General features: G+C 49.5%; 3 protein-coding genes across 3 annotated transcripts; 1 reads left to right on the forward strand and 2 right to left on the reverse strand.

The window, feature by feature from the left end:
- Positions 1–10,506: 10,506 nt before the first annotated feature.
- Positions 10,507–11,271, forward strand: LOC134434249 (olfactory receptor 14J1-like; the record flags this gene model as incomplete). Its single annotated transcript, XM_063182930.1, has 1 exon — positions 10,507–11,271. A coding segment is annotated over one exon (765 nt), but the record flags the coding sequence as incomplete, so codon positions are not given.
- Positions 11,272–18,477: 7,206 nt separating this feature from the next.
- LOC134434250 (olfactory receptor 14J1-like) lies at positions 18,478–25,172 on the reverse strand (the record flags this gene model as incomplete). The annotated part of the gene is made up of 2 exons (XM_063182931.1): positions 18,478–18,489; positions 24,531–25,172. Coding segments are annotated over 2 exons (654 nt in total), but the record flags the coding sequence as incomplete, so codon positions are not given.
- Positions 25,173–37,983: 12,811 nt separating this feature from the next.
- Positions 37,984–38,718, reverse strand: LOC134434310 (olfactory receptor 14J1-like; the record flags this gene model as incomplete). Its single annotated transcript, XM_063182986.1, has 1 exon — positions 37,984–38,718. A coding segment is annotated over one exon (735 nt), but the record flags the coding sequence as incomplete, so codon positions are not given.
- Positions 38,719–71,180: the final 32,462 nt, after the last annotated feature.

The following is a 71,180-nucleotide window of genomic DNA, read 5'->3' on the forward strand; positions in this document are numbered from 1 at the left end:
CCATAGACTCCCGTTACATCGGCACCCCATAGATCCTTATTATACCCGTGCATACAACTCCCATCCACCCCTGCGGCCCATTGATCCTATTATACCCGCGCATACAACTCCCATCATCCCCCGCGCCCCACAGATCGCCATTAATTCCCTCCCACACCCCAAAACCCCCCCAAAACCAGGAAAAAAACCCAAATTTATTTGACCACCAACACTCAGACACCTCCGAGCTCCCAAATCCTTTAATATTCACAATTTCCTCCTGTTTACCCTTTCCTCCCACACCGTTCAGCTCAGCGGGTTTGACTGAGCTCCATCTGCTCAATGGGTGTTTTGGGGGGATTTTGGGTTTTTGGGGTCCCTCAGAGCAGGGCCCGGCCCCGCTGGGTGAGCAGGACCCCGAATCTCCGTTTCAGGGCCAGGCGGTGCCGCGAGAATTTGTCATCGGGGGAGAAGCGGGCGGGGTGGGCCGAGCGTGTGGGGAGCCCGGCCGGGGACACTTTCTGAGGGGAAAATTACACAAAATGCTGTAAAATACAGCAAAATCCTACAAATTACCCGAAATCCACCCCAAATGCCCCATCAGGACAAGCAAACTCCCCCAAAATCCCCCTAAAATCCTCAAAAATTCCCCCCAGATTCCTCTCCTCAGGACACCCGAAATTTCCCGCCAAATTTCCCCCTCAGGACACCCCAAAATTCCTCCAAAATCCCAAAACTGCCACCTCAGGATCCCCAAAATCCCACAAATTCCTCCCAAAATGCCCGCCAAATTCCCCCTCAGGACACCCAAAATCCCTCAAATTTCCCCAAAATGCCCAAATTCCCCTCAAATTCTTTAAATTCCCCCAAATTCCCACTCAGAACACCCAAAATCCCCCAAAATGCCCCAAATTTCCCCCTCAGGATGCCCAAAATCCTCCAAATTCCCCAAAAAAGCCCCAAATTCCTCCAAAAATCCCCCCAAATTCCCCCTCAGGACACCTAAAATCCCTTAATATCCCCCAAAATGCCCCAATTTCCTCCCAAAATCCTCTGAATTTCCATCCAGATCCCCCAAAATTCCCCCTCAGGACACCTTAAATTCACCAAAAATGCCCACCCAAAGTGCCCCCTCAGGAGACCTAAAATCCCACAAATTACCCCAAAATCTCCCAAATTTCCCCCTCAGGACACCTCAAAATCCCTCAAAATCTCCCAAATTCCTCCCAAATTTCCCCTCTCAGGACACCCAAAATCCCCAAATTTCCCCTCTCAGGACACCCAAATTCTCCAAAATCCCCTCAAATCCCCCCCTCAGAACACCCCAAATCCCTCAAATTTCCCCAAAATCTCAAAATTCCCCCCAAATTTCCCCTCAGGACACCCCAAGTTCCCCAAATTCCCCAAAAAATGTTCCAATTTCCCCAAAATCTCTGAAATTCCCCCTCAGGACACCCAAATTCCCCCCAAATACCCCAAAGTTCCCCCTCAGGACACCCAAAATCCTCCAAATTCCCTCAAATCCCCCTTGAGGACCCCCAAATTCCCATAAACTCCCCCTCAGGACACCAAAAATCCCCCAAACTTCTCTAAAATGCCCCAAATTCCCCCCTCAGGACATTGAAAATCCTCAAAATTCCTCCAAAGTCCCCCAAATTCCACCTTAGGACACCCAAAATTCCCCCAAAATGCCCACACTCAAACTCCCCCAAAATCCCCCTCAGGAAACCAAAAATTCCCCAGAATTCCCCCAAATTCCCTCAAAAATCCCTGCTCAGGACACCCAAAATGCCTCAAATTGCCCCCAAATGCCCCAAGTTCCCCCCTCAGGACACCCAAAACCCCCCAGTTTCCCCGAAAATCCCCAAATTTTCCCCTCAGGACAACCAAAATCCCCCAAGATCCTCCAAAATCCCCCCCAAATTCCCCAGAATCTTCCAGATTCCCTCTCAGGATCCCCCAAATTGCCCCAAAATCCACAAACTGCCCCTCAGGACACCCAAAATCCCCCAAATCCCCCTAAAATCCCCAAATTCGTCCCAAAATTCTCTCAATTCCCTCAAATTCCCCCTCAGGACATCAAAAATCCTCCAAAATACCCCAGATTCTCCCCAAATTCCTCCAAAAATCCCCCAAATTCCCCCCGAGGACACCCAAAATCCACAAAAATCCCCACAAGATTCCCCAAATTCCCCCAAAATCCTCCAAAACCCTCCCAAATTCCCTCAAATTCCCCGGAATCCCCTAAATTATCCCTTCAGGACACCCCAAATCCCCTCAAATTCCTCCCTCAGGACACCCCAAATCCCCCAAAATGCCCCAAATTTCCCCAAAATCCACCATCAGGACCCCCAAGCTCCCCCAAATCCCCTCAAATTTCCCCCAAATTCCTCAAAATTTCCCCCCAATTTCCCCAGACACTCAAAATCCCACAAATTCCTCCCAAATTGCCCCCAGACCTCTCAAATTTGGCACAAAATCTTCCAAATTCCCCCCAAGGACGCCCAAAGTCCCCAAATTCCCCTCTCAGAACCCTCAAATTCTCCCAAATCCCCTCAAATTCCCCCCTCAGCACACCTAAAATCCCTCAATATCCCCCCAAAATGCCCCAATTTCCTCCCAAAATCCTCTGAATTTCCATCCAGATCCCCCAAAATTCCCCCTCAGGACACCTCAAATTCACCAAAAATGCCCAAAGTGCCCCCTCAGGAGACCTAAAATCCCACAAATTACCCCAAAATCTCCCAAATTTCCCCCTCAGGACACCTCAAAATCTCCCAAATTCCTCCCAAATTTCCCCTCTCAGGACACCCAAATTCTCCAAAATCCCCTCAAATCCCCCCCTCAGGACACCCAAAATCCTCCAAATTCCCCCAAAATCTCCTCTAAGGACACCTGAAATCCTTTAAATTCCCCCAAATTCCCTCAAATTCCCCCTCAGGACGCCCAAATTACGCCAGAATTCTCCAAAATCCCCCAAATTCCCCCTCAAGACAACAAAAATCTCCCAAATTCGTCTCAAATTCCCCAAATTCCCCCCTCAGGACACCCAAATTCCACCAAAATCCCCAAAAATTCCCTGTCAGAACATCCAAATTGCCCCAAAATGCCCTCAAATTTCCCCCTCAGGACACCCCAAATCCCTCAAAATCCCCAATTCCCCCCAAATGCCCCAATTTCCCCAAAATCTCCCAAATTCCCCCCTTCAGGATCCCCCAAATTACCCCAAAATCCACAAACTGCCCCTCAGGACACCCAAATTCTCCCAAAATTCTCCAAAAAAAAAAAAGAAATTTCCCCAAAATTCCCTCTCAGGACACCTAAAATCCCTCAAATTCCCTCAAAATCCCCCAAAATTCTCCAAAATCCCCCAAATTCCTCCTCAAGACAACAAAAATCCCCCAAATTCCTCTGAAATTCCCCAAATTACCCCTCAGGACACACAAAATCCACAAAAATCCCCAAAAATTCCCCAAAATCCCCTCTAAGGACACCTAAAATCCTCAAATTCCCTGTAAATCCCCCAAATTCCCCCTCAGGACACCCAAAATCCCTCAAAATCCCCAAATTTCCCCCAAATGCCCCAAATTGCCCCAAAATCCCCAAAATTCCCCCTCATGATGCCCAAAATCCCCCAAATTCCCCCCCAAATCCCCAAATTCCTCCCAAATTTCCTCCAAATTCCCTCAAATTCTCCCTCAGGACATCAAAAATCCTCCAAAATTCCCCAGATTCTCCCCCAATTCCCCAAAAATTCCCCCTCAGGACACCCAAAATCCACAAAAATCCCACCAAAATTCCCCAAATTCCCACAAAATTCCCTCTAAGGACACCTAAAATACTCAAATTCCCTCAAAATCCCCCAAATTCCTCCAAAACTCCCCCAAATTCCCCCCTTTGGACACCAAAATCCCCCAAATTCCCATTTTTAGTCCCGAATTTTCCTTTCCGGGATCAAAATTCTCCATTTTTAGTCCCAAATTCTCCCCTTTTTCACCCCAAAATTCCTTTTCTTGGACCCAAACTTTCCATTCCTTGACACAAATTCTCCTTTTTTAGTCCCCAATTTTCTCTTTTGGAGCCCAAATTTTCCCTTGTTTCAGCCCTAATTCCCCTTTTGGAGTTTAATCTTCCCACATGAGCACCCAAATTCCCTTTTTTGGTACAAATTTCCCATTTTTGGCTCCAATCTTCCCACCTGAGTGCCCAAATTTCCATTTTTAGTTCCAATTTCTACCTTTTTGGACCAAAATTCCCCTTTTTTTAGTGCCAAATCTCCCTTTTTCCCACCCCAAATAAAAAAACAAAGGGGGAATTTGGGACGAAAAAAGAGAAATTTGGGTCCTAAAATGGAGAATTTGGGTCCAAAAATGGGAATCTGGGTGCCCGAGGGGGAGATTGGAGCCAAAAAACGAACTTTGGTCTAAAAAAGGGAAATTTGTGCCCCCAGAATTTTCATTTTTGGCCCCAATTTCTCCCTTTTAGACCAAAATTCCCCATTTTTAGTCCCAAATTTTCCCTTTTTTCACCCCAAACTTTCCCTTCCTGCAAGCAAATTCCCATTTTTAGTCCCAAATTCCAATTTTTGAACCCAAATTCTCCTTTTTGGGGGCACAAATTTCCCTTTTTAAGAACCAAAATTCATTTTTTGGGTCCAATCTCCCCATCTGGGCACTCAAATTCCCATTTTTGGACCCAAATTCTCCCTTTTTGGTGCCAAATTCTCCTTTTCTGGTACAAATTTCCCTTTTTTGGACCCAAATTCTCCTTTGTTAGTCCTAAATTCTCCCTTTTTTAGTCCCAAATTTCCCTTTTTTTAGTTCCAAATATTCCTTTTCTAGTACAAATTTCTCATTTTTGCCCCAAATTCTCCATTTTTAAACCCAAATTTCCCTTTTTAGCCCCAAATTCCCCCTTTATGGACCCAAATCCCCCCTGTTTAGTCCCAAATTCCGCTTTTTTAGTCCCAAATTTCCTTATTTTATTCCCAAATTTCCCTTTTTTAGTCCCAAATTCTCCCTTTTTAGTCCCTATTTCCCCATTTCCAGTCCCAAATTCCCATTTCTTATTCCCAAATTCCCCTTTTTTCTAACAAATTTTGCCTTTTCGCCTCACAACTCCCATCCCAATTCCCCCCTCAGCCCACCCAACCTCTCCCTCATCGCTCCCAAACCGCTCCCAAGGCATCCAAACCCCGCGGATCCCCTCAGAACCCTCCCCAAAATCCCCCAAATCGCCCAAAATTGCCCAAAATTTGCGAAAATCGCCCCAAAATCCCCTCGGTACCTTGAGGGTATAAACGCGCTCCCCGCGCTCGTTCTCGTAGCACTGCAGGAACATGGCGGCGGTGGCGGGAAACAGAACCGGAAGTCGCCTCAGAATTGAAGGAGATGTGGGCGGGGTTTGTAGCAGAAGTTAGAGGAGGGGGTGATGGGAAATGTAGTCCCAAAAGGGAGCTGGAGTAAAGAGGAGAAGTGGGCGGGGTTGAAAGCGGAAGTTGGCGAAGGGGGTGATGGGAAATGTAGTCCCGGAATGGAGCGGGAGTACAGAAAGGAAGTGGGCGGGGTTTGCAGCGGAAGTGAGCGAAGGGGATGATGGGAAATATAGTCCCGAACGAGAGTGGAAGTACCAGGCGGGAAAAAAGAGGAATTTGGGACCAGAAAGGGAAAGTTTGGGTCAAAAAAGAAGAATTTTGGTCCAAAATGGGAATTTGTGCCCAAAAATGGGAATTTGGGCACTCAGGGGAGGTTTGGAGCCAAAAATGGGAATTTGGGTCAAGGAAAAATGAATTTGGACAAAAAAAGGGGAAATTTGGGTCCAAAGAGGAGAATTTTAGATTAAAAAATGGAAATTTGTGCACAAAAAAGGGAATTTGTGCAACAACAATGGGAAATTGGGTTAAAAAAATTGGAATTTGGGCTGAAAAAAGGAAAAATTTGGGTCCAAAAATGAGAAATTGGGACTAAAAAAGGGAATTTGGGTCCAGGAAGGGAAAGTTTGGGTCAAGAAGAAGAATTCGTGTCCAAAAATGGAGAATTTTGACCAAAAAAGTGGAATTTGGAGGAAGAAAATGGAAATTTGTGCCCAAAAAGGGAAAACTTGGGTCCAAAAATGGGAATTTTTGTCCTAAAAGGGAGATTTGGGTCCTAAAAGGAGAATTTTGGTTGAAGAAAGGAGAATTTGCTTCAAAAAAGGGAATTTGAGCAACAAAAAGGAGAAATTTGGACCTAAAAAGGGAATTTGGGTGAAAAGAGGAAAAATTGTGGCCAAAACTGGGAATTTGGGTGCTCAGATGGGAAGTTTGGACCCAAAAATGGAAATTTGGGACTAAAAAATTGAAATTTGTGCACAAAAAAGGGAATTTGAGCAACAAAAAGGGGAATTTGGGCTGAAAAAAGGGAAAATTTGGGTCCAAAAAATGAGAATTTGGCACTCAAAAAGGGATATTTGTGCCCCACAAATGGGAAATTTGGGTCCAGGCAAAAAAAATTTGGAGCAAAAAAAGGAAATTTTGGGAGAAAAAAGGAGAATTTGGGGCCAAAAATGGAACATTTGGGCTCAAAAAGGGGAATTTGAGCAAGAAAAAAGGTAAATTGGGTAAAAAAAAAAAAATGGAATTTGTGCTGAAAAAAAGGAAAATTTGGGTCCAAAAAATGGAAATTTTTGTGGGAAAAAAAGGGAATTTGGATGCAAAAAAGGGGAAATTGGGCTGATAAATGAAGAATTGTCGCAGAATGAGGCCTTTGTCGGGGATGAGCCATTTGTCGGGTGCAGGGAAAACTCAGACACTCAATATGAGTCAGCAGCAAGTTCCGTTTATTGAAGAGAGCATCAGACACTTATCCAGCAAGTAATGAGCTCATGAATATTCTGTGAGCCAAGCGATCTATTGGTGAAACTAAACATCAATTCTCCCTCATTCCTTTGGGCCTACATTCTCTATTTCCCACGTCTCTCTGACCACTCGTTATCATACCCAGCTAGGCCCAAGGACGCGCTGTCTTGCAGGTGCAGGACTTGGAATTAGCCACAGCCTTGTGCTTTTCCAGTCTCTAGTCAGCGAAATTCCCAACAGGTGGGGACTGAGGACAGCAGAGGAGAACCCTGGGAGGGACTGAAGGGTGGTGTCAGAGACGGTGAAGCCTTTTGACATAGTAGAGAAAAGCGAGAAAAAGCCCAAATTAATGCCAAGGGCACCTGGGGAGGCCCAGATTCAGAACAAATGTTTTGTGGAGAAAAGAAGAAACCTCACAACTTTGTAAAAATTGTAAAGCCCGGTATGCTTTTATTACGACGCGCGCCGGACGCAAGCCCCCAAAAAGGTAAGCGTGCCTATGAAGACCTCGGGTCTCCTTTTATCCCCCTTCCAAATGCATATGCATACAGTTTCACAATAAGTTCATACATATTCATTCCGTGTGACATTTAGCACCAGTTCTTCTTTACCAAAAGAATTTCTATGTCTGGGGCAGATTGACCTTGTGGTCATTTCTGTTTTTCTTTCTCTGTGTCCTTGTTGTCTCTAAAATGCGGCTTTTCCTTCAGCTTTGGCTCCACAGACACCTCACCTCTTCCAGACACGTCACCTAATTCAGAATAAATCTGTACTCTGTCTCACAAAGACAATGGAGTTTCTCTCCCAGGGAAGGGCTGGTGTACAACACATCCCCCAGAAGGAGCCTGGACCAGCCCAATGCTTTGTGTGGGCAGGCAGAGGCAGGCAGGAGGCAGAGCTGTCAGCAAAGGAAGGGCACAGCCAGGTGGAGCAGCCGGGGGATGCCGACAGCCAGCAGGGACAGAGGCGCAGGGCAGGGACAGCATAGCACAGCCTGGGCAGCACAGGGCACAGGCATGGGCAGCAGCTGCAAGACAGCCCTGCCAGAGCCAACTTGGGCAGCACTTTGGCCATGGCTGCTGGGCCTGGGCCTGAGGCAGGAGCAGGAGACAAGTGACCCTTGCAGGCCTGGGGCCTCATTGCCTCCTTGTCCCTGCTCAGCAGCCTGGCAGGGGCCGCCCCATGCTCCTGCCCTTGCCATTGCACATCCCCACATGCCAGTGCCCACCCCGGCAAGAGCCCTGAGCAAGGAGGGAGGGACAGCATCTGCCTGGCCAGGGGCTGGGGCTCAGGCCTTGGCCCTCTGCATTCCTCAAGCACATCCAGCTTTGCTCAGCACCAGAGACACCTTGGCCTTGTTTGTCCCCAGCTGTCATCACTGCCTCCAGTGTTCTGCTCTAACTGGAACCTGGGGACACTTTCTCAGTTGTGTCCAGCGGTGGGACTCATTAAAACTTCAAGAAACTTCAGAGTTTCATTTTAAATTTGAGTTCTTGAGAAGTTTTTTGAGCTCTCTCTCAGGGACTGAGTCTGATGTAAACAACACCAAATCCCCTAGAGGCTCGTTAAATTCCTTGTGCTGTTTCTGTGCTGCTGAGCTTTAAAGGAGCAGCTCTTTCCAGGGCCAGCTCCTCTCCCAGCCCAGAAGGGCTGAGGGCTCTGCCTGCAGGCACTGAGGGGACAGGAGCCAGGCAGAGACAGGCTGAAGGCAATCAGGATTGGGAAGACATTGAGCTGAGACTTCACTTGGGGAAAGATCTTCACAGCCCTGTGCATGGTGAGTGTGTGGGCGCAGGGCAATGTCCCCTGTGCTCCTGGAGGGATCTCCTGAAGCTGACACAGGACAGGACTGATGTGACTGTAAGGATGCTCTGCTGCTCTTTCTGCTTTGGGGGAGGATGTGCTGCAGAGCGGGTCTGCCCTGGGCACCGTCAGAGGGACAGGGCAGGATGGATCCTGCTGCCAGGGACGGCTGCAGGGGGTGAAGCTGGGGCTGCAGCCAGGGCTGCCCAGAGCTCCAGCTCATGCCCAGGGTGACTTTTCATGAGCTCATTCAGGGCAGGCGTTTCTTACTTGGGTCTCTGCTTTCCTGAATCTGTGGCTGGCTCAGCTTGGTGGCAATAGAAAATTAACTGTGCAGGGCAGAGCAGGGGCTGAGACACTTAAACCATCACACTGAGGATTCCTGAGCACCTTAGCAATTCCCTGCACCTGCCCAGCCCCTAGATCCATGCAGCATCACCTTTCCATGGTGCCCAGGCTGGGGGAGCTGTTCTTTAATCCCTGCAGGGCCCAGGAGCTGTAGTGCAGGGCCGGCCCAGGGGCTGGGCTGGGCTCGGGCAGCTCTGGCAGGGAAGGAGCCCGGGGCCACAGGAGCAGCTGGGGCTGGGACAGCTCCAGCAGCAGAGCCGTGGGCAGGCAGGGAGGGAGGCAGTGCTGAGGGAAGCCCTGCTGCAGGGCAGATATGGCACCTGCCGGGCCTGCCCTGCAGGGCAGACACTGCCCTGAGCAGCACAGCTCTTGTGTCCCCTCACAGCCAGCACAGCCTTCAGCCCGGGGGCTCGGGGCCCTCATTCCCTCCTGGGCCGACAGAGCAGCCCCAGAGATGAAGGTCATCTCTGCGGCCATGTGCCCATTCCCTGCTGACCAGGGCCTGAGGGCCACTGTCCTGTCCTGCTGCTGCCTGGCAGGGGCTGGGCAGGGAAAGGATTTTCCTCAGGCCCGGCTCTCTCTCTCTCTCCTTGCCTTGCCCAGGTGCTGCTGGCATTGCTGAGGGGCTCTCTGCAATGGCAGTTCCAGCTGCAGGGCCAGGCCCAGCCCTTGGGCTCCTCCTGTGCAGGCTGAGCACAGCAATGGGGTGTCCCAGCTCCCTGTGCCCGGGCAGCTCTGGGCAGGGCAGCCTAGGGGGCTGGCAATGAGCCCACTGTCCTGACTCTGGGAAAGGCAGGAGCCACTTTGTGTGCCAGGGATCCTCTGCTCTCAGCAGTGTCTCCTGGCTGTCCAGGGTAACACGGGAGTGGATCTCAGAACGGTGCAAGTGCAGGGCAGCTGGAACAGGAGAGAGGGACAGAGCAGCTCTCGTCAGTCTGCACTAAGCCTCAGACAATCCTCCTGCCTCCCTGGACTCTCTGTTCTCCCCAGGTGCAGCAGAATCCCTCACTCTGCCTTCTGTTATCCCCATCCCTTCACCCAGGCAGTTCTGCAGCCTTACAGGAAGATTCTTTATCCAAGCCTGAACACCAGGACAGGGCCCTGCCCTCACTGTTCCCCTGCATTGACTGGGGGTCAGGGCTGACTCCCAGGTGTCCTGCAGGCCAAGGTCCAGCTCCTCACACAGCATTGGCCAGCAGCAATCAGGGCTCCAGCAACACTGGTGAAGGAAGATTCCTAGACATACACAAGGGGGAGGTGCTTAGTGGAAAGAAAGAGGCTACGACAAAGAGTTGTGATTTTTCTGTGAGAAATTTCCCCTCCATTGCCCTGTCTTTCCTCCTTCTCTACGTTGAAATGTGCAGACACAGCAAATGTCCAACAGCAGCTCCATCAGGAACTTCCTCCTGCTGGCACTGGCAGACACGCGGCAGCTGCAGCTCCTGCACTTCTGCCTCTTGCTGGGCATCTCCCTGGCTGCCCTCCTGGGCAACGGCCTCATCATCAGCGCCGTAGCCTGCGGCCACCACCTGCACACGCCCATGTTCTTCTTCCTGCTCAACCTGGCCCTCAGCGACCTGGGCTCTATCTGCACCACTGTCCCCAAAGCCATGCACAATTCCCTCTGGGACACCAGGGACATCTCCTACTCAGGATGTGCTGCTCAGCTATTTCTGTTTGTATTTTTCATCTCAGCAGAGTTTTCCCTCCTGACCGTCATGTGCTACGACCGCTACGTGTCCATCTGCAAACCCCTGCACTACGGGACCCTCCTGGGCAGCAGAGCTTGTGCCCACATGGCAGCAGCTGCCTGGGCCAGTGCCTTTCTCACTGCTCTGCTGCACACAGCCAATACATTTTCCCTGCCCCTGTGCCATGGCAGTGCCCTGGGCCAGTTCTTCTGTGAGGTGCCCCAGCTCCTCAAGCTCTCCTGCTCCCACTCCACCTTCAGAAAAATTTGGATTTCGTTGTTTGTTACCTTTTTAGGTTTTGGTTGTTTTGTGTTCATTGTTTTCTCCTATGTGCAGATCTTCAGGGCTGTGCTGAGGATCCCCTCTGAGCAGGGACGGCACAAAGCCTTTTCCACCTGCCTCCCTCACCTGGCCGTGCTCTCCCTGTTCCTCAGCACTGGCTTTTTTGCCTACCTGAAGCCACCCTCCATCTCCTCCCCATCCCTGGATCTGGCCCTGTCAGTTCTGTACTCGGTGGTGCCTCCAGCCCTGAACCCCCTCATCTACAGCCTGAGGAACCAGGAGCTCAAGGCTGCGGTGTGGAGACTGATGACTGGAAAATGTAGAAAACATTAAAGTTTTTGCCAATCTCTGCATATCTCTTGTAATAAAAGTGAGATTTGAAAGTTTTTGTTGGATTGGTTATTTTCCCCCTCTGTTTTAATTTTTAATATTCTCCCTATTGTTTCTTCCATTTCTAATTTTCTTTCTCTCCACCTTCCCAGTGCCCCCAGACAGTGTCAACATGAGCTGTGTTCTCAGTGTCTTTAAATGAAATAAAGGATCTCTCAGCAGAATTTTCACCAGAGATCTCCCTTTGTTCCTTCCCTGGAGCTGCAGCATCAATGTCTGTGTGCAGAGCTGGGGGCAGATCAGGGCTGGCCCAGCAGCTGTGCCCAGCAGCAGCAGCACTTGGTGTTGCCAGTGCTGATGCCGTGGCCCTGCCCCACTGCCCTGGTGGCCCTGGTGTTGCTGCAGGGCCTGAGTGCTCTCGGGGCCGGGCACAGCCCTGGGGGTGGCAGTGCCGGGGCTGCAGCAGGGACAGGCCATGGGCACTGCTGGGGCAGCGCTGACGCCTCAGCCCAGGGCCTGGGGGCTCCAGGCTCCTTGCCCAGGCTCTCTCAAGAACACACACAGGCCAATGCTCAGCACAGAAAAGCCCCGTGAGCAGCCCCAGGCTGGCCGTGGGCAGGCTGGGGGCAAACAGCATGGCTGGGGCTCTGCAAGGGCCCTGGGGCAGACGGGAAGGAGCAGCAGAGCAGGGGCTGATCCATCCCCAGTGCGCTGCACAGGCCAGGGCAGCGTCCCAGAGCGTCCTGATGGAGCTGCCAACAACATCCCCCCTCTGCAGCCCTGGCCTCTCCCCCAGCTCACACAGGTGCCCCATCCTTGCAGGCACAGACACGGCAGCACTGGCTCAGCAGCCCCTGTTTGCATTGCACAGAGCAGGGGGAGCACCCCCATGCTGTTGGTGTGGGGACATGAACCTGAGGCAGCACAAATGCCATCAGCACCTATGGACAGCAAGGGCTGGGGGACACCAGGGAAACCTCTCAGCTTTGTCCTGGCCTCTGCAGTCAGCCAGAAAGTTTGTTCCCTTCAGCTGGGTGTTTCCTGTCTCACTGCAGACGCTGTTGCTCAGAGACAAGGCTGCCTGGCAGCCACCCCCAAACTGCCCTAAGCATTTCCTTGGCTTCACCTTTGCTTTCTCTCCTCTTTCCTGATCCAGATTTCTTTCTCTCCCATCCCTGCCCCTTCCGCTGCAAACAGCCCATCCCTGTTTGCCCTTTCCTCTCTGGCCCCACTCCCCATGGCAATTCTGGACTTGGCACCATGGGAACGTCCCTTGGGCAGCAGGATCATCCTACAAGTGCTGCAGGAATTGTCTGCAGGCTCCTGCAGTGCCTGGCGCTGCTCCCTTGCCAGAGGCACCCCAGGCCAGGGGGGCACATCTGAGCTGCTGTGTCTGGCTCTGGGGCTCCCTGTTCTGCGCAGTGAGGAGGAGCTGCAGAGGTTCTGCAGGACTGACAGGATGGGCTTTGGGGCTGGCAGGAGAAGCTGAGGGACCTGGGCTGCTGGAGCTGCTGAAGAGGAGGCCCAGGGCTCCTCCTGACTCTGCTCCAAGGGTGGTTCCAGAGAGTCACAGAATCAGCAATGTTGGAAAAGACCTTGGAAATCATCAAGTCCAACCTGTGCCCTGACACTGCCTTGTCTCCCTGAGCCTCCTCTTCTCCAGGATAAACAACCCCAGCTCCCTCAGCCACTCTGAATAGGACTTGTGTTCCGGACCCCTCACCAGCCTTGTTGCCCTTGTCTGGACATGCTCCAGCCCCTCCAGGCCCTCCAGGCCTTCTGAAATTGGGGCACAGAACTGGACACAGCACTCGAGGTATGGCCTCACCAGTGCCGAGTGCAGGGGAAGAATCACTGCCCCGCTCCTGCTGGCCACACCATTCCTGAGCCAGGCCAGGAGCCATTGGCCTTCTTGCCCACCTGGGCACACTGCTGGCTCATGTCCAGCCTGCTGTCCATCAGTGCCCCCAGGTCCCTTTCTGCCTGGCCGCTGTCCAGCCACTCTGTCCCCAGCCTGTAGCACTGCAGGGGTTTTTGTGACCAAAGTGCAAGACCTCGCACTTGGACTTACTAAACTTCATCTTACTGGAATCTGCCCATCCATCCAACTGTTCCCGGTGTCTCTGCAGAGGCCTCCTACCTTCCAGCAGATGTACACACGCTCCCAGCTTAGTTTTGTCTGCAGATTTACTACTGAAAGTCTCAACACTCTCATCCAGGTTGTCAGTAACAATATTGAACAGAACTGGCTCCAGCAGAGCCCCCTTACGGATACCACAGGTGACTGCTTGCCAGCTGGATGCAGCAGCATTCACCACCACTCTCTGGTGTAACATTCACCGCCACTGAACTGGCCCTCCAGCCAGTTGTAGGTGTTTAGTTGATGCCCCTTGTTATTTCAGAGAATATTAGAATAATTAATAATCTCATGGTCAGTAGTGGTGTTCACAGAGGTCCTAGAAGAGGCAAGAGAAAAGGATCTGACTCCATGTTTCAGAAGACTAATTTATTATTTTATGATAGATATTATATTAAAACTATACAAAAAGAATAGAAGAAAGGGTTTCATCAGAAGGCTTGCAAGCAATGGAGAAAGAATGGAATGATAACAAAATCCTGTGTCTGACCAGAGAGAGACACAGCTGGACTGTGATTGGCCATTAATAAAAACAATGACATGAAGCCAATCACAGATCCACCTGTTGCATTCCAAAGCAGCAGATAATTATTCTTTATATTTTGTACCTGAGGCCTCAGCTTCTCAGGAGCTAAATCCTAGCAAAGGGATTTTTCAGAAAATATCATGGCTACAATGGTCGCTGTGCCCCAAACAGCCTCTGACCACCTCTGATCTGCCACCAGCCCTTCTCTGTTTGTGACCAGCAGGAGACAGAGCTTTCTTTGGCAGTGGGAATTGCAGGAAACCTCCCCAAAGTGAACCTTGGAAGGTTCAGGCTGGAGCTGAGGAGAAAGCAAAGTCCCTTGCAGGGCAGAATGTTGGTGCTGGAGATGTGGCAGCGTGAGGCTGGGCCATGGCCGGGCTCTGTGTGCCAGGAGCCGGCAGCGCTGGGTACAGGGAGCCCAGGGAGGGCACAGCAACGCTGGGTGAGAAATGCTGGGGCCCAGCGAGATGGGCGAGTGCAACCGGCCAGGGCAGAGGAGCAGCACGCCCAGGGGGCACAGCCTGCAGGACAGATGGCCAAGGGCTGGGCAGGGCTGGCAGGGCCACAGGCACCCAGGCCTTTGTGCCCTGGGCTCGGGCAGCGCCTCTGGAGGCCCCACAGGAGGAACTTTCCTTGCAGGGGCTGCACTCTGCTTCTCCCTCGGCCTCCCTGGGGAGGCTGGCAGGGGCTGCAGGTTGATGCCATTTGTCCTTGCTGCCCCTCACATCCCCCTGGCCCACCAAGAGCCCCCAGGCAGCCGTGAAGGACAGGCCCTGCTGGCCCAGGCTGGGCTCAGGGCTTGGCCTTTCTGCTTCCTGCAGCCAAGCCAGGCCTTGCTCAGAATTGCAGTTCCCTGCTCAGAGCCTTGGGCTCCCTGCAATCCTGCCCTCAAGGATCTGCTCTCACCAGGCCCTGGGCAGCCTTGGGCACTCCCTGCCCTCCCTGCGGCCCAGCCATGCTCCAAGGCACTTGCAGTTTTGCTGCTGACTCCTTGAGCAGCTTCTCCATCCTTCTCTGCATGCCTGAGGGTCCTGGAGCCAGCCCCAAATCCAGCGTGGGGCTGATGAAAATTCAGAAAGGCCTCAGGAGCTCTTTGTCTCCCTTCCATTGTCTTTGGGTCTCCAGGGCTTGTGCAGTGATTGGAGTCAGTTTGGAGTTGTCTTCGGGAGGGAGATTCCAAAATGCACCTCATGATGTTTGTTTTTTTAATCACATCAGTATCTTTTTATTTTTTAGTTATGAGAAGAGGGGATAGAAGCATTCCCCAAGTGATCTGGATGCTGAATGTCTCCTTAGGACGTTTGGGCATGGATAAGAATGAGCCCCTTGCAGGCTGAGCCTGTTTCGACAATTGGCTCCTCACCCCCAGCCTCACCATGTCTGACAACGCCCACCTGGGGCTGACATCCCCAAAAAAACCAGAAAAATTTTAGCATTTTATCTTATAAATAAAATTTATTAATAGCAAAATTATAGTTATATTATTTTAATTTAGGATAGTCTTAGACAATATTTTTATTACCTAATTTATATATTTATATTAAAATTGGATTCATTTCTAGCAACCAAGAAAATTATTCATCATTGGTTCTAAGTAACACAATTCCTTCATGAATTAATTAAATAATTTCTATTGGCTATATATTTCTTTCTCTTTATGTTAATTAGTTATATTTGTAGTCTTTTTGTCATCTTTTTTATCATCTTTTTCTCAGACAGGGTTGGAGGGGCGTGCACTTCGGGGTCCCTGGAGACATTTCTGGGGCGCATTTGGGGCCGTTTTGGGTCTAGGGAGGGAATTCAGAGGGAACTTGAGGGTCTGGGGCACACTTGTGGAAGCCGGGTGGGCACTTGGAGAGGCACGCAGGGATTCTGAGGGACAGTTCAGGGTCCGGGGCAGCACTTGGGGGTCCAGGGGGGGCCCTTGGAGGTCAGGGAGGGGAATTTGGGGCCCTTCGGGGTCCGGGCGGGCACTTGGAGGGACTCGAACGGGGCTCTCAGGGGAGCAGGCGGCGATGGGAGTTGTAGGTGCAGGTATCATACGGTTTAACGGGGGCGCGGAGCATCACGGGAGTTCTGGGCGCAGCTGCAATGGCTCTCGGTGGGGCGCCGGGCATGACGGGAGATAAAGTCCCGCCTGAAATGGCGCTGGTCGTGCGCCGCGGAGCATGATGGCAGCTGTAGTCCCGAAAGTGGTTGGAACAAAATGTTTCGGAGTCTGGGACGGCTCTTGGGGGACACCTTTGCGTCCAAGCCCTGACTTGAGATCCTCTGGAGAAACGTAAACGGCACAGGAGCCCTTGGGAGGAGTTCGGAGAGCTCCAACTGGGCTCTTTAGGGCGCGGGTCGCGGCCGGAGTTTTTGGCGCGGGACTGTGTTCTGAGGGGCTCTGGGGCCACGGGGGACGAGAGCAGATGAATTCCCAGAAGTGGCTGTTCCGGGCATCTGTGGGGGTGGGAGCACTCATGGGTTCGGGGGTGCTTATGGGAGTCCCGAATGGGTGCTGAGGGGGCTCTGAGGGATCCTGGAGTGTTTGCGGGACACTTATGGGACAGATGGGGACGGATCCTGGAGTTCTGTGGAGAACAGGGCATGACGGCAGTTGTTCTCCCGGCTGCAATGTGGCTCAGTTGGGCCGCGGGGCATGACGGGAGTTGTAGGCAAAAAGAAAATTTGCTGCCCGTGTAGGCACCGCCCCCAGGCCTGGATCCCTGGCTCTGATTGGCTGCGGCTGGAGATGGGCGCGAGCTTCGGCAAATGGGATGCAGTGGAGGTGGGAACAGCCCATGCACCCTCCTCCAGTCCCTCCCAGTAAAGCCCAGTTGATCCCCAGTACAGACTAGTATAACATCAGGAAAGCCCAATTAGTCCCCAGTAGAACCCAGTACAATCCAGTACCCCTCCAATCCCTCCCAGTACAGCCCAGTCGGTCCCAATACACCCAAGTTCATTCCCAGTCGTTCACATTTCCCCACAATGTCATCCACAGGTAACCCAGTGTCCCCAGTCATCTCTGCAATTGCCCCAGTGTCCCCAGGTTCTCCCAGTAGCTCCCAGTGTCACTCCCAGTATGTCCCAGTGTCTCCCACAGCGTTCCCAGTGTTCCCCAGTATGTCCCAGTCCTCCCCAGTGTTTCCAAGGACAGTTTAATTTCTCTCGGTGGCCATGGCAGCCAAACCCAGCAGTGGGGTCAGTGCAGTGCCCATGGCCACAGCCCCTTGCAGTGGCCCCGTGCAGCTTGGGCTGATGATCCACCCTCACAGCTGGCCCAGGGCAGCTCTGCAGTGGCTTTGGTGGCACCTGGGGCTGGCACACACCTGAGCAGTGTGTCTGCTTGCAGTGGGGAAACTCAGGAGTTTGAGACTGCTGGAAAAAAACCCAAAAAGGGAAAACCCCTCTTAGTCTGAGTGCAGCCAGCTCTGCAAGCACAGCAGGGCCCAGGGGAGTGAGGACAGACAGGACGGGGCTGGGCAATGTGGAGCAAGGTTGTCCACACTGGGTCAGAGCTCCAGGGACAGCTTCTGTGAGCCGGCCAGAGCTGCTGAGGAGAGACCCTGGGTCAATATCAATCACAGAATGCTGCAATCACCTCTGATGTAAAGAGAAATAAAATAAAATACATCCTTTAAAATAGGAATGCGTATTTTTTACAAGTTCTTTGAAATCTTTCTCCATAAGTGGACTAGGAAAACTTTAATGACCCTCTCAGGGCTTTAGTATTGTTTACATCAGACTCAGTCCCTGAGAGTGTCTCCAAAAAACTTCTCAACAACTCAAATTTAAATTTAGACTCCAAATTTTCTTAAAGTTTTAATGGGTCCCACTGAGGAATACGACTGAGAAAGTGTCCCCAGTTTCCAGTTAGAGCAGAACACTGGAGGCAGTGATGACAGCTGGGGACAAACAAGGCCAAGGTGTCTCTGGTGCTGAGCAAAGCTGGATGTGTTTGAGGAATGCCAAGGGCCAAGGCCTGAGCCCCAGGCCCTGGCCAGGCAGATGCTGTCCCTCCCTCCTTGCTCAGGGCTCTTGCCGGGATGGGCACTGGCATGTGGGGATGTGCAATGGCAAGGGCAGGAGCATGGGGCGGCCCCTGCCAGGCTGCTGAGCAGGGACAAGGAGGCAATGAGGCCCCAGGCCTGCAAGGGTCACTTGTCGCCTGCTTCTGCCTCAGGCCCAGGCTCAGCAGCCATGGCCAAAGTGCTGCCCAAGTTGGCTCTGGCAGGGTTGTCTTGCAGCTGCTGCACATGCCTTTGCCCTGTGCAGCCCAGGCTGTCCCACGGTGTCCCTGCCCTGCGCCTCTGTCCCTGCAGGCTGTCAGCATCCCCCGGCTGCCCCACCTGGCTGGCCCCTTCCTTTGCTGACAGCTCTGCCTCCTGCCTGCCTCTGCCTGCCCACACAAAGCCTGGAGCTGATACCAAAAGGGTTCATTCGATTTTTACCCTGCCTGTGAACTCTCAGCACAGGAACAAGGCATGCAGGGGCTGCTTTCCCAGCAAGGATGGTTGGAAGAGAAGAAGAAGACATCTGGCTCAAGAAGACATCTGGCTCAAGAAGACATCTGGAAGGATTGGAGAAATCAAGGAGTGAATCTGGGAATTGGGGTGGGTTTTATGGAAGTGGGTAAATTGTAATTCACATTTAGGGACTTTATATAGGTAACACACTGTTAGAATTCCATATCCATGTAAGGTTAGGAGTTATCCCATGCTGGACCTCAGGTGTAAATAAATGATACCCTCTGAAATAGCAAATTAGTGTTAAGGAACCTTATTCTGATATTTTGGACATTTGGTGACAGCAGAGGCTGACAGATCCAAGGGCCTCGCTGTGACACTGTGGAACCCCATGGAACAAAGGGTCCATTGTGATGCAGTGGAGCCCCATGGAACCAAATGTCCATTGTATAAGAGCAAGGTCTTGTGGAAACAAGGAGACCATTGCTGACAGTGTGGAAGCTCATGGAGCCATGGGGTCATTGTTACAGCGTGGGGCTGCATGTTACCAATGGTCCATTGTGACACTGCAGAACCTTCTGGAATCACGGGGATCATGTTATGCAGTGGAACCCCATGGAACCAAAAGTCCATTGGGACACAGCAAGGCCTCCTGGAACCAAGGGTCCATTGTGGCTCTGTGGGGCTTCCCAGAGCCAAGGAGACCATTTGGACACTGTGGGACCTCATGGAACCACCTGGCACTGTGACACAGCAGGGCAACCTGGAGCCAAGGGGCCACTGAGACACTGAGGAACCTCATGGAACCAAAGGTCCATTGTTACACTGCAGGGCCCTGTGGAACCAACAGGACTGTGGTGCTCCATGGAACCAAGGGGCCATTCTGATTCTGCTTTGCCTCATGGAGCCAAGAGGCCTCCACGACACTGCAGGGCCTCATGGAATCAAGGGGACCACAGTGACACTGTGGGGCTCCATGGGACAAAGGGACCATTCTGACACCATGGAACCAAGGCGACCATTGCTCTGCCATGGGACATCATGGAACCAAGGGGGCCATTGAGCCACAGCGAAGCCTCATGGAACCATGGAGATCATTATGACACATGGGACCTCATGGAACCAAAGGGCATTGTGACACAGCAAGCCCTCATGGAACCAAGGGCACAATAGTGACACTGTGGGGCTCTGAGTGACCAATGGGGCATTCTTACAGTGCACAAGCAAGCTGACTACTGTGACACTGTGGTGCATCATGGAAACAAAAGTCCATTTTGACACAGTTTGGCTGCATAAAACCATGGAGGCCATTTGTACACTTTGAAGCCTTGTGAAACCAAAGAGCCATTGTGGCGCTTTGTGTCCCTATAGAACCAAGGAGTCCATTGTGACACCATGAGGCCCTGTTGGGCCAAAGGGCAGATGTGGCACTGTGTGGCACCACGAAACCAAGGGACCATTGCGACACTACAGGGCCCCATGGAACTAAGGATTCTTGGAACAGTGTGGGACTCATGGAACCAAAGGTCCATTGTGACATTGCGGGGCGTCATGGATCTAAGGGGGGACAATTGTGATGCTGTGGGACCCAGTGGAAGCAGGAGGCCAGTGTGACACAGCTGGGCCTCATGCAGCCAAGGGGCCACTGGGATCCTGAGGAGCCCAAAAGAGCCAAGGGGCCGTTTTGACATTCTGCAGCTGTGGAGACCCTGAGAGGCATTCCCTGGGTTAGGGAGACACAAGAAGCTTCCCTCAAAAGCTGTTCAACCCCATTGGCTCCTTCCCTTTGTTCTGTGTCCCTCAGCCCCTCCCTCCCCATTCCCCCATTGGCCCCATCTTTGTACTGCCCCCATGGCACTAATCAGCCCCTTCCTCTGGAGATACATAAACCTGGACTCCCCTCAGGAGTCCTGCCTTGTGACCCTGAACATCTCACCACATGGCTGAATTAAACATCTGTGGATACCAAGCAAAGGCCCTTTTTGTTTCCCTACCCTGGACTGTATTAGTAGCTATTCTGGCTGCAGCAATGGTCCATTAAGGCGGCATGGATCCAAGGACACCATGGTGACACTGTGGGACGTCATGGATCCAAGGGGGCATTGTGACACTGAAGAACTTGATGGAACCCAGGGTCCATTGTGACACAGCAGGGCCTCATTGGAACCAAGGAACCATTGCTGAGAGTACAGAAACTCATGGAACCAAGGGGCCGTGGTGACACAGCAGGGTCACATCAACCCAGGAGACCAGTGACATTTAGGGACCTCATGGAACCAGGATCCATTGTGACACTACAGAAACAAGGAGACCATTGTTGATGCTATGGAAGCTCATGGAACCAAGCAGCCATTGTGACACTCCAGGGCCTCGTTGAACCAGGCAGACCATTGTGACACCACAGAACCTCATGGCACTGAGGGTTTTTTGTGACACAGGAGGGCCCATGGAGCCAGTTGTCCATTGTGACAATGTGGATCTGAGGAGACTATGGTGACACCATGGAAGCTCCTGGAAAGATGGGTCCATTGTGACAAAGCAAGTCCTTGTGGAACCAAGGAGACCATTGTGACATCATGGAACCTCATGGAACCAAGGGTCAATTGTTACAGTCCAGAACCAAGGAGACCATGGTGACAGTACAGAACCTGACGGGAACAAGATTCCATTGTTATGCAGTGGGGTTTCATGGAACCAAGGAACCACTGTGACACAGCAGGGCCACATGGAACCAATGATCCATGGAGATACTGCGGATCCAAGGAGATCATGGTGATGCTGTGGAACCTCGTGGAGCCAAGGGGCCATTGTGACACTGTGAGACTCCATGGAACCAAATATTCATGGTGTCACAGCAGGGCTGCTTGTCACCAATTGTCCATTGTGACACTACAGATGCAAGAGACCAGGGTGACACTCTGACAGTTGATGGAACCAAGGGGCTGTTGTGACACACCAAAGCCTCATGGAACCAAGGAGAGCATTGTGGCAGTGCAGAACTAAGGAGGCCATTTTGACAGTACGGAACCCAATGGAACCAAGGGTCCATTGTTCTACAGCAGGGCCTCATGGAGCCAAGGGGCCATTGTGAAACTGTGGGGCATAAGGGAGTCAAGGACACCACTGATAGTGAAACCCACTGGATAGAAACTTTTGAAAAGAGTTTGGAGTATTTGAAAGCAGGCATTCTTTATTACAGCATGGTGGTCACTTGGGCCATCCTCCCTCCATTGGAGTGCATTAAGCACTGAATGAACAGAGTTTTTATCACACACACTGATTATGTATCCATTAGCTATCCCCACTTCCTTTGAGTTTATTTGACACAGTTGCACACCTTATCACAAATCCTTTTATGGTTCTTTGGTTTTGTCTTCAACATCCAGTGCCCTTTTTAGGTGGCTGTTCCTTGAACCCTCCTTTTGAGTAAGGGCAATATTATTGTTCTGCATAACTTCTGCTTTGTCAGCCTTGCAGAGCAGAGCTGGCATCCTGCTTGCATTTTGTGTGACTTCTGTTTGCGATAGGTACATCCTCAATCAGTTTCTCCAAGGCTGTGCTGTTCTGTTCTCCTGTCCCTTTCTCAGTGCTCGCCCCGCATGAGGCGTCTGCGACCCCCCAGCCTATGGGCCTGGGGTGGGCAAGTGTTCCTGGGGAACAGGGCTGGGACAGCTGGGCTGGACTGACCCAAGGGATGTTCCACTCCATGTCACACCATGATCAGCAATCAAATGAGAGAAGTGGGGGGCCAAGGGGGGTAGGGGATCAATTTCTTTTTTCAGACATATTTCTTTCAAAACAGCACCTAGACATGCAGAATCCTCTCCTGCCACAAGGTGGTTAAATATTTTCTGCTGATAGGAGATTTCCTGTGAATTTGCTTTTCTTCTCTTTGCGGCCTTTTTCTTTTTGTGGCTGGTTTGTTTCTGGGGTTTTTGTGTTGTTGTGGGTGGATCTTGCTTTGGGTTTTTTGATTAGGTTTGGGGTTTTTAGGTTTGGGTTGGGTTTGGGTTTTTCCCTATTGAACTGACTTTGCTCTGATGCATGAGTTTTTTCTGCCTTTTCTTGTGGCTTGCTTGGCGCCTGATGGCAAGATAAATTTACCCAACTCAGTCATCTTGCCCAATTACGTTTTGCAGTCACCATTAACTAGATGAGTTGAGCGTCAGTCACAAATCAGTTCAGTCCCTGCAATTTGGCAGCATCCACAAAGGAATTGAAAGTATATTTCAATTGGCATTGTAGAGACAATAGAAATATTCCACAGTGGTGGCCAAGGGCTGGTCACTGAGGGATGCTACCAGGGCATGGCTGCCAAGAGGACTCTGTACCATGGATGACATTTGACCCTCATTGTTCAGCCAAATTCCCACCCAGCCCATGTTCCACTCCTTCAGCCCAGCTCTCTCCAGTCTGGTGTTGAGGAGACCACAGCAGACCCTGTCCCAGGCCTGGCTGAACTCTGGGCACACAACATCCCCTTCTTTTCCCTCCCACGTGGGTTCTGCTGTTCCTGCCCTCTCCTGCCAGTGCCTGGAATGGCTGCAGGAGGATTTGCCACATCCCCTTCCCTGCTGAGCCTGAGCAGGCTGTGACTCTCCCACTGCCCCTCCCTGCCCTGTGTGCATACTGGTTCCATGTCTGCCCTTTCCAGGTGCCCAGGACCCTCTGGGATGGCTCTGGCCTTTCCAAGTGGTTTGAGAGAGGTCCCACAGTGAAACTGCCCAGCCTTCTCAACAGCCCTGACACCAAAGGCCTTTTCCACCTCCCTCAGTGCCAGGTCAGTGCCCAGAACACAGCACAGCCCTATCCAGGTCCTCGGGGTGGTTCAGAAGGGAGGCAGCTCTCATTTCTCCCCAAAGACCCTCACTCTATCCAGTGTCTCTCTGTGCAGTCCATGGCTGCCCTGAGCATTTTTCCCTGGAGCCTCCCTGCCTGGGATATTTCTCTCCATGCAGTCCTAACCACAACCCAGCAAAGAATTCAGGTGTTTTCCCAGACAACGTTACTCTCAGAGTGAAGTGGCCTCAAGGCCCTGTTTGTTCCACTGGAATTGTGCCATCCCCAGTTGCTGCTGATGGTGTTTGTGCTCACTGGGGTTCATCTCCCCACCCACACACACGATGCACTGCTGAGATCTCCTCAGCACAGAGCAAACATGGCCTGCTGGCCCGGTCACTTGGTGTCCCTCTGTGCAGGGACAAACAACCTCCTGCAGGTGGGGAGAGGCCAGTGCTGGCAATGGTGGTTGCAGGGGCTGGTGTGGGACAATTGCCCTGGGGCACCTTCCCAGGCTGCCCCAGAACAGAGACACAGCCCAGGCCCTGCTCTGCTGCAGCCTCAGGTCCATGCCAGGAGCTCTGGCTGTGCCAGGACACTGCTGTGAGCCCCCCCTGCACACTCCCCCCTGCCCCAGGCCCTGGGCTTTGCTGTGCCAGGGCATTCCTGGAGCACATTGCTGACAGCAGCTCTGGAGGGGAGCGAAGCCTCCCTGCCCTGCCCTCAGGAGATGCCCTTTGCTGCTGGAGCTGCTGTGCCGGAGCCCAGCTGTGTCCCAGCAGTGCCCATGGCCTGGCCCTGCCTGTGGCCACAGCAGGGACACGCAGCAGGACAGTGACCAAGCTGCCAGAGCGCTACGGCCTTACAGCCACAGCAGGGCTGGCAAGGACAGGGTGGAGTTGGGCCGAGCAGATGTGGGAAGAGGTGGGGGCATTGTCCCTGCCTGTGCTGCTGTGCTGGGAGTCTCTTCCTGCCACCTCTGCTCACAGGCGCTGCCCCTGCAGAGACAGGGAAGGGCTGAGGAAATGCCTTGGACAGACAAGTCAGGCAGGCACTTGTTTTTATTTAAACACGAAGGGAACAAACCACTTGCAAGTATTTTTATTTCAAAAGAAATGTAGATATTCATGTAAAAACCTAAGAGTAATACTACAGTATTTTGATAGAAACACTACAACAATAGAAAAAGATAACATAGCAAAGAATAGACAAACACGGGAAAAAAAGCTGATATGGTAAAGAGTTATATTCTAAAGGCTCTGTAGCAGAAAAGAGAATTTATTGCTTCTGAAGTTGCAGTCACCAGTTTTCCCAAGGCATCCTTGAGCTCCTGGTTCCTCAGGCTGTAGATGAGGGGGTTCAGGGCTGGAGGCACCACCGAGTACAGAACTGACAAGGCCAGATCCAGGGATGGGGAGGAGATGGAGGGCGGCTTCAGGTAGGCAAATGTGGCAGTGCTGAGAAACAGGGAGAGCACAGCCAGGTGAGGGAGGCAGGTGGAAAAGGCTTTGTGCCGTCCCTGCTCAGCGGGGATCCTCAGCACAGCCCTGAAGATCTGCACATAAGAGAAAACGATGAACAAAAAGCAAGCAAAAAATAGAAGAGCACTTAGCACAATGAGCCCAAGTTCCCTGAGGTAGGATTTGGAGCAGGAGAGCTTGAGGATCTGGGGCACCTCACAGAAGATCTGGCCCAGGGCATTGCCATGGCACAGGGGCAGGGAAAATGTATTGGCTGTGTGCAGCAGTGAATAGAGAAAGGCACTGGCCCAGGCAGCTGCTGCCATGTGGGCACAAGCTCTGCTGCCCAGGAGGGTCCCGTAGTGCAGGGGTTTGCAGATGGACACGTAGCGGTCGTAGCACATGATGGTCAGGAGGGAAAATTCTGCTGAGATGAAAAAGGCAAATAAAAACACCTGAGCAGCACATCCTGAGTAGGAGATGTGCCTGGTGTCCCAGAGGGAATTGTGCATGGCTTTGGGGACAGTGGTGGAGATGGAGCCCAGGTCGCTGAGGGCCAGGTTGAGCAGGAAGAAGAACATGGGTGTGTGCAGGTGGTGGCCGCAGGCTACGGCGCTGATGATGAGGCCGTTGCCCAGGAGGGCAGCCAGGGAGATGCCCAGCAAGAGGCAGAAGTGCAGGAGCTGCAGCTGCCGCGTGTCTGCCAATGCCAGCAGGAGGAAGTGCTGGATGGAGCTGCTGTTGGACATTCCTTCATTCTGGACATTTTGGGCTGTTCAAAGACAACATTGACAATTTGGACAAAGTACCTTGAGTACATCCTATGCTATTTTCTTGCACAGGCACTCAAAATTGCTTCTCTTTCTCTGGAGAAATTTCATTTACCTTTTTCTTTTCAGTGTAGCTTTGGGCTACAAAGTAACTGTGTGCTTTTTAGAAGGGACAGAAGTCTTGTTCTTAGCATTGCTCTCAGGCTGAACACTGGGGAGGCCAGATGGAAAACAGGGCTCCCTGTGCCCCAGTGCACTCAGACCTGCTGGGCCAACACAGGTGCCCTTTGCTCATTTCCCCTCGCTCTAGTACAGGATGTACCAATTTAAAACTGCACTTAAAAATAACATGGTTTTTTTGAAGACTCCAGTTTCAAAATCAATCCCTCCAACTCTACTCTCTCTCCCTATGCAGCGGGACATGGAGGGATGCAAAGGATTGGTCTGGCTCTCTGCTGCCTGGAGTTGTGCCTATTGGGAGCTGTTTTTCTTTACCCAAGCCTTGTCCCTGCCATTGCTGCCAGAGCCCAGGCCAGCCCTGGGGACTCAGCTCTGCTCTGCAGACCCCTCCCAGCACAAGGCACTGCCCAGGGGCATCTCCCTGGCAGCAGGGCCTTAAGGGCAGGCCAGACAAACAGAGATGCTGCAAGTCAAGGTGCTGCTGCTGCTGCTGTCTGTAGGGAGAGGAGGCTGAGGAGGCCGTTTCTGAGGGAGATCTGAGGCCCATCTGCTGATGCACAGGGTGACAGTGTCATAGTCTCAGTGACACAGACACAGCTGACAGCCCCTTTCCCTTCCCTTGCGGAGAAAGCTGAGAGCAGCCCTGGCCATGCAGCACCATCTCCACAGCAGGAGGAATCTGCCCTGATGGGGGTGGCTCCTTCCACCTCCACCTTCTCCCTTGCAGCGTCCATGGGAGCTGCCAGGCAGGCTGAGAGCTGCCCCTGGCAGGTGGCCCATGCCCTGGGCTGGCCAAGAGCCCTGAGGGGTGCAGGAGCTGCTCTGCAGGACAGCCCTGGGCAGCCCTGGCTGCAGCCCCAGCTTCACCCCCTGCAGCCGTCCCTGGCAGCAGGAGCCGTCCTGCCCTGTCCCTCTGACGGTGCCCAGGGCAGCCCTGCTCTGCAGCACATCCTCCTCCTCCTGCTCCTGTGCCACAGAGAAGCTGGGAGAGTCCTCCTGACACATCCCCCAGGCTGTGGGGTGTTCTGGCTTCAGGAGATCCCTCCAGAAGCACAGGGGATATTGCCCTGCACCCACACACTCACCATGCACAGGGCTGTGAAGATCTTTCCCCAAGTGAAGTCTCAGCTCAATGACTTCCCAATCCTGATTGCCTTCAGCCTGTCTCTGCCTGGCTCCTGTCCCCTCAGAGCCTGCAGGCAGAGCCCTCAGCCCTGCTGGGCTGGGAGAGGAGCTGGCCCTGGCAAGAGCTGTTCCTTTAAAGCTCAGCAGCACAGACACAGCACAAGGACTTTAATGAGCCTCTTGGGGATTTGGTGTTGTTTACATCAGACTCAGTCCCTGAGAGAGTGCTCAAAAAACTTCTCAAGAACTCCAAGTTAAATTGAAACTCCAAAATTTCTAAAAGTTTAATAAGTCTCTCTGAGAATGTGTCCCCAGTTTCCAGTTAGAGCAGAACACTGGAGGCAGTGATGACAGCTGGGGACAAACAAGGCCAAGGTGTCTCTGGTGCTGAGCAAAGCTGGATGTGTTTGAGGAATGCCAAGGGCCAAGGCCTGAGCCCCAGGCCCTGGCCAGGCAGATGCTGTCCCTCCCTCCTTGCTCAGGGCTCTTGCCGGGATGGGCACTGGCATGTGGGGATGTGCAATGGCAAGGGCAGGAGCATGGGGCGGCCCCTGCCAGGCTGCTGAGCAGGGACAAGGAGGCAATGAGGCCCCAGGCCTGCAAGGGTCACTTGTCTCCTGCTCCTGCCTCAGGCCCAGGCCCAGCAGCCATGGCCAAAGTGCTGCCCAAGTTTGCTCTGGCAGGGCTGTCTTGCAGCTGCTGCCCATGCCTGTGCCCTGTGCAGCCCAGGCTGTGCTACGGTGTCGCTGCCCTGCGCCTCTGTCCCTGCAGGCTGTCGGCATCCCCCGGCTGCCCCACCTGGCTGGCCCCTTCCTTTGCTGACAGCTCTGCCTCCTGCCTGCCTCTGCCTGCCCACACAAAGCCTGGGGCTGATACCAAAAGGGTTCATTCCATTTTTACCCTGCCTGTGAACTTTCAGCACAGGAACAAGGCATGCAGGGGCTGCTTTCCCAGCAAGGATGGTTGGAAGAGAAGAAGAAGACATCTGGGTCAGGGGTGCAGGGAATAGTAAAAACAAGGAGTGAATCTGGGAACTTGGGGTGGGTTTTATGGAAGTGGGTAAAATGTAATTCATATTTAAGGACTGTATATAAGCAACACACTGGTAGAACTCCATGTCCACATTTTTAGGAGTTATCCCATTTTGGACCTTAGGCCTGAATAAATGATACCCTCTGAAATAGCAAATGAGTCTTGAGGAGCCTTATTCTGATATTTCAGAGATTTGGTGACAGCAGAGCCGCACAGACCCAAGGAGTCAGCTGTGACACTGTGCAAACTCATGGAACAAAGGGTCCATTGTAACACAGCAGAACCCCATGGAACCAAAATCCATTTGGGCACATTGGGGCCACAATGAACCAAATGTCCATTGTGATACTGCGGATCCAAGGAGACCATTGTGACCCTGAGAAACCTCTTGGAACCAAGGGGCCATTGTGACACTGCAGAACCTCACAGAACCAAGGTGACCTTGTTCTACTGTGGAACCCCATGGAACAAAGGCTCCATGGTGACACTGCAGAACCAAGGAGACTGCTGCTGGCAGTGTGAGAGCTCATGGAACCAGAAGCCCATTGTGACATAGCAAGGCCTCGTGGGACCAAGGGTCCCTTGTTAAACTGTGTGGCCTCATGGAACCATGAGCCTTGTGACACAGTGTGGCCACATGGAGCCAAGGGGCCACTGTGACACTGCGGATCCAAGGAGACCTTTGGGACTGAGGAACCTCATGGAACCAAGAGTCCATTGTTCCACTGGGGGCCCTGTGGAACCAAGGGGAGCACACTGACATTGCGGGGCCTCATGGAACAACGGAGACTGTTCAGACACTTTGGGACCCACTGGACGAAAGGGGCCATTGGAGCATGGCAGGGGCTGGTGGAATCAAGGGGACTACAGGGAACACTCTGGGTGTCCATGGATGAAGAATCCCTTCTGACACCCTAGGACCAAGGATACCATTGTGACACTCTGGGCATAATGGAACCAAATGTCCATTGTGACACAGCAGGGCCTCATGGAACCATAGACGCCATTTATAGACTCTCAGGCCTTGTGAAACCAAAGAGCCATTGTGGCACTTCAGACACTTGTGGAGCCAAGGGGACCATAGTGACACTGTGGGGCTCCATGAAACCAATGGTCTGTTGTGACACTGCAAGGCCTTCTGGGATCATGGAGACCATTGTGACACTACAAGACCTTATGGAAACAAGGAAACATTGTGACACTCTGCAGTCCTGGCAGGCCAAGGGGCAGTTGTCACACTGTGTGGCACCATGGAACCAAGGAGGCCATTGTGACACTACAGGGCCCCATGGAACAGTGCAAGACCCCAAGGAACCAAAGGTCAATTGTGACACTGCGGGGCCTCATGGAATCCTGGAGGCCATGATGACACTTGGAGGCCGCGTTGAATCAAGGGGCTCTGCAGGGCCTAATGGAACCAAGGAGACCCTTCTGACATTGTGAGTCCCCATGGAACCAAGGGTCCATTGTGACACTGCAGCACCAAGGAGACCCCTGTGACACTGCAAGGCCTCATGGAAGCTAGGGACCATTGTGACACTGTGGAGCCCCATGGAAACAAGAGGCCAGAGTGACACATCTGGGCCTGATAGAACCAAGGATCCAATATGACACCACCACTGTAACCCTGCAGGGCCCCATGGATCCAAGGGAACAGGGAACAGGTCTGGTTGGCTTGGCCTGACTGGTCCAACTGCTCTTGGCATCTCGAGGGTCTCTTCTCATGTACCCCTGTAGCCCTGGGGCTCTGGGCTTTCCTTCAAATGGAAAAGAAAAGAACTGCCCTTCTCATTCAAGCATCCATAGCCAAAATGGGATTCCCTCTCCAAAATTGCCAATATCCAGGGATTTCTCCCACATAAAAGCTGCCATTGCCAACGAGTCTGACTGACCTTTTCTTCCTTAGAGCTGGGTCTGACCTGCCTTCACACACTGGGGTGCTTTCCTTCTTATAGAAAAGAACCGTCCCTCCTGCACAGGCACCGATTCCAAAAGTAGTATTTCTCCTCCAAAATTCCCTATATGCCCAGGTTTCTCCCAGAAAGAAGCTTCCAGGACAGATAGCTCTGGCTGACCTTGGCCTCTGGTGGTTGCTTTTATTCTGCCCTGAAACACTGGGGTTCCACCCTTTACTTCTTATGGAAAAGAAACATCCTTCTTCTTCAGGCGCCCATGGCTGAAATTGGGATTCCACCTCCAAAAGTCCTATATCCAATGATTGCTCCTACACAAAAGCTGCCATTACAGACAGGTCTGGCTGGCCTTGCCCTCCTGAGGGCCGGCTCTCATCTGCCTTCCAAAAGCAGGTGCTCTGTGCTTTTCTTTCTGTGGATAAGAATAGGCCAAAAATAGGATTACACATTCAAAATTTCATATATCTAAGAGTTGCTCCCAGACAAACTTGCCAGGACAGACAGACAGGCCTGACCTTGGCCTCTGGTACTTGTAGTTCATCAGGCCCTGAACCACTGGGGCTCCGTGGTTTCCTTCCTGTTGAGACCCTGGTGACACTGTGGGGCCCATGAGGACAATTGTGAAATTGTGAGGCCTACTGAAACGAAGAGATCTTTGTGGCACTGTGAGGACCCTATGGAACAAAGGCCATCATTGAGGCTCTGCTGGGCTGCATGGTCCCAAGGGCCCAGTGTGAAGCAGCAGGGCCTCGTGGAACCAAAGGGCCATTGTGATCCTGCAGAGCACCGTGGATCCATGGAGAGCATTGTGGAATTGCAAGGCCCCATGGAATCATGGAGAGCATTGTGACACTGTGGGGCCCCACGGAACCAAAGGGCCATTGTGAGCCTGCAGGGCCTCATGGAAGCACGGGGCGATTGTGACACTGCAGAAGCAAGGAGAACATTGTGACACTCATGGAACCAAGGGGAGATGGAACAGGTCTGGCTGGTTTGGCCTCCCAGGGGCCACCGGACATATCCAGCTGATCTTGAAATACTGGGGGCTGATTCTCATCAGTCCTTGAAGAACTGGGGCTCTGTGCTTTCCTTCATATGGAAAAGAACCATCTCTCTTTCCAGGTGCCCAAGGCCAAAACTGATACTCCCCCTAAAACATTCCCTATCTGCAAGGGTTCTCCCAGGCAGAAGCTGCCAGGAAAGAGAGCTCTGGTTGGCCTTGGCCTCTGGTGGTCACCTCTAATCTCAAGGAAGCCCTGAGGAAAAAATTTCAACATGTTTGACTACTGGAACATCAATGAATGTCTCTCCTCCTCTGAAAAACTGAGATGATCTTCTGCTCATATGTGTCTTTTTTTTCTCATTGTGTATTTTGCATGAAACATTATTTTCACTTAATAATATTATTCTTCTCACTCTACCGAACACTCTGCCAGTGTTATCTGACACAAAACACCTCCTCTGTGTATGGATTCAGGTCACCTGTATAAGCAGACACAAGAAAGAATGCAGCAGGAATGATTTCTCTGTGCTCCCATCTGTCCCATCTCCTCTGGAGCTGGAGGAGCAGCCCCAGCACTTGGCAGGGATCAAGGGCTCCCAAGCTCAGCTCCCACCCAGAGAACTTGCAGACCCTGGGCTGCTCTTCTTGGCCCCTGCACGCTCAGCCAGGCTGAGATGGACACTGATGGTTTCTGGGCCAGGCTCTCTGAGTCCAGCCCAGCTCCCTGCAAGCTCTGCCAGCTGCCCTGAGCTCTGGGCAGCACCAAGGGCCTCTCCCCAGCCCAGCCCAGCCCAGCCAGCTCTGTTCCCACAGCTCTGCTCAGGCCAGGCTGCTCTGGGCACTGCCCCACGGCCTCAGGCCCTGGCAAGGGCACAGCAGCAGCTGCAGCTGCCACAGGACTCAGCCCCAGCATGGGGGAAGGTGCCTGGCCAAGGGAAAGGAGGCTCCCTGGGTGCCCTGCTCCCCTCTGTAGGAGGTGCTGAGAGCTCTGCAGCCCCTGCTGCCATCCCATCTGCCCAGGGCAGCACAAGAGCCCTGGCCTTGGGGCCCCCAAGAGCTGCTCCTGCTCCAGGCCCAGGGCCCATCCCAAAGCTGGGGCAGCCAAAAAGCTGTGCCCATTTCTGCTCATTCCTAATCTGAGAAGGATGGTTCCTCAGCACCTTGTAGGTATGTGATGAATTTTACTTTTCCAGAGGCCTCTTCTTTCTTGAGCTTCTCATTTGAGACATTCAGTGTAAAAGGCTCATAAACATATATTCAAAACACCCTAACAAGACAAGCCCATGGCAATAATTCAAATCTTCTGTTTTTCTGTGGTAATTATACAAATTTCAGAAGTGCATTCAAAGTGAATATACTATATTGAAAACAATGAGAAGAGAATTGTTTTGTCCTCTATAGTTTCCTTTTTCATAGCTTGGTATCAGCAGTCTTGAGTATATATTGATCTCCAGCTGTCGCAGACATCTTTTGTGAAAAATCCTTTCTTGGGATTTTTTTCCCCTCTGAGAAGCTTCAGTTTCAGCAACCAAATGTAAACAATGATTATCTGCTTCTGTGGAATGCAACAGGTGGATCCGTGATTGGACTCATGTGGATGTTTGGATTTACTGACCACTCATGGCAGAGCTGGCTCTGACTCTCTGTCTGGGATACAGACCTTTGTTATTTCATTATTCTCTATTCTTAGCTTACCTAGTTTTCTGAGAACTTTTCCTTCTATTTCTTTTTAGTATAGTCATAATGTAATATATATATCATAAAATATTAAATCAAGCCTTCTGAACATGAGGTCAACATTCTTGTCTCTCTTCACCTAAAAACCCTTGTGACCACTGTCACACCCAGCCCCTCCTCATGCAGTCTGAAGAGATATGAAAATCAAGACCCTTCATGGCTGACAATCAATCACACTTTGTCCCTACCCCCTCCCCACCATTTCCCCCATCCAACCCCTGGCACTCAGAGCAGCTCAGGAATGGGGTCACATCCAGGGGTGTCCCCAGGGGTCAGGATTGGGGCCAGGTCAGTGAAATCTCTTTATTGCTGATCTGGACGAGGCCATCAAGGGCACCCTCAGTCAGTTCCCAGGTGAGCCCAAGCTGGGTGGCAGTGTGGCTGTGCTGGAGGGCAGGAAGCTCTGCAGAGGGATCTGGCCAGGCTGGAGCCATGGGCCCAGGACAATGGGATGAGGTTCACCAAGGCCAAGGGCCATGTCCTGCCCTGGGCTCACAAGCACCCCAAATCCCTGGCAGTGCCCTGCCCCTGATCCCCACAGCCTGTCCTGTTTCCTTCATCCCTGCATTGCCAGGGACTCTCTGGGACAAGGGAGCTCTGCTCTGGGGATAGAGGGAGGTGCAGGTGCCACCACTGGAGTGGGAACCAGAACTCACCAGGTTTGTGTCCTTTGGGGGTCAGGAACTGGTGGGACTCAGAGGCACAGGAAATTTCTCTTCATGGCCAACATAAAAAATGTAAACTTGAAACAATTTAAGACACATTTGACCACTTTCTCAGCAATGTGAGACATCCCAGCAACATCTGACATGTCCACCATTCGCAAGGGATTTTTGTACAAAAACAATTTTAGACAAAGATGATTCTGCCACAGTTATGAATACAGTTAAGTTGCTGCATCAGGATTCTCTGGGTGAAGTAGGATAAAACAGCCTGAATAATTCCCAGTTTTTTAAGCTGTCAGTGGTGGTTGGAGAAGGGGCTCAGGCCGCTTTTGGTTTTGAGAAAATGCTGAAACCAGCCTGAATCATTTCATCTCCTCCTGTCCTGGCTGATCTCCCCTCTTTCCCCTTCCACCCATTGGCTTTTCTCTCCCCCCAGGCCCCCTGGTGAAGAGCCTGGCTCTGTGTTCTCCATCCCCTCCTGGCTGGCACTGCCAGGCTGGCATGAGGAGCCCCTCAGCCTTCCCTGCTCTGGGCTGGACCAGCCCAGCTCCCTCAGCCCCTGCTCACAGCCCAAGGGCTCCAGCCCCACCTTGGAGGCCGTTCCCAGGCCCTGCTCCAGCTGCCAGACATCTTTCCTGCCCTGGGGACCCAAACCAGGTCCCAGTGACCTGCATAATCCACGTCCTTGATGTGCTGGTCACACAGCCCAGCCCCTTGTCCCTGTGTCAGGTTTTGGGGTTGATCTTGTGCAACATCCTTGGTGGAGGCTATGGCTCCAGGTGGGCCAGGGGGATACCAGGGGATAGGGGACCCTGCTGGGCATGAGCTGCTCTGGACTTCCGGGGGGAAACTGTGAGGGCAGGCTGGGGCAAAGTGACCAACCCAGTGACCTCACACAGCCCTCCTGTGATGTCACAGCCAAATCTGCAATGTCATAGTCTGCTGTGTGATGTCATAGTCTGCTCTGGGATGTCAGTCCTCTTCAATGTGATATCACACCTGGCTCTGTGATGTCACAGAGACAGCCTATGATGCTGTAGTTACTCACTGACCTCACATAACCCACTCTGTTATGTCATAGCCCCCTCTGTGACCTCATGTCACCAGATGATAAATTGTCTACACCAGGTGAGCACACACAATGCTAGTTCTCCAAAACCCCAGGCATGTGGAAACCATAAAATGCCCATTGTGTGAGCAGGGGAACGGAAATTCACCAGCCTCAGTGTCCTGCCAGCTCAGCCAGGCCCACTGGAACATTGGGGTCCGCGAGCACCAGGAACCACCAGAGAGACCCCTTGGACAGGCGAATGCATGGGTAAAGGGGAGGGGAAATATGTTCATGATTTTGGGGAAATGATTATCATATGTGTGTTTAGTCCAGCACAATCAATGAATATGTATGGAAAATACAGAATATAAACAGAAATTTTCCTGTACTCAGGATGCACGGCTTTGGGAGGAGCTCTCCCCCTGTGCATCTGGCCAAATAAAGAATGCTGCTTCGTAACGCTACATTGGGGTAATGGAGTTTTATTATTTTGCCAAATTTTTGGTAACAGTCCCAATCCCAAGGAAAACTCGGTCTCTTGCTGGTCACATACAGAGAAGGGCTGGGGGGAGATGTGGTGATTGGAGGCTGCCTTGGGCAAAGTCACCATGAAATAACAGAGTTTCCAATATTCTATGAAAGAAAGAGGGGCTGCAACAAAACTTCATCACTGGAATTATGGAGGGCAGATGTTCGCTTATTCGGGGTGCAGATTTGGAGAGTACCAGATAAGATACTGACATTTAAGGGAAACAGTCTTTAAAAACAAAGGGATGTCCAGGAATGATGGACGCACCTCAGCAAAGAAAGCTTGAGGGAGAAGGAGCAGCCTGTGCCTCTGTGCTAAAGTTGAGCCAGCTAATTATTGTCCTGGCTGGGCATGGAGCTTTTGTGGGAACTGAGGGAAAAAACAGGGTGCATCTCCTTCGGACAAAAGATCAGTCATCTCAGGAAGTGTTTAAGGATGTTGTTAGGTCATGCAGAAAGAAAAGTAGAGTGGTAAAAGGTCAATTAAAACTTAACCCAGCCACTTCTGTGAAAAATACTAAAAAAAGTTTTAAAACGAACCTAATAGCAAAAGGAGGGGTAAGTAGAACATCTACTCTTTATTGGAGGCAGTGGGGAATACGATAAGTAAGATAAGAAAAAGCTGAGCTGCTTAACACCTTCTTTGCTCGAATTTTCAAGAATAACACAGGTTGTCCTCAAGACAAGTGTTCTCCTGAGCTGGTGGAAGGTCACAGGGAGCAGAACAGACCCCCTGGAATCCAGGAGGAAGCAGCTGGGGACCTGCTGAGCCACTCCGATGCTCACAGGTGTCTCAGGGAGCAGATGGGATCCATCCCAGGGGGATGAGGGAGCTGTGGATGAGCTCACCAAGCTGCTCTCCATCATTTACCATCAGTGCTGGCTCAGCAGGGAGGTCCCCGAGGACTGGAGGTGCCAATGTGAGCCCATCCCCAAGAAGGGCTGGAAGGAGGAGCTGGGCAACTCCAGGCCTGTCAGCCTGACCTGGGTGCCTGGCAAGGCTATGGAACAGATCACCTTGAGTGCCATCACAGGGCACCCACAGGATGGCCGAGGGATCAGATCCAGCCAGCGTGGATTTCAATACCTGCACTGATGATCTGCATGAGGGGACAGAGTCCAGCATCAGCAAATCTGCAGATGACACCAAGGTGGGTGTGAGTGTGGATCTGTTGGAGGGTAGGAGGGCTCTGTAGAGGGACCTGGACAGGCTGGACCCAGGGCCCAAATCCAGCAAGGTGAGGTTGAACAAGTCCAAGTGCCGGGTCCTGCACTTTGGCCACAACACCCCCTGCAGTGCTACAGGCTGGGGACAGAGTGGCTGGACAGCGGCCAGGCAGAAAGGGACCTGGGGGCACTGATGGACAGCAGGCTGGACATGAGCCAGCAGTGTGCCCAGGTGGGCAAGAAGGCCAATGGCTGCTGGCCTGGATCAGGAATGGTGTGGCCAGCAGGAGCAGGGCAGTGATTCTTCCCCTGCACTCGGCACTGGTGAGGCCACACCACGAGTGCTGTGTCCAGTTCTGGGCCCCCAATTTAGGAAGGCCATGGAGGGGCTGGAGCGTGTCCAAAGAAGGGCAACAGGGCTGGGGAGGGGTCTGGAACACAAGTCCAATGAGGAGCAGCTGAGGGAGCTGGGGTTGTTTGTCCTGGAGAAGAGGAGTCTCAGGGAGACAAGGCAATATCATGGACAGGTTGGACTTGATGATCTCCAAGGTCTTTTCCAGCCTGGCTGATTCTGTGATTCTCTGGAACCACCCTTGGAGCAGTTGCAGGAGGAGCCCTGGGCCTCCTCTTAAGAAGCTCCAGCAGCCCAGGTCCCTCAGCTTCTCCTGCCAGCCCCAAAGCCCATCCTGTCAGTACTGCAGAGCCTCTGCAGCCCCTCCTCAGTGCCCAGAACAGGGAGCCCCAGAGCCAGACACAGCAGCCCAGATGTGCCCCCCTGGCCTGGGGTGCCTCTGGCAAGGGAGCAGCACCAGGCACTGCAGGAGCCTGCAGACAATTCCTGCAGCACCTGTAGGATGATCTTGCTGCCCAAGGGACATTCCCATGGTGCCAGGTCAGGAACTGACATGGGGAGTGGGGCCAGAGTGTACAGGGCAAACAGGGATGGGCTGTTTTCAGGGGAGGGGACAGGGGTGGGCAATAGGAAGAAGTCTGGATCAGGAAAGAGGAGAGAAAGCAAAGGTGAAGCCAAGGAAATGCTTGGGGCTGTTTGGGGATGGCTGCCAAACACCAGCCCTGGCTCTGAGCAACAGCGTCTGCAGAGGGACAAGAAACTCCCAGCTCATGGGTACAAACCTTCTGGCTGACTGCAGAGGCCAGGGCAAAGCTGAGTGGTTTCCCAGGTGTCCCCCAGCCCTTGCTGGCCCCAGGGGCTGATGGCATTTGTGCTCCCTCAGGTTCATGTCCCCACACCAACAGCATGGGGGTGCTCCCTCTGCTCTGTGCAATGCAAACAGGGGCTCCTGAGCTAGTGCTGCCGTGTCTGTGCCTGCAAGGATGGGGCACCTGTGTGAGCTGGGGGAGAGGCCAGGGCTGCAGAGGGGGGATGTTGTTGGCAGCTCCATCAGGATGCTCTGGGACGCTGCCCTGGCCTGTGCAGCGCACTGGGGATGGATCAGCCCCTGCTCTGCTGCTCCTTCCCGTCTGCCCCAGGGCCCTTGCAGAGCCCCAGCCATGCTGTTTGCCCCCAGCCTGCCCACGGCCAGCCTGGGGCTGCTCACGGGGCTTTTCTGTGCTGAGCATTGGCCTGTGCATGTTCTTGAGAAAGCCTGGGCAAGGAGCCTGGAGCCCCCAGGCCCTGGGCTGAGGCGTCAGCGCTGCCCCAGCAGTGCCCATGGCCTGTCCCTGCTGCAGCCCCGGCACTGCCACCCCCAGGGCTGTGCCCGGCCCCGAGAGCACTCAGGCCCTGCAGCAACACCAGGGCCACCAGGGCAGCGGGGCAGGGCCATGGCAGCAGCACTGGCAACACCAAGTGCTGCTGCTGCTGGGCACAGCTGCTGGGCCAGCCCTGATCTGCCCCAGCTCTGCACAAAGACATTGCTGCTGCAGCTCCAGAGAAGGGAACAGGAGGGGGAACTCTGGTGAAAATTCTGCTGAGAGATCCTTTATTTCATTTAAAGCCACTGAGAACATAGCTCATGTTGACACAGTCTGGGGGCACAGGGAAGGTGGAGAGAAAGAAAATTAGAAATGGTAGAAACAATGGCCTTGGTTTAGGGAGAATATTAAATATGAAAACAGAGAGGGAAAATAACCAATCCAACAAAAACTACCAAATCTCACTTTTATTACAATAGATATGCAGAAATTGGCAACCAGTTTAATGTTTTCTACATTTTCCAGTCATCAGTCTCCCCACTGCAGCCTTGAGCTCCTGGTTCCTGAGGCTGTAGATGAGGGGGTTCAGAGCTGGAGGCACCACTGAGTACAGAACTGACAGGGCCAGATCCAGGGATAGGGAAGAAATAGAGGGGGGCTTCAGGTAGGAAAATATGCCAGTGGTGACAAAGAGGGATACCACGGCCAGGTGAGGGAGGCAGGTGGAAAAGGCTTTGTGCCGTCCCTGCTCAGAGGGGATCCTCAGCACAGCCCTGAAGATCTGCACATAGGAGAAAACAATGAACACAAAACAGCCAAAAGCTAAAGATGCACCAACCACAATGAAGCCAATTTCCCTGAGGTAGGATTTGGAGCAGGAGAGCTTGAGGATCTGTGGGATTTCACAGAAGAACTGGCCCAGGACATTGCCATGGCACAGGGGCAGGGAAAATGTATTGGCTGTGTGCAGCAGAGCAGTGAGAAAGGCACTGGCCCAGGCAGCTGCTGCCATGTGGGCACAAGCTCTGCTGCCCAGGAGGGTCCCGTAGTGCAGGGGTTTGCAGATGGACACGTAGCGGTCATAGCACATGATGGTAAGGAGAGAAGCTTCTGCTGTGATAAAGAAGAGAAAGAAGAAAACCTGTGCAGCACATCCTGAGTAGGAGATGGTGCTGGTGTCCCAGAGGGAATTGTGCATGGCTTTGGGGACAGTGGTGCAGATCGTGCCCAGGTCGCTGAGGGCCAGGTTGAGCAGGAAGAAGAACATGGGCGTGTGCAGGTGGTGGCCGCAGGCTACGGTGCTGATGATGAGGCCGTTGCCCAGGAGGGCAGCCAGGGAGATGCCCAGCAAGAGGCAGAAGTGCAGGAGCTGCAGCTGCCGCGTGTCTGCCAATGCCAGCAGGAGGAAGTGCCTGATGGAGCTGCTGTTGGACATTTGCTGTGGCTGGCCATGAGGACCTGTTCATGGAAAAAAGGACAGTGAAGTGTTAGAGGAGATATTTGTAACCAAAATTAAAGCCATTTCCCGTACACCCTCCTCTGTAACACACATGGATTATTTTAATTGTCAATTAATTCTGTGTTTAAGAGTTCTGAGGTTTTCTGATTGAGCTCTTCCCATTTGTGTCCTGGTATTCTTGTATATCAGAAACCCTCTACATTGCTTCTGCACTCAGGGAGAACAGAGCAAGTTCTGTGAGACAAAATAAGGAGAGGAGATGGAGGGCAGATTGTCTCTCATTCTGACCTATTCAGTTTCTCTGGGCTTTAACCTTTCTCAGGTGGAGAGAGATCATCTTCCCATGTTTTCCCTAAAATGTCACCAGGTCCTGCTGAGAAGAGATGGATCCACCACACCCCAGCTCCACATTTGTAGCCAAGGACTCACATTGCTCATTTCACCAACCCAGCAGCATTTTCAGTGTCACAACACCTCTGCCTCTCCCCATCAATCTTATAACTCAGAGATGCTCTAGGACAGGTTTGCATCCTGGATTGGAACTTCCAGCTTGGACTGAAATCTCAGAGACTTCCAAGTGTCCCTATGATGGCATTGGATTGAGGGAGATGCAGCTCCTTCCCTGGCTGCCCTGACAGCATTGCCCAGAGCCAGGCACTGGGGACAACGTCACCCTGAGCCAGCTGTGCCCCCTCCAGAGCCCCCAGGGCCGGGCAGCTGCTCCCAGCCCTGTGCTCTGCAGGGGGAACTGGGCCCGGGGCTGCAGAGCTGCCCCACGGCTCTGCTGCAGCTCTGCCTGCACAGGAGGGGCTGCACGCCTTGGAGCCCCGGCCCTGAGGGCAGAGGCTGGGCTGGGGCACAGGAGGGAGGGGGCTTGTTCAGAGGGAGGGGCTGCACTGGAGGGGATCCTGTGGGCATCTCCAAACTCTCCCTGCCACAGCATTGCTGGGTTTTGTTTTCTCTCATTGCCTGATCTTCTCTCTGTGTGCCTGATCTCTCTGTGCCACCACTCACACACCCAAATCTCTGTGCCCTCTCCTTGGCCCTACAGAACCCTGCCTGTTTGCAGGGCACTGGCTGGGGCAGGTTCTGTTTGTAGGTGGGAGAAAGAACAGCTCAGACTGAGCCTGATGGGTCCAGCAAAGGGGATGCTGGTGCTGTCCATGGGCAGAGTGCCTGAAAGTACATTAGGGAACTCCTGTGAATCTATGGAACACTAAAATAACAGTTCCAATGTCTCAGGAACTTTTAAAATTTCATAAATAATAATTCATTATCAATCTTTAATGTTAATCCACTCCCACTGCCTGCCATTCTCCAATATTAGAAAATTGAATACAAAGTCTTTGGAAATGTCCTAATTTTCAATGAAATCCTTGTATTGGAAATATTTTATGACTGACCAGCATTCCTCAGCATGTCAAAGCTTCATGAGCATATCACCTCCCCAGCCCCAGAAATATTCAGAGATTTACTCACAGAGTCTGGAGGCATTGGGATGTTCCAGCTTTAGGAGATGGCTCCAGGAGCTGCAGCTGCATTGTCCTGCAGCCAGAGGTTCCTGTGCCAAGGGCTGGCAGTGATTGTGCCCCAGGCACTTCTCAGCCCCTTCCCAGCCCTGACTGATTGAAGCTCTCTGTGCCTCTGTGCTGTGCCCAGGATGGCTGCAGGCAGTGCCCCAGCCCTGCTAGGCTGGGAGAGGAGATGCTCCTCAGGAGAAATGTCTTTTTGAAGCTCTTCTTGGTTTGCCAGGAGCTGCCTCTGTGCCAGGAGCTCAGCCCAACTCAGCAGCACAGACACAGTACAAGGACATTAATGAGCCTCTGGGGCTTTGGTGTTGTTTACATCAGACTCAGTCCCTGAGAGAGTCTTCAAAAAACTTCTCAAGAACTCAAACTTAAATTGAAAGTGTGAAGTTTCTTGAAGTTTTTATGGGTCCCACTGAGGGACACAACTGAGCAAGTGTCCCCAGGTTCCAGTTAGAGCAGAACATTGGAGGCAGTGATGACAGCTGGGGACAAACAAGGCCAAGGTGTCTCTGATTCTGAGCAAAGCTGGATGTGTTTGAGGAATGCCAAGGGCCAAGGCCTGAGCCCCAGCCCCTGGCCAGGCAGATGCTGTCCCTCCCTCCTTGCTCAGGGCTCTTGCTGGGATGGGCACTGGCATGTGGGGATGTGCAATGGCAAGGGCAGGAGCATGGGGCGGCCCCTGCCAGGCTGCTGAGCAGGGACAAGGAGGCAATGAGGCCCCAGGCCTGCAAGGGTCACTTGTCTCCTGCTCCTGCCTCAGGCCCAGGCCCAGCAGCCATGGCCAAAGTGCTGCCCAAGTTGGCTCTGGCAGGGCTGTCTTGCAGCTGCTGCCCATCCCTGTGCCCTGTGCAGCCCAGGCTGTCCCACGGTGTCCCTGCCCTGCGCCTCTGTCCCTGCAGGCTGTCGGCATCCCCCGGCTGCCCCACCTGGCTGGCCCCTTCCTTTGCTGACAGCTCTGCCTCCTGCCTGCCTCTGCCTGCCCACACAAAGCCTGGGGCTTACCCAGACTCCTTCTGGAGGCCATGTTGCACCCCAGCCCTGCCCTGGGAGGGAAATTCCTTTCTCTTTGGGTCCTGTCTGGCCCTCCCTACCTGCCCTTTGCATTAATCTTTCTCTGTGTCTTCTCTACTATGTCAAAAGGAGCCACCATCTCTGAAACCACCGTTCAGTCCCTCCGAGGATTCTTCTCTGCTGTCCTCAGTCTCCACCCCACTGAGCACAGAGCTCCACTGTCCCTATATTGTGGTCATGTGCTTGAGGCCTCCAAACCCCATCTTGGTAGATCTCTCAGCCCTCTCCAAGGTATTGGCTGATGAAAACATTCTGCTCATAGTCTAAGAAAATCACCTCAGGACAAGACCAGTCAGACCTGTGTCCCCTGGCTACTTCTGCCTTGCAGCAATCCTTGGATAGATGGGATATTTTAGGCCGAATTTCAGTTTTGCCCATGGGCACTTTGATGTGAACAATGATTCTCTTCCATTGGAAGGAAAACAGAGCCCCGGTGTTTCAGGGGCAGATGAACAGCAGCCACCAAGGACCAAGGCGAGCCAGACCTTTCTGGAATTGCAGCTTGTGCCTGAGAGAAATCCTTGGATACACATAATTTAGGAGGTAGAATACAAGTTTTGGCCACTGGTCCCTTGTTGAAAAGGCCATTTCTTTTCCACCTGAAGGAAAGCAGAGAGCCCCAGGTGATGGTAGATGAGAAACAGCCCCTGGGAGGCCAAGCCAGCCAAACTCGTCTCTCCTGGCAGCTTTTGATTGGGACCTATCCTTGGATATATGAAATTTAGGGGCCAGATCTCAAATTTGGCCACGGCCCCTGGACGAGGAGACTTCTATTTCCATCACAAGAAAGGCAGAAAGCCCCAATGTTTCAGGGGTAGATGACAGGTGGCCATCAGAGCCCACAATGCCAGCGAGAGCTGGCAGGTTTTGTCTGGGAGAAACCCTTCATATAGTGAATATTTTAGGAGGAGTAGCAATTTTGGCCATGGAGGAATAAGAAGATTCTTTTCCAAAGGAAGGAAAGCACAGAACCCCAGTGCTTCAGGGGCTGATGAACTGCAGGCAGCAGAGACCAAGGCCAGCCAGACCTGTCTGTAATGGCAGCTTTTGTGTAGGGGCAATAATTTGATATCAGACTTCTGGTGGTAGAAAACCAATTTCAACAATGGGCACCTGGTGAAGGATGGTTCTTTTCCCTTAGGATGGAAAGGGCAGAGCCCCAGTGTTTCAGGGCAGAATTCAGGCAACCACCAGAAGCCAAGGCCAGCCAGACCTTTCTGTACTGGGACATCTTGTCTGGGAGAAAAAACCCTTGAATGCAGGAATTTTGGAGGACAAGTACCAGTTCTGGTCATGGGTTCTTGTGCAGGAGGGATGTTTCTTTTCTTCCACAGGAAGGAAAGCACAGAGCCGCAGTGTCTGAAGGCAGGTGAGACCCAGCTCTCAAGAAGACAAGGTTAGCCAGACGTGTTGTAATGGCAGCTTTTATGTGGGAGAAATCCCTGGATATTGGGAATTTTGGAGGGAGAATCCCATTTTGGCCATGGATTCTTGAATGAGAAGAGCAGTTCTTTTCCATTTGAAGGAAAGCCCAGAGCCCCAGTTTTACAGGGTTACATGAGGAGAGACCCTCGACATGCCAAGGGCACTTGGACCAGTCAGGCCAATCAAAACCTGTTCCCTGTTCCCTTGGATTCATGGGACCCTGCAGGGTTACAGTGGTGGTGTCATATTGGATCCTTGGTTCCATAAGGCTCAGATGTGTCACACTGGCCTCTTGTTTCCATGGGGCTCCACAGTGTCACAATGATCCCTGGCTTCCATGAAGCCTTGCGGTGTCACAGGGGTCTCCTTGGGGCTGCAGTGTCACAATGGACACTTGGTTCTATGGGGACTCACAATGTCAGAAGGGTCTCCTTGGTTCCATGAGGCCCTGCCAAGCCCCTTGATTCAACGAGGCCTCCAAGTGTCATCATGGCCTCCAGGATTCCATGAGGCCCCACAATGTCACAATGGACCTTTGGTTCCATGGGGTCCTGCACTGTTCCAAGGATCCTTAATTCCACGGGGCCCTGGAGTGTCACAATGGACTCCTTGGTTCCATGGTGCCACACAGTGTGACAACTACCCCTTGGCCTGCCAGGACTGCAGAGTGTCACAATGGTTCCTTGTTTCCATGAGGCCTTGCAGGGTCACAATGGACTCCATGATCCCATAATGCCTTGCAGTTTCACAACAGACCATTGGTTTCATGGAGCCCCACAGTGTCACTATGGTCCCCTTGGCTCCACAAGGCTCTCAAGTGCCACAATGGCCCTTTGGTTTCTCAAGGCCACCAAGTGAAAAAATGGCCTCCATGGTTCCATGACACTCTGCTGTATCACAATGGCTCATGGTTCCATGAGGCCACAGAGTTTAAAAAGGGACCCTTGGTTCCATCAGGCCTTGCTGTGTCACAATGGACTTGTGGTTCCATGAGTTCTCACACTGCCAGAAGCAGTCTCCTTGGTTCTGCAGTGTCACCATGGACAATTTGTTCCATAAGTTTGCACAGTGTCACAGCTGACTCCTTGGTTCTGTGAGGAACCATTGTCACCAAATCTCTGAAATATCAGAATAAGGCTCCTGAAACCTAATTTGGTATTTCAGAGGGTGTCATTTATCCAGGCCTAAGGTCCAACATGGGATAACTCCTAACCTTATGTGGACATGTAATTCTACCAGTGTGTTGCATATACACAGATGCTAAATGGGAATTACAATTTACCCACTTCCATAAAACCCACCCCAAGTTCCCAGATCCACTCTTTGTTTTCTCTATCCATGCACCGTTGAGCCAGATGTCTTCTTCTTCTCTTCCAACCATCCTTGCTGAGAAAGCAGCCACTGCATGCCTTGTTCCTGTGCTGAAAGTTCACAGGCAGGGTGAAAATCGAATGAACCCTTTTGGTATCAGCCCCAGGCTTTGTGTGGGCAGGCAGAGGCAGGCAGGAGGCAGAGCTGTCAGCAAAGGAAGGGGCCAGCCAGGTGGGGCAGCCGGGGGATGCCGACAGCCTGCAGGGACAGAGGCGCAGGGCAGGGACACCGTGGGACAGCCTGGGCTGCACAGGGCACAGGGATGGGCAGCAGCTGCAAGACAGCCCTGCCAGAGCCAACTTGGGCAGCACTTTGGCCATGGCTGCTGGGCCTGGGCCTGAGGCAGGAGCAGGAGACAAGTGACCCTTGCAGGCCTGGGGCCTCATTGCCTCCTTGTCCCTGCTCAGCAGCCTGGCAGGGGCCGCCCCATGCTCCTGCCCTTGCCATTGCACATCCCCACATGCCAGTGCCCATCCCGGCAAGAGCCCTGAGCAAGGAGGGAGGGACAGCATCTGCCTGGCCAGGGGCTGGGGCTCAGGCCTTGGCCCTTGGCATTCCTCAAGCACATCCAGCTTTGCTCAGCACCAGAGACACCTTGGCCTTGTTTTTCCCCAGCTGTCATCCCTGCCTCCAGTGCTCTGCTCTAACTGGAACCTGGGGACATCTTTCCCAGTCGTGTCCCTCAGTGGAACACATAAAAACTTCAAGGAACTTTGGAGTCTAAATTTAAGTTTGAGTTCTTGAGAAGTTTTTTGAAGAGACTCTCAGGGACTGAATCTGATGTAAACAACATCAAAGCCCTGAGAGGGTCATTTAAATTTTCCTAGTCCAATTATGGAGAGAGATTTCAAGGACCTTGTAAGAAATACATATTCCTATTTTAAAGGATATATTTTATTTTATTTCTCTTTAGAGCAGAATTGGTTGCATAATTCTGTGATTGATATTGACCCAGGGTCTCTCCTCAGCAGCTCCGGCCTGCTCACAGGAGCTGTGCCTGGAGCTCTTAGCCAGTGTGGACAACCTTGCTCCACATTGCCCAGCCCCACCCTGGCTGTCCTCACTCCCCTGGGCCCTGCTGTGCTTGCAGAGCTGGCTGCACTCAGCCTAAGAGGGGTTTTCACTTTTTGGGGTTTTTTTGAAGCAATCGGAACCTCTTGAGTTTCCCCACTGCAAATAGACACACTGCTCAGGTGTGTGCCAGCCCCAGGTGCCACCAAAGCCACTGCAGAGCTGCCCTGGGCCAGCTGTGAGCGTGGATCATCAGCCCAAGCTGCACTGGGCCCCTGCAAGGGGCTGTGGCCATGGGCACTGCACTGACCCCACTGCTGGGTTTGGCTGCCACGGCCACCGAGAGAAATTAAACTGTCCTTGGAAACACTGGGGAGGACTGGGACATACTGGGGAAGACTGGGAACACTGTGGGAGACACTGGGACATATTGGGAGTGATACTGTGGGATACTGGGAGAACCTGGGGACACTGGGAATATTGCAGGGAAGACTGGGGGACACTGGGGCATCCTGTGGATGACATTGGGAGGAACTAGGAACAACTGGGAATGAACTTGAGTGTGTTGGGATAGATTGGGCTGCACTGGGAGGAACTGGAAGGGCACTGGGTTTGAACTGGGTTCTACTTGGGATGAAATGGACTTTACTGGGGTTATACTGGTCTGTATTGGGAATGAACCGGGCTGTAGTGGAAGGGACTGGAGGAGGGTGATTTGGCTGTTCCCACCTACAACGCATCCCATTTGCCGAGGCTCCCACCCATCAGCCGTTCCAGCTAATCAGCACCTGGGATCCGGGTCTTGGGGCGGTGCCTAAATGGGCACCATATTTCTTTTTACCTACATCTCCCATCATGCCCCGCGGCCAAAAGGAGCCCCATAGAAGCAGGGACTACAACTCCCGTAATGCCCTGCGCTCCAAAAAACACCGGGATCTGCCCTTTTCTGTCCCATAAGTGTCCCCCTGACCCTCCATGATCCTTCCGTGCCCCCTCAGCGCCCATTCCGAACTCCCCCAAAAGCGTCCGTGGATCCCCTGAGTGCTCCCAACCCCACAGATGCCCGGTACAGCCACTTCTGGGAATTCATCTCCTCTCATCCTCCGCGGCCCCAGAGCCCCTCAGAACACAGTCCCGCGCCTAAAACTCCTGATGTGACCCGTGCCCTAAAGAGCCCGGTTAGAGATCCCAGACCTCCTCCATAGGACTCCAAAGATATTTACGTTCCCTTCGAGGGCCTCAAGTCGCGGCTCGGACACAAAAGTTTCCCCCAAGAGCCTTCTCTGACCTCCAAATATCGTGTTCGAGCCACTTTCGGAACTTCAGCGCCCATCATGCTCAGCGGCGAACGTCCGGCGCTATTCCAGACAGGACTTTATCTCCCGTTGTTCCCCGCGCCCCACCGAGAGCCATTGCAGTTGCGCCTCAAACTCCCGTGATGCTCCGCGGCCACGTTAGACCGTATGATACCCGCGCTTACAACTCTCACAACCCCCCGCGCCCAAGACAGCCCCGTTCGAGTCACCCAAGGGCCCGCCTGGACACCAAGAGGCTCCAAATTCCCTTCCCTGACCTCCAAGGGCCCCCCTGGACCCCCAAGTGCTGTCCCGGACCCTGAACTGTCCCTCAGAATCCCTGAGTGCCCCTCCGAGTGCCCACCCGGCTCCCCCAAGTGTCCTCCAGACCCTCAAGTTCTCTCTGAATTCCCTCCCCAGACCCAAAACTACCCCAAATGTGTTCCCAAAACATCTCAATGGACTCCATGGTGCCCTCACCCTCCCTCCCCCCTGGCACTGTATTGTAAAAAGAATTTTTAAAAGATGACAAAAGGAGTACTAATGTCTCTAATTACCAGAAAGAGGAATAAAGAAATTACTGCTAGAAATTAATTAAATAATGAAGGTGTGAAAAACCGCAATCACTTGTTTTTAAAATTTTAAAAGTTTAATGCCCATAGAATGGTTATAAAAATAGTAATGCAATTTGAGTAATAATAATTTGGACAATTTGAATTGGGATAATATGAGACAATAAAGAGAAAGAGTTACGGACATCCAGGTACCTTTTTCTGGGCAGCACCAGCCCAGTAAAGGACACCCGTTAATCAGAGGATTAGCCCTTAAACCAATAGCCCGTTGCATAGTCATAGACTTCATACATGATGCATAAATTCCAGTCAAATACAGGATTCTGTCTGGTCATCATCAAATTCTTCCTTCTAATCTGAACAGCGCCTTTGAGGCGGGAAGAAGTTTATTTCTTCTGATAAGAGGGCAATAAATTATTTTTCTCTTAAACATTTAGGCGACCTGGGGCTGCTATCTGCGGTGAGTGCCTCATTCCGTTCTTAAAAATCCCACTAACATAGTTCCTATTTTAACTACAAAAGCTACCTTTTAATTACAGGACTACATTTAGTATTAAAATATTAATACAGCACTACTAATCAAGAAATCAAAATACATGTGGTAAATATCTGCATAGAGCCATATAATATGCACTTTTAATAAAGGGAATTGTCCTACTTAGAAACATGGAGCATTAATTTTCTCGGCTACTAAAAATGCCTTGATTTTTCTATATAAATATAAAGACTAGGTAATAAAAAAGCAATAGTGTAGTTATAGATATTAATAAATATAATAAATATATAAATAATAAAATATTAACATTAAATAATGCATTACAGAATAAAAATTAATAAATTGCATGAACATTTTTGGATGTTTCGGGATCTCAGTGAGGTTGGGGGTGCGGGTCAGGTTTTCCAAACAGGCTCAGCCTGCAAGGGGCTCATTCTTATCCATGCCTGGACCTCCTAAGGAGACATTCAGTATCAAGATCACTTGGGGAACGCTTCTGTCACCTCTTCAATGAACTGAAAAATAATAAAATGCAGCCTTGATTAAAAACCAATCAGGAGGTGCATTTTGGAATCTCCCTTCTGAAGATAACTCCAAACTGACTCCAATCCCTGCACAAGCCCTGGAGACTCAAAGACAATGGAAGGGAGACAAAGAGCTCCTGAGGCATTTCTGTATTTTAATCAGCCCCACGCTGGATTTGGGGCTGGCTCCAGGAGCCTCAGGCACGCAGAGAAGGATGGAGAAGCTGCTCAAGGAGTCAGCAGCAAAACTCCAAGTGCCTTGGAGCATGGCTGGGCCGCAGGGAGGGCAGGGAGTGCCCAAGGCTGCCCAGGGCCTGGTGAGAGCAGATCCTTGAGGGCAGGATTGCAGGGAGCCCAAGGCTCTGAGCAGGGAACTGCAATGCTGAGCAAGGCCTGGCTTGGCTGCAGGAAGCAGAAAGGCCAAGCCCTGAGCCCAGCCTGGGCCAGCAGGGCCTGTCCCTCACGGCTGCCTCGGGGCTCTTGGTGGGCCAGGAGGATGTGAGGGGCACCAAGGACAAATGGCATCAACCTGCAGCCCCTGCCAGCTGTGATAAATGGGGCCCGGAGACCAGCTCCTTTAAAAGGCCTTTATTAAAGTCAGCTCTGGGTGGGGAACCCGAGGGATTGCGCACACCGCCACTGCTCCCACTGGACGACGCTGAGGAGGAGGAGTGCAGCTTTGTCTTTTGGCACAGCTGGGGCTTCCGTCCTCACGAGAGTCTTTTGGAAGGTGATGTTGGCTCCTACTCCAGGGGTATCTTTCAAGCTAGGTACTATCAAAATTATGGTGACAGGATGGAATCCAGCTCTGGTCTAGAGTGGTGACTTAGTGTGGTTCTGGTGGGTTAAAGTCAAAGTTTATGTGCTGGTTTGTTGTTTTGACAGGGTTCATATAGTTCCCACAGCCTCTCATTTGAATTCAGTCTGGGTGCACATCCTCCTGGGAGCAGGGGAGCAGGGGAAGTGGTTCCCCACAGGAATGGATACAAATCCCGGGTGAGAGGGAAAGGGGTACAAATACAGAGTATGACGGGGAGAGATACAAATACCGGGTAAAATAGTAACATCTAACAGCGGCAACTAAAGGCAAGTCTTAGAATTCTAACATTCAATGTTTAGCAGCACACTAACATGGGGTACAAATAGAGAGTATGACAAGGAGATATACAAATAGAGGGTAATATAGCAACATTTAACAACGGCAACTAAAGGCAAGTCCTAGAACTCTAACATTTAATGTTTAACAACAGACCAACACTTCAAATTAAGACCTTATCAACTTCCTTAACATCAACTACCAATTACTACTCTGAAAAAGAGCTGTCATCTCCAGGATTTTCATTCCTCACAGTATCCCCCATCTTTCTTTTTAATTGAGTTTAAGCCCACATCAATTTGTAATTTCTGTTTCATCGCCATAAAACTTCCGTAATTTCTAAAACTGGTCATAAACTCTTTTAGCTGTTTTATGTTCTCCTTCTTGACTTTCAATCATCATTATTTTGGTTTTGGCTTGAGCAGTTGTTTCTGAAAACTGTGTACTAGCCTGAATTGTAGATGATATAATCTTATTTAAACATGGGAGCAGGCATGGTAAGAATACTAAACTTATTAATGCTGCCACTACTATAAAGATTACTTTCTTCCACCATTTCCCTTTAAAAGACCAAAAATCATCCCACCAATTGGTGCCTAGTAGGGGAGTCCACTCCTGATTTCCCACATATGCTATTTTTCGTATTTCTGTTGAGATGTTTCTTATTACCTCACTTCTATCATCGATTTTCAGGCAGCACTCTGATGAATTAAATTTTACACATATCCCTCTTTCATCAGCTACTTAGTCATCAACTGCAAGTAAAATTTGGTAGATGACAGTTCTAGTTTGGGCCAGTTGGTAATTAATATGGTCAAGGACAAGTGATGTTCTGTTGGGCACTACTTCTAGTACTGCCTGGAGGCGAATGATCCTACTGAGCATGTAAATTGGAGTATGATATCCCCAGGATAGATCCTGGGCCCAAGTTGCAGGTCCATATGTGTTAATTATCTCTTCTGCTGTCCAGATTGTTCCCTTCCAGGTTTGTTTTCTCCCAAGGTCAATTATATTCCTCTTTTTCTGGTTAGTCTTTCTCAAATTGTCAAACAATGGAACCCCTAAACTTTACCCAGATTCCTTTGGCAATAGAAAGAAAGCACGTTTGATGACACCTATAGTGCAGCTTCCCATCCAGTCTCCTGGAAGAGTAGTATAGGCTGTGTTGCCACAAATCCAAAGTAGATGATCGGGGGCTTTCCAAAAGATGTCTCGGACTTCCCAAGGGTATTCTCAATATTTACATATTTGTCTTATTCCCCAAAAGGGGTTTACTCCTTTTTCTCCACATTTGTGCAGCCTATAGCCTTCAGGATAAATGCCCCCTTTTCCTTTTTCCCAGTGGACCATTATTGATTTGGCTCTTGGGGAATCCATCTAGCATTTAAGTCTTCAATCTTTAGATACCTCTTGCATGCCATCTTTCCCACTGGGCTGTTATATCTCTTCCCTGCCCTTAATATGCATTCTTCCCCAATTACTTTAGACTTTAAATCCCATTGTTCCTTCCTTCTTTGTCCTAAAATGTGAGGTTTCTGTCCTGATTGTTCCCACCTTAGAATTTCTAATGGTCCTAAACTAATTCCCTCCCATGGCCAAATTTCTCTCATTTTAGTACTCCCACAGACCCAGCAGTTGGTTAGATTTAGTTCCTTACTAATTCTTTCAACTAGGTCTAGGAATAGGTTCTTCCCTAAGGGCATTTCTATTTCATCCGTTTTGGTCGTTACTGTTAATTGTCTTTCCTTTATTAGATCTTTCAGTCCTTCCTGATTACTTTCATGCTCAAAACAAAACCAAGTTTTTCCTACAGGGCATTCTCCAAGTAAGCGTTGCCTAAATGAGGCAGTGCTTCTCGCAATCCAATAGACTTTCCCGACCTCTTGACAGGTAAATAACTGGGAGTAGTTAAAAAATAAGGATTTACATTGGTGTGAACCCTTATCAGTGACCCAAGGTTCTCCCCATCGTGTAGGGGGTGATAGTACATGGATTTTCCTTACTCCCTATACTTTCCATAAACACGAATAACACCAGTCCTCCCAAGAGTCCAGTATGAACCATTGCCATGGTCTCAACTGGCCGTGCCTCTTAGGACTGGGGAACTTTCTCCCTTCTCTTTCCTCCCACTTTCTATCTTTTTAATAGCTCCTGAGGAATGTTCTGTAGGAGAGTAGGTTTGAAACCCCCAGGGTTTTCCTTGGAGAAAAACAGATTATTAGAACTCTGTTGGTGATATAACCTTTTGAACTTACCTATCATACTAACATTTAATTCTTGTAACTCTTCAGCTTGTAACCTTGAACAGTTTAAAAGAGATGGAGGAACCCATTCTCTATATTCAAGATAATATATGAAATCTTTACACCAAACAGTTAACAAAATGTTCACTCTAATCTCTAATCCAATAATAGCATAATATACTCCAAAACAAACAAAGGCTCCAACACAAACTAAAAATTCTACATTCATAAGTCAACAACAATAACAATAAATAATAATGACTTGAAGAAAAAGTATAACAATTTGAATATATTAGTCTCTTTTGCTTTTATCAGTCTTTCTAAGCAACCTTTGGTCTCTTTCTAAAGGTAACTTTGAGATTGTCCGAGTTCAGGATTGCAACCCACGTGGAAGCGTCTGTAGCTGGTGCTGTTGGATCCAGTCTGCTGTTTGTTGGGGGTGGTGCCGGTGCTTTGACTGGAGTGATGTGAGTCCAGCCTCTTTCTCGTGTCCTTCCTGCACTGTGCGTCATGAGTAATACCTGGAAGGATCCTTCAAATTTTGGAGTAAATGGCGTATTGCTCCATGACTTCATTAGTACCCAATCTCCCGGACTTATTTGGTGCACATCTGTATCAAGGGGGGAAGTTTGGGGAAGATATCCTCTTTATCTCAGACTCTCTAGGGTCTTTCCAATGGTTTCTATTTACTTTCGGTTAGCTGTTTCCCCTTCTAAATAGTCCCCACTACTATATGGAGTCATTAAAAATGGGAGTGCAAACATCATTTCATAGGGCGGAACCCCTATATCTGATCAGGGTCCTGTCCGATCCTTAAAAGGGAGAGGGGTAGACATTTGAGCCAGTTCATCTACGTTTCTGCAACTGATTTTGTTAATATATTTGTGAGGGTTTTATTCATTCTTTCTACCCTCCCAGAGCTCTGGGGATGCCATGGGGTATGTAATCTCCGTTTTATTCCTAAAGCCTCAATTATTTTATGTAATGCTTGTGCGATAAAGTGTGGTCCCCTATCTGAATCAATATTGTTCACCAACCCATATCGGGGATTGATGTTAGAATTCCAAGATAATCTTGGCTACTATTACAGCTTTTCCAGTCTCTTTTCTAGTTGGAAAGGCTTCTACCCAATGAGGAAGGTGGTCAACTATTACCAATAAGTTGTTGCAACTCTGTACAGGGGTCATTTCAGTAAAGTCTATTTCAATGTTTTGGAATGGTCTTTGGGCTAATTCTTTCCCCCTTGCATGGTCTGCCTCATCACTTTTTGATTTAGTTTTTGGCAAATTATGCACCCCTGAGTTACTGCTTTTGCTACCTCATGTATTCCGATACATAAGTTTTCTCTTAAATAGTGATCACATAACCCTTGGACCCCCCCAATGGGTTAATTCCTGTATCTCTGTTAACATTTTCTGGGCTAGTGCTTTATTTAAAAATTTACGCCCATCTGGTGTCAACCACTCCCCTTGGTTCCCCCAATGCATTTTTAATTCTTTTATTGCTTTTAGTTCTTTCTCACTGAATACTAGTTTTCCTTTCCTTTCTGCACCCAACACTTTGTTTAACCTGAGTAATTTCACTGGCTCCCCTGGGTTTAATGCTGTCTCCCTAGCCACTTGGTCAGCTAAATGATTCCCTTTTTCCTCGATGGTATCCCCTTTCTGATGTCCCTTAACATGTACCACTGCGATCTCTGCAGGTTTAGGTAGAGATTCTAATATTGATCTTATCAGTTCTGTGTGCACTAAGTTTTTTCCTTTGGAGTTCAGATACCCTCATTCCTCCCAAATCTTTCCAAATGTATGAACGATCCCAAAGGCATACCATGAGTCAGTGTAAATTGTCCCTTGGCCCCCTTCCAATAAGTCAAGTCCCTTCTTTAAGGCATAGATTTCACAACACCTAGCTGACCAATTAGAAGCAGTTTGCCCTTCTCAGTAAATCTCATGTCTTCCGTTTCTGTAGTTTCAATTATTGCATATCCGGACATCCTTTTTCCCTCGACTACTCTCCAAGACCCATCAGTAAATAATTTTATTCCATAAGGTAGAGGTATCTTTTCTAGATCTTCCCTAACTTTTGTCTGAAAGTCCACTAGTTCCAAGCAGTTATGCTCTAGTTCTAATAATGGCTCTCCAGAGAGAAACTGCACTGGATTTAGAGTTTTTGAGGTTACCAGCTGTAGGTTATCAGCATCTATTAAGATTATTTCATACTTTAATACTCTGGAGTCAGTAAGCCACTTCTGGGCTCTTTGGCCTTAAAATTGTTTTTAGATCATGTGGTGTATGGATTCTTATTTTACATCGCATGGTCAGTTTTTGAGTCTCTTCAATTAAGGTGGTTGCTGCAGCAACTGCTTGAATACAGGTAGGCCACCTCCTAGCTACCGGGTCTAGCAGTTTGGAGATGTAAGCTATTGGTTTCTTACACCCTCCCCACTCTTGGGCGACCACCCCATATGCAATTCCTTTTTCAGTATTTACAAATAGGTCAAATTCTTTTTCCAGATTGGGCAAACTTAGGACAGGTGCTGAGGTTTGTTTATCTTTCAAATTATCCTCATTTCTCCATTCTATTGGGTCAGCGTTTACTAATTTGTCATATAAAAATTTTACACTTTGGGTATATTGATCTAACCCTACCTTACAGTACCCAAATAAGCCTAATAGTTTTCTGACATCTCTCTTAGTTTTTGGTGCTGGTATGGATAGTATGCCTGAAATTATTTCAGGACGTAATTTCTTATAACCTTTCCCAATTTTGTGTCCCAGATAAGTAACTTCCGCTTCCAAAAATTGCAATTTATTCTGAGATACTTTTAAACCCTTTGCTCTTTGGAAATTTTAGAGGCGTATACTTGTTACCCTGACATTATTCTGTTCCTCTCCAGATATTAATAAGTCATCTACATATTGTAGAATTTGTACTTCGCTCTCAGGGTTGAATTGTTCTAAAAGCCCTTCTAAGGCCTGCCCGGAGAGATCTGGGGACTCGGTAAATCCTTGGGGTAGACATGGCCCCCTTAATTGTTGTTTCCTCCTCTTCTCTGGATGTTCCCACTCAAACACGAAACAATCCCTACATTCCTCAGCAAGAGGACATGCCCAAAATGCATCTTTTAAATCTATAATAGTAAACGAGGCATGCTCCCTTGGGATCTGACTCAAGATGGTGTAGGGATTTGGGACCACTGGATGCCTGGTTATAGTTCTCTTATTTTGTTTCCTTAAGTCTTGGACCAATTGGTATTTTCCATCTGCCTTCTTGATTGCTAAAATAGGGGTGTTGTGGGGAGACATACGTGGCTCCAGGATACCTTCCTCTAATAGCTGCTCAATTGCAGGGGTCAGTCCCATTTTCCCCTCAATAGACATTGGGTATTGCTTTACTTGAACGGGAGGAATTCCTTTTTGCATTTCAATTCTTATTGGTGGGATGTCTAGATAGCCCCTCTTTCCTTCTCCTGCCCAAACCTCTGGGTTTATCTGCTCTGTATCTCCTGATGTCAGTTTCATGATCTGGACTATCATTCTCCCATCCTTTGGGATAATCCCCACTTTTAATGAGACTTGTAGGTCCCTTCGTAGTAAATTACTTTCTAGATTAGGTAAATAGATAAAGTCAGCCACACACTGCCTTCCATTTCCTTTAATTTCTACGTTTTCAGCTATGGAGGCTCTAAATGGTTTTCCCTCTGCTCCCATCACCTCACAGACCTTTCTCCCAGTCGTCACTACTGCGGATAATTCCTTTATACTTGATCTATCTGCTCCGGTATCAACTAAAAATTCAAATTCCTCACTTTGGGGACCGACTTCAAAGTTTACCAGAGGCTCTTCTTGATGGTACTTTGGGTCCTGTAGCATGTAAAGCCCCTGACACCCCTTGTTGTCATCCCTCAGGAGTCTCTCAAGAGCCTCTTGTTCTTTTACCATTGCCTCATCCAAAGAGAGTTTATTGCAATCCCTTCTTATGTGTCCTATCTCTCCACAATAATAACATTTCCTGTCGCTCAGTGGTGCCCCTGGTCTCTTGTTTGTATCCACCCACGGAGGTAGTATAGGTTTATCTTTGGGTGTTTCAAAGGAGGACTTGTGTCCATTTTCACTGATTCTCAATGGTTGTCCCTGCTGATCTCTGTACTCCTAGAATTTCCCCGGCTACAGCTACCATGATTCTAGCTTTAGCTTTAGTTTTCTCTTCTTCTCTCCTAAATATATCTTTAAAGCTTCCTTTAACAGTTCATTTATTCCCTTCTCCTGCCAGTCATCCATTTTCTCTAACTTTCTCCATATGTCCAGCCACGATTTTGTAACAAATTGCACTTTTAGAAGTACTTGGCCTTCAGAGCTATCAGGATCTCTAGTGGAATATAATTGGAAGTTCCTCTTTAATCTGTTAAGCCAAGTAGCTTGGGTTTCATCCTTTTCTTGCATTCTATCGAAAGCTAGTTTTGTGTTATTACTTCAGGGAACTGATTCCTTTATTCCGCTAACCATCAGGGACCTATACTCTTCCATGTTCCTTCTATCTTTCTCTTCATTAGGGTCCCACTCAGGGTCCTGTGAGGGTAATTTCTGGTCACTGGGATCTCCTGAACAATTTTCTCACTCCCAGATCCGCATTCCTGCGGCTGTAATCATCCTTACTTCTTCAGAGCTGAACAAAATTTTTAAAATAGAGTTCAGCTCTCCACAGGTGTAAATGTTGGGGCCTAGAAATTGGTCTACTTGGTTCGATATACCTACCTCATCCTCCACTAAGTTCCCTAACTCCTTTTCAAAGCCTCGAATTTCAGTGGCTGTTAATGGGGCATTCACAAACCCAAGTCCCCCACGTATCCCACCCATGGGGACTTCTCTAAGAGGAAAAAGCTTCTCCACTTTAGATGTTTTAGATCTTGTATTACACTAAGGTCCCTCTGTGAGGTTACCCTTCTGGGAAGAAACAGAATCACAGATTCACAGAATTTTCAAGACTGGAAGAGACCTATAAGATCATCTAGTCCAGCCGATGTTCTAACTGTTCAACTAGATCATGGCAGCAAGTGCCACATCCAGTCTTTTTTTAAATTCTTCAAGGGATGATGCCTCCACCACCTCACTGGGTAAATGATTCCAGTTTCTGACCACTCTTTCTGTGAAGTATTTCCTTCTTACTTCTAACTTACATCTAGCTTGATGCAACTTGAGACTGTGTCCTCTTGTTCTATCCGTTGTCGCCCGGAGAAAGAGGCCGACCCCCAGCTCACTACAGCCACCCTTCAGGAAGTTGTAGAGAGTGATGAGGTCACCCCTTAGTCTCCTTTTCTCCAGGCTGAACAACCCCAGCTCCCTCAGTCGCTCTTCATATGGCTTGTGTTCCAAGCCCTTTATTAGTTGCTCTCCTCTGGACACGCTCAAGTAACTCGACGTCCCCCCTAAAGTGAGGGGCCCAGAACTGGATGCAATACTCCAAGTGAGGCCTCACCAGTGCCGAGTACAGGGGAAGAATGACCTCTCTGTTCCTGCTGGCCACTCCATTTCTGATACTGGCCAGGATGGCATTGGCCCTCTTGGCTACCTGGGCACACTGCTGGCTCATATTCAATCGACTGTCAACCAGCACCCCCAGGTCCCTTTCCACCTGGGCACTATCCAGCCACTCCATCCCCACCTACAGGAGGAGTGGGGCTAGTTGACTTATACTAACTGGGTTAGAGATGGAGATGCTCACCTCCCAGTTAGGAGGGAGCAATGGTACAGCAGTAGGTAAGGGGAAAGAGACTGAACCCGTAGGAAGGGACACTGGAGGTGGGGCTGGAGAGACAGTTGAAGAGGCTGAGGGGGAGACTGGAGAAATAACTGGATTAGAGGTAGGTGGGACAGTAGTGTTTGGAGCAGGTAAGGGAGTTGAGGTTAGGGTAGGAGTAATAACCATAGGAGTGTTAATCGGAGATGGTAATGGGATCATAGCAGCTGCTGATTCTGGGGATGGAGAGGCCAGAGGTAAAATTGGGGGATCTGGGAGAGGAGCGTGGGGCCTTGCCAGGTAAATAGGAGGGAATGGAGGAGGAGGTAAGTAATCAAGGGGGTCCTACTTAACACTAACCTCTTCTCTCCCCTCATTATTTTCCTTCCATTTTTGTAGTTTACAGATTTTTATAACATTGCTAGTGGTATCCCTCTGCCAACATGCAGCATATGTTAACTGCTCAAGACTGGGACTTTCTCGGGTTTTCAGGTGTTGGTTTAATTGGGAACACATCCATGGATCTCTTGTCCCATACCATGGCCACTCCCCCTGCAGGTTTAACTTAGTCCAGACTTCCATACAATAGTGAATCATTTTCATTTTGTCTAAGCCTTTTGTGGCCTCCTGAATTTTGGGAATTCTGTCCATCCCTGCCCCAAAGACCAAAAGAGATGTTAGAAAATTATTAGGTTTGTTTGAGTATTGAAGATTATGGCTTGATCAGTATTAAATCACTAAAAGCGTTAAATTTCCATATGAGAAATTGATAGACTCAGAGCCTGTAACCTGGACCTCAGATGATGAGGAACAGCTTTGGAATCTGAAAACTAAATTGTCCTCTGCCCCTGTACTGTGCCTACCAGACCTTTAAAATATCCTTGACCTATTTGTAAACGTGGAAGAGGGGATAGCTTGTGGAGTCCTCACACAGACTGGGGAGGATGCAGGAAGCCGGTCGCATCTCTCTCCAAGTTACCAGATCCAGTAGCCAGAGGGTGGCCAGCCTGTGTGCAAGTGATAGCAGCAACAGCCACCCCAATAGAAGACACACAGAAAGTAACCTGAAAGGGGAAGATCCAGGTTCATACCTCACACAATGGGAAAGGTGTTTTAAGTCACAAGGCCCCTCAGTGGCTGACTCCCAAATACAAAACTATGAAATCATCTTAATAAGTACCAAGGGCCTCGAATTAGTCACTTCAAAATGTTTAAATCCAGCCCACTTTCTCACAGGAGAGCCATTAACAGACCTGCAGAATGGTTGTTTAGAAATTATTGAAATGCAGACTAAAGTGAGAGAAGATTTAGAAAAAGGGCCCCTCTCATAAGGGAGAATTTTATTTTCAGATGGATCATCACAAATGGTAGGCAGTAAACAGGTCTCAGGGTATACAATCATAGATGGGCAGAATCTGCAAGCTGAGGAAAAAGGAAAACTACCCTCAAATTGGTGTGCCCAGTGCTGTGAAATCTGTGCCCTGAAGAGAGGGCTAGATTTACAAGAAAAAGACAAAAGAACAATCTATACTGACTCCCAGTATGCATTTGGGATTGCCCATACATTTGGAAAAACATGGGAATAACAAGGGTACTTAAATTCTAAAGGCAAAAATTTAATACATGAAGAGTTAAGAAAATTAGTACTAGAGTCCCTAAGGAAACCAATAGAGATAGCCATAGTTTACATAGAAGGACATCAAGAAGGGGACACCCTTAAAATAAAAGGAAATCGATTAGCTGATCAAGTAGCAAAAGAAGTAGCCTTGGAACAAGGTAGTCCAATTAAAATTTTTAAGATAGAGGGAGCACCTAGTAGTGAAAGAAAAGAGGAAAAATCGATCTTTGTCAAGAAAGAATTTAGAGAGTTAGAAAAGATGAGAGGACAGCAAAAAGAAAATGGAGAATGGTGTACCCCTGATGGAAAGCAAATTTTAAATAAAGCTCCAGCCCGAAAGGTGATGACAGAGTTCTATGAGTTGACCCATTGGGGAATACAAGGCTTATGTGACCACTTTCCAAGGGATCATATGTGCATGAGAGTACGTAACATAGCAAAGGCAGTTACTAAGTGATGTTTAACTTGCCAACAAATTAATCAGAAAGTAATGAGAAGAGTACTATCTGATCTGGGGGAAGAGAGTTGGCCTTGCGGCCGTTCCAAAAGGTGCAGGTAGACATCACAGAAATGTCCCGTGTTTAAGGACAGAGACACTTATTAGTTACCATGGATCGCCTCACCCATTGGGTAGAGGCGTTCCTGACCAAAACAGAGACAGCCCAAGCAGCCACAAAAGCAATCCTAGAAAACATCATTCCCCAGTATGGGTTGATAAATAATGTCCATTCTGACTGAGGTCCACATTTTACAGCCCAAGTCTTACAACAAGTTGTTGAAGCCCTGGCAATGAAATGGAGGTTGCACAGCACATTGGCATCCCCAGAGCTCCAGAAGAGTAGAAAGGATGAATAAAACCACCAAAAACATGTTAACTACATTAGTTACACAAACCTAGATGAATTGGCTTAAATGTCTATGCTTAGGACTGTTACAAATTAGAACAAGGCCTCAATCAGGTATAAGAGTCTCACCTTATGAAATGATGTTTGGACTCCCCTTCTTGACAACTCCGTATAGCACGGGAATTTATCCAGAAGGAGAGACAGCCACCCAAAAATATCTAAAGGTCATAGGAAGGAGATTCAAAGATCTTAGGAAAAAGGGTTATCTCCCTCAAACTTCTCCCTTAGACACTAAGGGACATAACATCAATCCAGGGGACTGGGTGTTAGTTAAATCATGGAACTCTGCACCTTTAACCTCAAAATTTGAAGGCCCTTTTCAGGTCCTACTCACCACCAATACAGCCATACAGACCCAAGAGAAGGGGTGGACACATGAAACCCAGATTAAAGGACCTGTACCACCTCCCACTGAAGAGTCAAAACCAACCACATCCCCTACTGAGTCTTCTAATGAATGGATTGTGATTAATCACTCAGACGATCTAAAGGTAACCCTGCAGAGGAGACCTAAAGACTATTAGAGAGTGTTTATAGTCAAAAACTTTTTAAGAACTGTTTAAATAATCAAAACTTGTTAAGAACTGTTAAAATTTGTAGTTAATTTTATTTATCTTTTAGTTTTGAGTTTGAAAAATAGATACTTTCCTGTTGCATTTATTATTAGTTAGTGTTTTTTAATGAATGTACAGTTTTTAGTTTGTGTTGGAGCCTTTGTTTGTTTCGGCATATATTGTGATTTTGTAGGATTAGGCATAAGAGTAAATACGTTGTTATTTGTTTGGAGTATTTTTGCTATCATTTTGGATACCAAAAATTCTTAAAGTCATCTGACCATTGAGTTCAAGGTTTTTAGGTCATGTTTTTGTGGTAAAAAGTTAAAATACCCCAGTTAACTCCAATCTTAGTGTACAAAGCAATCTCCTATAAAACCTCCATCAGGGCAAAAATAAATTAGTAAAGAAAAGTCAAATGTGTTCACACTGAGAGAATAAAAAACTCTGTACTAAAACCAATGAGCTCTTCTGTAGGAGAAAAGCATAAGCAGGAGGCAAGGCTGGGTGAGTCTACAGTCCACCTAAAAACAGCCACTCCAATCCCTGGGTGCAGCTCAGTAGTTGTAGAGTTTAGGGGAATGCCTCATACCAGACTCCTGGGAATGCTCTTACTGATCTAACTTGTTAACAACACGCTGGGAATTCAGAAGAGCCCATGTGCTCAATGTTACTACCCCCTTTACAGAGGGAAAGAAACCTGATCTTTAATACGAGTACATACAAATTTAAACTGTGCCAGTCTCTCTCTGTTAGCAACCTGTCAAGGGCACAGGAAGACTTACTGGATTTCACAAAATATAGCAACTTACCAGCAAGAACTGCCTGGGGAGTGTCCTATAGGAGATGCTTGGCTTTGCTTTGAACATAAGTCCAATCAAAAAGGCACAGCGGACTGAATAAAAGAGAAAGAAGTAGCAACATCAATAAATTGAGAAAGAAGACGTAGAAACATCTCGTGGGAAAAACTTGTTGATAGATTTAGTGGAAAAGATGAGTAAAGAGTTACATTTAACTAATTGCTGGATCTGTGGAAATACACAAATGGCCAAAGTCTGGCCTTGGGAAGGGATCAGCTTAAGACCAATAGATATCTTAAAATGGACACAAACAAGACAAAAAGTACCAACTATTGGCCAAAGAGGAACAGAATGGTGGGAATTAACATCTAAAATAATTGGAGAAGAGTAATGTATATCTAGGAAAGGAAAATGTATAAAACCCCAGTAGGAGAAATGTCCTGTAAAAGATATTTAAAAGTAAAACATCCATTAGCTAGACAGATCTCTAGAAAGCCCAATAAATACTCGTCCATTGGGAAGAAAGAAATGGGGTGTATCTATCAAGAAGGAGATTAATTCCATGAGTGTACTGGAAAAGGAATAAACCCATTCTGGGGAGTGAGAGAAATATCCAAGTACTGGGAATTTCCAATGACTATCAGTGATGCTTCTTGGAAAGCTCCAGAAAACCTGGTTTGGATATGTGGGAATGTGGCTTACACTGAATTACCCAGGGAGTGGAGCAGCACTTGCACTATCGGAATTATTAAACCGTCATTTTCCTTACTCTCAAAAGAGTCTGGATCGAACCTAGGGGTCCCAGTATATGATGATTTGAACAAATCTAGCTGACCAAAAAGAAACTTAATTGAAATTGCAGGAACACAGACACGGAAACACACAGTATGGATCCCCAGGAAATAATTTGCACTTATGGACCGGTGACCTGGGCTCAAGATGGGTCGTGGAGACACCAGAGCCCAATTTATGTGGGGTTAAATCAGATTCTGAGATTACAAGCAGCACTCGAGATGGTATCGAACCGAACCTCTCTGGCTTTAGACCACATAAATGACCAACTATCCCAGACTAGAGCTGTGGTGTATCAAATCAGACTAGCAGTAGATTATTTATTATTTGTGGAAAATTTACCTCCTCTGAGTGCTGCTTAGAAATAGATGACTGCAATAAAGTCATTAGAAATATCTCAAAGGAAATCCGGAAGTCAGTTTATGTTGGAAAACAAGAGTGGACCCCTACATTCAATACCAGCTGGTGGGAAAATTTCTGGTCATTAAAAGGAAACTGGTGGGAAAAAAAATAACCTTTTTCATCATAAGTGAAATTGCTAGTTTGATCCTCTTACCTTGCATGCTCCCCTGTATAATCTGAGTGGCAACATCTGCTGTACAAGAAAGTTTAATGGTACCAAAAGAGCTTAATAAGAAAGAAGTAAAAGTAATCATGATAATGAGTGATCAAGAACATGAAGATGTCAAGCAAATTTACAACCAATATTAAAAATTTTACTTTCAAGAAGTAATTGCTAATTGATGCAGGCTTGAGCCCAATTGAACAATTAGAGGATGAAATTGTACAGAATAGATTGTTAAAGGAGTTGATATAAAGTTCATTGTTAAAGGAGTTACTATAAAGTAACAATGTTAGTCAATAGATTGTTTGTTGAATGTTTAACAGTTATGTCAAGTTCCAGTGCTGGTTAAAGGATTTATAATTATGTAAATCCCCTCACTGTCAGATGTTCCCCTCACTGCTCCTGTCAGCGTTCAGAAGCACATAATCACGAGAATGATTCTATGCAGGTGCTTTTATTGAAGAGCTCTGGGTGTCAGGGGTACAAACCCAAATCAGTCTCCGACATGCATTCGGGATGAACATGTTTTTATATTCTATTGTTATATAACTTTCATGTTAATTATTAAACTTACATTGTTCTATTGTATACATTCATTTCAGCCAAGCATGGGCTCCTCGTGGTACCCCTTAATTTTCAAACAAAGTTTCTCATGATTCTTCTTATGATTATAAAATAATTATATTTAATTACTAAACAATCATCACAATTATATAATTTTTCATATACTGCTTAAGTAAATGCAATTTCACATGATCTGGCAAACACAAAGCCTAACATTTTCAGAGTCCATTTTAAACATTTTTCCAGGGCCCCACTGAGTCTAGCTTCTTTCTAATTCCCCAAATTTTATGATTCTAAAACCTTTTACTATCACTCTCACTCTCATCTAAGATGGCGAACCACCCGCCACCATAAAGAAGAGGATTATGTCATAATAACCAAATATGAAACTCCCATAAGACCATGAAGAAAAGAATGACCTAACAAAAACCCCTAGAACAACAAGCCACCATGCAAATAAAGTATTAAAATAACACCACTAACCAGAGAAAACAAAAGACAACATCAGGACCATGGTCAGAGCTTTTTGCCTTCGTCACCCTAATCAGAATAGGCCAAGAGCAGCACAGGGACCATGGACCTGAAACCAACAGTGCCTACCCAGAGACTCTTGAAAGGAGAGAAAACCCAGCCCTGCCAGGCCTTGCTCAGCATTGCAGTTCCCTGCTCAGAGCCTTGGGCTCCCTGTAATCCTGCCCTCAAGGATTTGCTATCACCAGGCCCTGGGCAGCCTTTGGCACTCCCTGCCCTCCCTTGGGCCCAGCCATGCTCCAAGGCACTTGGAGTTTTGCTGCTGACTCATCCTTCTCTGAGCAGCTTCTCCATCCTTCTCTGCGTGCCTGAGGCTCCTGGACCCAGCCCCAAATCCAGCGTGGGGCTGATTAAAATACAGAAATGCCTCAGGAGCTCTTTGTCTCCCTTCCATTGTCTTTGAGTCTCCAGGGCTTGTGCAGGGATTGGAGTCAGTTTGGAGTTATCTTCAGGAGGGAGATTCCAAAGTGCACATCAGAATTTTTGGTTTTAGTCAAGGGAATATTGTTTTACCTTTCATTTCAGAGAAGAGGGGATAGAAGCATTCTCCCAAAAGATCTTGATGCTGCTTGTCTCCTTAGGAGGTCTGGGCAAGGAGAAGAATGAGCCTCTTGCAGGCTGAGCCTGTTTGGACAAGCTGCTCCTCACCCCGAGCCTCACCATGTCTGACATCGCCCACCTGGGACTGAAATCCCAAAACATTAAAAAAATTATGCATTTCACTTGAAAATTAAAATGTAATAATTACTAAAATTATAGTTATATTTTTCTTTTGTATAATATTATCGTGGTTATAAATAGGTATGATTTGTGCTGATAAAAATTTAAACAGTAATCAATATTGATACAGTAATTAATATTTGAGAATAATAAAATAGTTAATAGCTAAAAGTTGTAATGCCAAAGAAGAGAGAGAAAGGAGGGGCTCCACCCACCCTCCCTTCCCAGCAGATGTTTTCAAGGACCACGGGAAAGAAGCTGAAGATACAGTTGCTAAAAATGACCAAAAACCTGGTTGGGTTCAAGAAAATGCTAATTATAAGGGACTTACTGCTTTGATATGTAGATGCAGGGATACGTTAGTCTTGGCTTACATTGTACTGGCTTGGTGCGTATATGTAACCTGAAGGTGAATTAAAGGACAACGGAGAAGACTACAGAGCCTTCATCAGTGACGACCCCCAAAGACTTGTGCGACCGCCAAACCAAGTGGTGGCGCATGCGTGGTTAAGGTGGTGAGGAGGGCGGAGACAGAAAAGTGACGAACCGAAAATAGGAGGAGATGGTATTGACACATGGCATATAAGGGGTGACTTTCACTTGGAAAGCTTGTACGTGAAGTGGCAAGGGTCATTGAACCCTGCCCTCCATACCCCGCGGTTGTTTTTACTTATGCGCTATTATTTGAACCAAATTATCCCTTGTTTATATATTTTCTAAACTATTCAATTAAAATTGCTGCTACCTTAAATATTGTTTGAGTTCTTCTTAATAATGAGATAATTGAGCAAACATAACACTGGGAAGCAGAGGCCGGAGCCTTTGGAGGCTGCAAGCCTTAAAGATCGGCCCCTGCAGCAGCCCAGATGCAGGTGCCCCAGTTGCCAAGGCTGTGGTGGCCTTGAGAGCGTGCAAGTGGATTTTGCATGCCTGTGGCCTGCTGCCTGCTATGAGCCCAGGATTCCCTGTGGCTCCAGCAGGAAGGGTGGCTGAAGGTTTGCTGCCTGCTTTGGTGGCATGGCTGCAGGGGCCAGTGCTGTGAGAGCCCCCTGGGTGAGAGCTGGTGACAGCTGAGCTTTGGGGACAGTGCTGTGCCCCAGGGCAGGAAAAGCAGCAGTGCCCAGTGCCAGGAGTGGTGTCAGTGGGAGCCCCTGCGCAAAGGACTCCCAGACCCAGGGTGGCTGTGCCAGCACCCCCAGGGACCTCCAGTCCTGCGAACTCGGATCAAGAGGAACCCACAAGTGTGCAAACACTGCCTGTGCCCAAAGGAATGGCAAAGAGAAGTGAGATTTTAAAAAGAAACAGTATTTATTTGCTGAAGATTGGCAAAAGCTCAGATTTACAGAACATGTTTCATTTTAAAAATCCTTATAACAACAACAATGTACAGAATATAGTTACATGGGTTCCGATGGACTAACAATCTTCAAAACATATTTACAGAAATCTGCGAACGAGTGAACATATTTACAAGAAACTTGAAGCTTTCAAACATATTTACAAAGGCGTGGCATCTGTGCCATCATCTGCATCAGTCCTGGAAGAAAGGAAGCAGCAAAATTGGACTCAGCTGCCAGCACTGGGCCCACCAGGGCTGGGAGCTGGGCCCCAGGGGCTGGGTTAGGGCTGGCAGGGCTGGTGTGGCCCCAGGCAAGCGCAGGGCAGGGCTGTGCTTGTGCCACCACAATCCAGGCCCCCTGCGGGCACTGTGTCCCTGAGTGGGGCCATCCAGCCCAGCCCCAGCCTGGCGTCAGGGGACCCAGTGCATCTGTGGGCAGGGCGTGGGAAGCATCTGCCTGTCTTACCTGTGGGGCTCCATCTTCATCCAAGGACCATGGGCTCCTCCTCATCATCCTCATCGACCTCCATGTCCTCGGTGTTATCCTCCTCATCAATCTCCATGTCTTCGATGTTGTTCTCGTCCTCTACTTCCATGTCCTCAACAGGATCTTCTTCATCCACCTCCATCTTCCCCTCCCTCTCCAGCACCATGTCACTTCCATCTCCTCCTCAGTGTGCCTTGCACTCTGCAAAGGGCAGCACAATCTCCCAGTGGGCTTCCTGTCCCACACCATCCATTCCCACATGGCTGCAGCCTGCCCAAGCCGGGTGCCCCCCTGCCTGGAATGGCACTGTACCTCCACGGGCACAGCAGTGCACATCCTGCTGGGATTTGTGGTCCAGAGCAGCAGCAGGAAAAGCCCAGGCAGCAGCAATAGCTCAGCAGTGAGGGGCAGACCGCAGATCGAGCAGCAACTGACCCTGGGCAGCCAGTGAAGTGCCTGCTCTGCTCGTTTCCAGGTCCTGGACATTCCACCTGGAACCCTCTGGGAGCTGTGATGTCACTGAAATTTCAGGGCTGCTGCGCAGTGGGAGATGGGGATGGCAGAATGATCAAATCCTTGAATGGTTTGGCTTGGAAGGGACCCTAAAGATCATTGGGTTCCAAGTTGAGCAACCTCCCAGCACACCAGGTTGCTGTGGCCCCTCTCCTACCTTTCCTTGGATGTCGCTGGGCATCCACAGCCTCTCTGCACTGGTCCCTGTGTCAGGGACAAGCACCCTGAGAGTAAAGAACTTCTTCCCATCATCAAATCTCTTTCCACTCTTGCAGTTTGATCCCATTCCCCCGTGTCCTGTCACTACAGTTCCTGACAAAGAGTCCTCTCACACTTCCCTGTGGGTCAGGCTGTTCCTGCAGGGTCACACGTGTGGCTGAACCTGCAGACAGGAGAGAGAAGCCATGTACCCACTTAGAGAAAATGGGGAAAGTGACAGGAGAGATGAGAGTAGGAGGAAAAAGTAGAGACATGCAAGGCATTGGTTTGGGTGGGCTGTGGGATTCATGCCTTTTATTGGAGGCCAGGTTCCCTGGTGCACTCAGTTCCTGTGTGGTGGCCTGTCCACAGCCAGCCCCTGTGAGTGATCTGCACTCCCAGAGCTGGGAGCACGCTTGCTTAAACTGCTGGTGAATGAGGCTCTAAAGGGATCTTTTTGTGGAACTCTAAACACTGTGGTTTTCCCTGAAGAGGGTCCAGTGAGGGAGACAAAATGGGGCTGGGGACACTGCGTTTTATACGGGGGGGAACGGCAGCGGAGCATTACAGTAAGCCAGGACCAATAGGGTACAAGAGACTGGGGAACATTCTAGAGGGAGTACATATAAGGAAAATACAGCAGTTGAACTGGGTGACACCAGCAGAACGTGTGGCATCAGCATTAGCCTGCAAATGCCCATGGGTGTCACCTGGCAATTTGAGCGGTGTCTCTCTTTTACCTTGGTCACTTTGCCCTGAGGTATTACAGTTCCAATGGTAGGCCCTGTGGGATCTCAGCACCTCAGGAACTGAGGTGCAGAGACCGAGACCACCCTTGGGGGGCTCGGGAGTCCTGGAATGTTGCCAGAAGTGTCTGGTGGCAGGACTTTGATCCTACACAGGAGATGACATCTGTATGAGGACTGGAAGGATTTCACTGGGTGAATGGTGAAGGGATAAGTTAATTAAGGTGTAGAACACAGGGTTTAGGATTTCTGTACAGGGGGGTCTAGAGAAGTAAGATGGAGGAATTGGGGCGTGTCCTGTCCTTCTTCTTCTTCTTCTTGGCCTCCATCTTCTGTGGTGATGGTGGCACTTTGGGATTGGTCTTTACTAAAAGTGCACCGGTTAATAAGAGTAGAAGGTATTGGAGAAAAATCATAAATATTGTACACGTAACTTTAGGTATAAAGATAAGTGACCGCCCCGGAGGCTCGGGAGTGTGCCCATGGCTGACTTGCTGTGCAGACCTCTGTTGGGCTGAAAGAAAATCTTTTAGATAAACAATTAATAAACACTGAGACCGAAACAAGATCAGAAGTCTCTCCTCGTCCTTTGAAGCGCGGGCTGTCCAAGGCCACTCTGAGAATCCCAGGTCTTTGAAACAGCCGAGAAACCGAGCAAGTGGCATCCCTGAGAATCTCCGGACATAAATCAGCCAGCAAGAGAAACCAACAACCAGCAAACATAAATCAACCATAAAACAGAAGAGAAAGAGAAAAATGGGATCCGAGAGGCCCCTGGGCCCTCACCTCTCCCTCCTTTTTGTTTTCTATAAAGAAGGCTTCTGCCAAATAGTTTTGAAGGCATTTAGCAAAAATGGATACAATAACCAGCACAATGAATACAATAAACAAAGCCCACAAAACAGTCTTAACTAGAGATGAGAGCCAGCTTTTGATCCCCCAGTGTCTGAAAAGTCCACTGAACCAGTCGTTGTTGCTTTCCATCTGGATCTTGTTTCCTTGATCTTTTAGCAGCTGGATGCTCTGGTATATTGACTCCCTCTGTGACACAGGTTGAAAAAGCACATGCCTTCAAATGCCTGTCATCCATGGCCATGGGCATGAAATTAGGGCTTGACTGTGGAAGCACCCAGCTGAAGGCACGCGGCTCAGGGAGAAGCATCCAGATTCCTGCTGCAGTGGCAACAAACGGCAGCATCCACTGACTTTAGCTCATGTAGTATCTGGAGGCTTGGGTGGCCTAAAAGTGAACAGATAAAGAGAGTAGAAGGTGAAACGTAAGTTCTGGTCCCACTAAACATTCTCTTCTGTATGCCAAGGGTGTGAACACAGCTTATTAGAAGGATCATATGTCAATGCTAAAATATAGTTTGTACAAATGTTAAGTCATACATCCTGGTTAGTGGTGTGTGTGCTATCTTGGTCTTGGTGTGGGTGGTCAACGCTGCTTAGGAGATCTTCGTCTGTCCTTTTATCCTTTCTCTTTCCCAGGCTGCTGCTCTCACTCTTTGGCTTTCATTCAGTTCTTCTGATGGTGGCTCTGGTGTTTGCCTCGCCGTTCCCAGAAATGGTTTTATGATTTTTCTGGGGTCCGTCTTGGGTTTGCTGCTGGAGAGACACAAGTGTATTTTCTTCCCCATGTAATTAATGGGAACGGGCCCATAATTTCTTTAGATTCTTTAGGTTCTTTGATCAATGCAGGTGGCTTTTCTTTTAATTGGGCTTCAGTTGAATTAGTAAAATGCCTGATGATTGGGGGAGTTTTCTCCATAAATGAATTGTTCCAAATGTTGAATACCTAAAGAGCCTTGGCCAGTCTCTCAAAGGGAGATAATATCTGGACTCCCCACCCAGGTGATCAAGGATCCTTTTGATGGATCAGTGAGCCCTCTTCACTCGGGACTGTCCTGTGGTGGAGTGTGGTATGCCTGTCACATATTTTATACCCCAGTGGTCAGAAACGTGTTGGAATCAGTACAAGGTATAAGCAGGAGCATTATCAGTTTTAATTTCCTGTGGAACTGCTAAGGTGCAAAAAATTAAAAAGTAATGTTTTATAGCATCTTTTGATTTTTTCACCAACATGGGCAGAGGCAAAAACCACACTGGAAAAGGCATCCATTGAGACGTGGATGTATTTTAGTCTGCCAAAGCGGCTTAGTGTGTGATGTCTGATGGCCAGATGTGGAGACTCTCTCGTCCACTTGGATTGACTCCAGCTCTGACAGAAGCAAGGCCATATTCCTGACAATTTGGGCAGGTGGCTACAGTGGATCTTGCCTGGTCTCAGGTATTTTTAAAGATCCTAAGCAGCACAGGAATATTTTGATGATGGAAGTGATGGCTGATCCTAGCCTCTTCAAAAGCTATCTAAGGCGTGTTGCAGTGGTTCAGATGTTTGAAGTAGACAATTGAGGTGTTTTTGAGTGAGAAGTATGTACATATTCACAAGGTCTGTTGCTGCAAGGGAGCACTGACGCTCTCTAGCTTTTCTGATCAGTTCTGCAGTAACTTTCTGTGGGGTTGTAATAGTTTTAGTAGGTTGGTGTGCTCTGAAAACACATTCAATTTCTGTCAGGGGATCTGAGGTAGTTGAGTTCCACTGAAACATAAATGCATGGAATTTTGGACTTACACCAAGGATTGCCAGGGAGAAAGGAAAATCAGGGTGGTATCTGTGTGCCTGTTTAGTTTGAATCACCTGGGGTACCTTTTGTACAGCTGCTTCCTCTGCCGGTGTCAGTGATCACAGGGAATTGAGTTCTTCACTGTGTTTAGGGAGCAGCAGGAACAGTGGCGCGAGATCTTCTGTGGTGATTCCCAGCAGTGAACGTACCCAACTGATGCTTCCACAGAGCCTGTGGAGTCCTCGCAGAGTCTTTGATTGCAGTGTTTGGGGTGTGATGGTTCTCTCTGTGCTTTTTAGGCCGAGGTACTTCCAGGGGGCTGTCTTTTGGACTTTATCTGCTGCAATCTCAAAACCTTTCTCCTGTACTGCAGTGATGACGTCTTCTACTGCAACGTCCAAAATGATTTGAGCTTCTGCTCAAATGAGTGTATTGTCCATATAATGAAAAATGATAGTGTGAGGATGTCTTTTCCGGATGAGTAAGGGAATTTGGGCTCCAAGCCATTGACAAATAGCAGGGCTCTGCTTCATTCCTTGAGGAAACCCGGTCCACTGGTACCTCTGTAAAGGTGCTTGTCGGTTTAGGGATGGAAAAGGCAAACCAGATTTGTCATTAGGGTGCAAGGGGGAGTCAACAAATCAGTCATTTAGTTCTATAACAACCGTCTATCAATCTTGGGGTATCATGGAGGCTGAGGGCAGGCTGGGCAGGAGGGGACCTATGTCCTCAATGACCTCATTGATTTTCCTAAGGTCCTGCAGGAGCCGCTTCTTGTCTTTGCCAGGCTTTTGTATGACAAGGACAGGCGCATTCCAGGGGCTAGTAGATGGTACAGTGTGGCCCACAGAAAGCTGCTCCTACATGAGGGACTGCAGGGCCTTAAACTTTCTGCCTGGGAGGGGCCACTGATCCACCCATGTGGGGTCGTTGGTCTTCCAG

The sequence above is a fragment of the Melospiza melodia genome, unplaced genomic scaffold, assembly GCF_035770615.1.
Source record: "Melospiza melodia melodia isolate bMelMel2 unplaced genomic scaffold, bMelMel2.pri scaffold_34, whole genome shotgun sequence".
NCBI lineage: Eukaryota > Metazoa > Chordata > Aves > Passeriformes > Passerellidae > Melospiza > Melospiza melodia.